The sequence below is a fragment of the Saccopteryx bilineata genome, chromosome X (genome assembly GCF_036850765.1).
Source record: "Saccopteryx bilineata isolate mSacBil1 chromosome X, mSacBil1_pri_phased_curated, whole genome shotgun sequence".
NCBI lineage: Eukaryota > Metazoa > Chordata > Mammalia > Chiroptera > Emballonuridae > Saccopteryx > Saccopteryx bilineata.
This window is the reverse complement of record NC_089502.1, coordinates 80,828,227-80,900,315: the sequence shown is the minus strand read 5'-3', so window position 1 is coordinate 80,900,315 and position 72,089 is coordinate 80,828,227.

Sequence of the window (72,089 nt, the reverse complement as noted above, 5' to 3'; positions counted from 1 at the left end):
GTTTGTCATCGATGGCCTTTATCATGTTGAGGTATGTTCCCTGTATTCCCACTTTGCTCAGAGTTTTGATCATGAATGAGTCCTAGATTTTTTCAATTGCTTTTTCTGCATCTATTGAAATTATCATGTGCTTTTTTCTCCTTTCTTTTTTTATGTGATGAAATACATTAATTGATTTGTGAATATTTTACCAGCCTTGGCCGCACCAGAATTAATTCCACTTGATTATGATGTATGATTTTTTTCATGTGTTGCTTGATTCGGTTTGCTAATATTTTGTTGAGGATTTTAGCATCTAAATTCATTAGGGATATTGGCCTATAATTTTTTTCTTTCTGTTGTCTTTGCCTGGTTTTGGAATCAGAATTATGCTCGCCTCATAAAAGGAGCTTGGAAATCTTTCTTCCTCTTCAATTTTTTGAAATAGCTTGAGAATGATTGGAGTTAGTTCTTCTTTGAATATTTGGTAGAATTCACTTGTGAAGCCATCAGGCCCAGGACTTTTCTTTTCAGGAGTTTTTTGTTAACTGTTTTGGTTTCATTTGTTGTAATCATCTGTTTAGGTTCTCTGATTCTTCCAGATTGATTTTTGGAAGATTGTATGTTTCAAGGAATTTTCCCATTTTATCTAGGTTGTCTAGCTTTTTGTCATACAGTTCTTCATAATATTTTTTAACAATATTTTGTATTTCTGTTGTGTCAGTTGTTATTTCTCCACTCTCAATTCTAATTTTATTTATTTGAGTTCTCTCTGTATTTTCCTTGGTAAATCTAGTTAAAGGTTCATCAATCTTGTTTACCTTTTCTGGTTTCAGCTCCTGGTTTCATTGATCCTCTGTATTGTCTCTTCATCCTCTATGTCATTTATTTCCACTCTGATCATTATTATTTCCTTCCTTCTATTACCTTTGAGCTTTACTTGTTGTTCTTTTTCTAGTTCTTTTAGATGCAGGGTCAAATTTTCATTTGAACTTTTTCTAGCTTCTTAAGGTATGCCTGTAGTGAATGAAATTTCCTCTCAGGACTGCTTTTGCTGTGTCCCATAAATTTTGAGTTGATGTATGGTCATTATCATTCATTTCTAGGATGTTTTAAATTTCTTCTTTGATCTCATTATTAACCCGTTTGTTATTTAATAACATGCTATTTAGTTTTCAAGTGTTGTGTATTTTTCAGTTTTTCTTTTCTGGTAGATTTCTAGTTTCATGCCACTGTGACAGAGGAAATGCTTGAAATGATTTGTATCTTCTGAAATTTGTTGAGAGTGCCTTTGTGTCTTAAGACATAGTCTATCCTAGAAAATGTACCATGAGCACTTGAGAAGAATGTGTATTCTGGTGCTTCAGGGTAGAAGACTCTGAATGTATTTATTAAATCTAACTGATCTAGTATGCCCCTTAAGTCTGCTGTTTCTTTTTTAATTTTCTTTCTGAGGATCTATCTAGTGATGTTATTGAGGTATTGAAATCCCCTACTATTATAGTATTGCTGTTGATCTCACCCTTTATATCCATCAAAGTCTGCTTTATAAATTTAGATGCTCCTATATTAGGTACGTAGATGTTTATAATTGTTATCTCTTTCTGTTGGATTGCTCCTTATATCATTATGTAGCAACCTTTTTTATCCCTTATTATAGTCTTTGTTGTTGTTTTTTTTACAGGGACAGAGAGAGAGTCAGAGAGAGGGATAGATAAGGACAGACAGACAGGAACGGAGAGAGATGAGAAGCATCAATCATCAGTTTCTTGTTACAACACCTTAGTTGTTCATTGATTGGTTTCTCATATGTGCCTTGACCGTGGGCCTTCAGCAGATTGAGTGACCCCTTGCTCAGTGACCTTAGATCCTAGCTGGTTAGCTTCTTTTTTTTGCTCAACCCAGATGAACTCGTTCTCAAGCTGGCGACCTCAGCGTCTCGAATCTTGGTATTCCACATCCCAGTCCGACATTTTATCCACTGCACCACCTGGTCAAGCTAGTCTTTGTTTTAAAGTCTATTTTTTCAGATATAAGTATTGCTACCCCTGCTTTTTTTTTTCATTTTCATTTGCATGAGATATTCTTTTCCATCCTTTTACCTTCGATCTATGTTCATCTTTTGTTACAAGGTGTGTCTTTGTAGACAGCATATGTAAGGGTCCTGTTTTCTTTTCCACACAACTTCCCTATGTCTTTTGATTGGATCATTTAATCCATTTACATTTAAGGTTATTATTGATATGTAATTGTTTATTGCCATTTTATTCCTTAAAGCTGTTTTTCTCTTTTGCTATATTCTTTTTCTCCTTTAATCTGTGTACAGCAGACCCCTTAGCATTTCTTCCAGCATTGGATTGGTTGTAGTGAATTCCTTCTGTTGTTTTTTTGTTTGTTAGTTTTTTGTCTTGGAAGCTTTTTATTTCTCCTCAATTTTAAACAATAACTTGCTGGATAAAGTAGTCTTGCTTGTAGGTTCTTGTTCTGCATTACTTTGAATATTTGTTGTCATTCCCTTCTGGCCTCAAGTGTTTCTGTTGAAAAGTCAGATGTCATTTTTCTCAGGGCTCCTTTGTAGGAGATAAAGTTTTTTTTCTCTAACAGCTTTTAATATTTTCTCTTTATCTCTTAGCTTTGTTATTTTTATTATGATGTGACTTAGTTTAGATTTATTTGGGTTTCTCTTTAATGGAGTTCTCTTTGTTTCTTGAATGTGTGAGACTTTTTCTGCCTCAATTTAGGTAAGTTTTCAGGTATGATTTGATTGAACAAAGTTACTATTTCTTGTTCTTTCTTTTTTTCTTCAGGAACCTGTATTATGCAGATGTTATTTCTCTTCACGTTGTCACAGAGCTCTCTTAGAGTTTTCTCAGATTTTTTGAGTTTCTTTTTTTTTTTACTGCTCTGCTTCCATGCCTTCTTTTGTCTTGTCCTCTAACTTGCTGATTTGGTCCTCAGCTTCATTCTTTCTGCTTTTAATTTAATTGTCAATTCTGACTGATTCTTTTTTATTATTTCAATTTTTTTATATTTGCTATCTCCTTATTTAGGTGTTTGTAATGACCATCTATTGTTGTTCTAAGCTCTTTGAACATCTTAACAATCATTATTTTAAACTCAGAATCTAGTAATTTGGTTATATCTGACTCATTCAGGTCCTTCTCTGGGGATTTTTCTTGATTCATTTGGGTTGCATTTCTCTGACTGCCCATTTTTTCTGTGTATAAGAAGGGTTTGGCCACTGGAGTCCAGTAGGTGTTGACTCTGTATTCCCTCGGTGTGGTCTGTCTGCAAGCCCACCACCCCTTTACCATTATCTAGGGCATTCAGTTATGGGTATTGCTGGTGCCAGTCTGTTGCAGCTGTCACTGCAGTTTCTGCTTCTCCTCCACCGGAGGGGCTGTGTTTACATGCCTGGCTCTATAAGCCTCAGCTGGTCTTGGCCTTCACCCCGCCCCTGCTGGTGGGGTTTCACACCAAGCACTGGCCACAAGCTTTGGCACCAAGGGCAGGTGTGAGCAACTTTGCTCAGATTTGTGCCTTCACCTGTTCCCCGGCTTCTGCTCTGCCTCTCTGGTCAGAGCAGGTTAGCCTCAACTCTGTGGGCCAGATGGGGCTGCAGGTGCATGCTCAGCTGCTGATCACCACCTTTTCTTGGGCTTTTGCCCCAACCCTGCAAACTGGCATGTAGGGTTGCAAACATTGGCTCCACAGCAGGTCATCCATGCACCCTTGCTCAGCAGCAGATCTCAGCCCATTCCCGGCCTCCTGCCCTTCCCCTGCAGGCAGAGTAGCAGACGGCCCACAACCAGGCCAGACCACTTTTGCATGTCCCTTCTGACCCCGCTGGTCTAGACTGAGCTCACTCCAGGACTCAGGTGTGGCCGGCCAGCATCTGCCTCCACCAACTGAACTGCGCTTCTGTGATCTGCTGCCTCCTGCCCTCCAGCAAGCTCTCAGCAATGTGGGTGGGGCACTACAGGTCAGACCCTAACTCCATACTGTAATCCTGAAAGCTCTCTTCTTCTAAGCTTCTTTGCTCTGAGTGCTGTGGGAGAGCTTGTTTGGCTGGTGTCCTGCTTTCCTTTGCTGGTTTTGCTGGTTCCAGGAGTGATATTCTCCTCAGATTTGGGGAGTGACTCACCCCAGGGGTTGGGGTGCCTGTGCCCCAAAGTGTTTCTCCTTGTGCCTCCTAGATTACACTCTCTTTCTGTTACTCTTGTCCTCTCTTCTCTTTCCATCCCCTGGAGCCCCAGGTGGGTGGTTGTGAAAAAGGTTTTCTACACAGTCTCCTTAAGAAAAATCCTGGGTCTGATAAAACTGTCTTTCTCAAAAACAGTATCCTGACCTATTTCACAGCTAAAAAACTACATATGCCTCTTCTAGGTTCTGAGGCTGCAAGCTGGGGCTTTTTCCTGGGTCCCAGGTCCCTCCTTTCTCCGCTAAACTCTCTTCTCACCACACAAGTCTCTCTGGGCTGCTGTTCACTCTGGGGAGCTGCGCAGCCCTCTCTGCATTTCCACTTTTCCTACCAGTCTCAATGTGGTTTCTTCAGTGTTCCTTGGTTGAAAAGTCCTCTTAGTTTAGTACAAAGTTTGTTTTTCCAGATGATGGTCCTTAAAATTAAGTTTTAATTCACTTTGTTTCTGGGAGTTGGAAGTTGAAGTTGGTATGTGTGCCTACTCCATCGCCATCTTGCTGCCCCAATTTTTAGTTTTTTATTATTTTTTGTTGGACATTCTTTTGGGATTTTTTATTTTTTTGGTTTTTGACTTTTATTTCTTTTGGCTTTTCTTCATTGTCATTTTTAATTTTTGTATTTTTATAATGTTTTTTAATTTTTATTTTTTATTTTCATAGTTGTTTTTTGTTAGAGTTCTTAATACCATTCTCAAATACCATCAAGGAAGAAGAAATTGAATTTCATGGTTACTCAAGACAGAAATATAGTTCAGAAAAAAGTAGAAATATCTCCAGAAAAAAAGTTAATACATGGAAGCCTTAGATTTAAATGACAGAGAATTCAAAATTAAAGTACTGAAAATACTCAACAAGTTGTAAGAAAACACCAATAGGCAACTTAATTATCTTAGAAAATAAAACAAATAGCTCACCAAAGAAACTAAAACCTTCAAAAATATAAATAAAGAATAAAAAATATGAATTGAAAATAAAGTAGCAACTTTAATTAATAGAACAAGACAGATAATGGAAAGAATCAGTGACATCGAAGACAGGCATTCAGAGATGTTACAGAGAGAAAAAAAGAGACTCATGAATTTAAAAAAAAATGAGAGCACTCTACAAGAATTGTTTGATTATTAGAGAAATATAAAAAATGGGTAATCAGAAGAAGAGAGAGAGAAAGAGAGCCAATTCAAAAAAATAATAGAAGAGAAATTCCCAAGCCTATGGAAAATGTTAGAGCCTCATATCCAGAAGCAAACAAAACACCAAGTTACCTCAACACAAGAAGACCTTCTTTAAGAAACATCATAATATAACTGTCAAAAATCAATGATAAAGAAAGAATTGTCAAAGAACTAAGGCAAATAAGCAAATAAGATATAAAGAAATGCCCATTCAATTATCATCAAACATCTCAGCAGTAACTCTAAAAGGAAGAAGAGAGTAGACTCAAATTTTTAAAGTACAGAAAGAGAGAAATTGCCAGCTAAGAACACAATATCCATCAAAGTTATACTTTAAATACAAAGGAGAATAAAAATTTTTCTAGATATAGAAAAGTTAAAGAAAAATATCAACAGAAAAAGCCCACTGTATAAAATACACAAGGGGGTTATTTGACAAGTTACAAAGAATAAAACATATCAAAACTGCAAGTGAATCTCCAACAAGATCACAATGAACATAGTATAATAAATGAAACCAATAACATAAAGGAGAGGATAAATTTCTGCAGGGCAAAGAAAATTGGATTACAGAAAATCACATAAGACAATCATAACAACTTAATAATCTAATCATAATGTAATTATAACAACTAATAATAATAATCTAATTATAACAACTCCTGGAAAGGACACTACTGAAACACATAGCTTAAAAAATAAATAAAAAAACAGGGGAAAGAAATATGGAATAGCACCAAAAAAGCAACTGACAGAAACACAAAAGAAAAGAATCAAACAAGAAACAAAGTTACCAGAAAACAAAACATAAAATAACTAGAAAATTCTCAAGTGTCAATAATTACCCTAAATGTAAATGGACTTAACTCACCAATAAGAAAGCAGAAAGTAGTATATTAAATTAAAAATAAAACACGTTGGTATGCAGCCTTCAAGAGACACTTCTAAGCTGAAAGGACAAAAACAGACTCAAAGTGAATGGTTGGAAAATGATTCTCCAAGAAAATATCCAAAGAAAAGCTATTGTAGCCATATTCATATCTGACAATACTGACTTCAAGATAGCAGAGGTAACCAGACACAAAGATGAATATTTCATAATGATAAAAGGAACATTGGATCAAGAAGGCATAAAACTTCTTAATGCATATGCACCAAACCAGGGAACATCAAAATATATAAGGCATCTACTAACTGATCTAAAACTACAAACATAAAAAAACAAAATCATAGAACATACCATAGAAGGCTTTAGATAAATCACCCTAACAGAAAATCAATAAAGAAATATTGGTCTTACAAGGTTCCTGGCTTGAGCAAGGGGTCACTTGCTCTGCTGAATCCCCCGGGTCAAGGCACATATGAGAAAGCAATCAATGAACAACTAAGGTGCTGCAAGAGAGAATTCATGCTTCTTATCTCTTTCCCTTCCTGTCTGTCTGTTCCTATCTGTCCCGCTCTCTTTCTCTCTCTGTCTTTGTCACACACACAAAATAAAATACAAAAGAAATACTGGCTTTAAATGAGACACTAGACCAAATGAATATAATAGACATTTATAGTACATTTCACCCCAGAACATCATATTACACATTCATTACCAGTGTGCATAAAACATTCTCAAGGACAGACCATATATTGGGACACAAAATTAACAATGACAAATTTAGGCAGACTGAAGTTTTACCGAATTTATTTTCTGATAATAAGGCTTTGAAATTAAAATTCAACTGCAAAATGAAGTAAAAAACCCCAAAGATATGTGAAAATTAAACAACTTCTAAAAAATGACTGGATCATAGAAGATATAAAATCAGAGATCAAAATATATGTACCCAAAAATGACAATGACAAGATAGCTTATCAAAACTTCTGAGATGCAGCAAAAGCAGTAATAAGAAGGAAGTTGATGTCAATACAGGCATATATCAAGAAACAAGGGAGATCTCAAACAAATAATCTAAAATCACAATCAAAAGATCTAGAAAAAAGAACAAAGGCAACACGAATTAAACAGATAAAAGGAAACAGTAAAAATTAGAGCAGAACTAAATAAAATAAAGAATAAAAAAACTACAGAAAAAGTAATACAACAAAAAACTTATTATTTGAAAAGATCAATAAAATTGACAAAGTCCTGGCTAGACTCACTAGGAAAAAAAAAAATTCACATGTACAAAATCTGAAATGAAATAGGAGAAAGTACCACAGACATCTTAGATATACAACAAATCATAATAGAATACTATTAAAGATTATATGTCATGAAATTCAACAACCTAGAGGAAATGAATAAATTTCTAGAATTATACAATCATTTGAGACAAAATCAAGAAGTGGGAAATTTAAATAGATCCGTAAGCAGGGAGAAAATCAAAACAACTATCAAAAACCTTCAAAATAAAAGTCCAGCCTGACTTGTGGTGGCACAGTGGATAATTTGTTAACCATTTCAAAACCCTGCACTTGTCTGGTCAAGGCAGATATGGGAGTTGATGCTTCCAGCTCCTCCCCATCTTTCTCTCTCACTCTCTCACTCTCTCTTTCTCCTTTCTAAAAAATTAATTAATTAATTAATTAATGTCCAGAACTATACAACAACAATAGTGAATTCTACAAAACATTCAAAGAAGAATTGTTACCTATCCTTCTCAAACTCTTCAAAAAATTAGGAGAAAACAGTACACTTTAATATGTTTTATGAGGCCAACATAACCCTGATACCAAAAGCTGACAAGGACAACACAAATAAAAAAAATTGCAGACCAATATTTCTAATGAATACAGACACAAAAATCTTAAAATACTAGAAAATCAAATACAAGAATACATTAAAATATAATACATCAAGATTCAGTAGGATTCATTCCAAGAGCACAAAGATGATTAAACAAATGTAAATCTATCGACAATATAAACATCAACAAAACAAAGAACAAAAAACATATGATCCTATCAATAGATGCAGAAAAAGCATTTGATAAGAAACAACATTCCTTTGCATTTAAAACATCCAATAAAATGGGTATAGAAGAAAAGTACCTTAACAAAATAAATACCATATATGACAATCAATCAGTTAATATTATACTAAATGGTAAAAAAATAGAAAGCTTTTTCTTTAAAATCAGGAAAAAGACTAAACTGCTCACTCTCTCTACTCTTATTCAACATAGTTCTGGAAGTTTTAGCCCTAGCAATCAGAAAGGGAAAAAGATAAAAGGCATTTATATCAGGAAAAAAGAAGTAAAGGTGTCACTTTTTGCAAATGACATTATCCTGTATATAAAAAATACCAAAGACACAACAAAAAAAAACCATCAGAAACAATAAACCAATACAAGAAAGTTGCAGGGTGCAAAATCAATATAAAAAAATTGTATTGCTTTCTTGAATGCAAATGATGAAACTTCAGAAAATAAATTAAAAAATCAATTTCTTTTACAAATGCAACAACAATAAAGAAATAAAATAAAATACCTAGGAACAAACTTAACAAAGGATGTACAATACCTATATACTGAAAAGTACAAAACATTATTTAATTAAATTGAAAAAGACACAATAAAGTAGAATAATATTTTATGTTCTTGGATTAAAAGAATCAACATAGTTAAAATTATCATATTATTTAAACCAATAAAATATTTTCATGTAATCCCTTCAAAATTCCAATGTCATCTTTTAAAGAAATAGTACAAAAATCGCTAGGTTTGTATGGAACCATATAAAATGCTGAATGAACAAAGCAGTCCTGGAAAAAATAAATGAAGCCAGAGGTATCTCACTACCTGACTTCAAATTATACCACAGAGCCACATAATCAAAAGAACATGGTATTAGCAGAGAAACAGTCATAAAGACCACAGGAACAGAAGTGAGGGGCCAGCAACAAAAAACTATATATTTAGACAAATAATCTTTGATAAAAGAGCCAACAATCACAATGGAGAAAAAAAAATGCTTGTTCAATAAACAGTTCTGCGAAATTAAAAAATACCATGGAAAAAAAATGACACTTGACTAGTTTGGCTTGCTGCACAAACATTTATTCAAAATGGATCAAATACCTAAATATAAGGTCTAAAATAATAAATGGCATAGCAGAAATCATAGGTACTTTTTCATGAACCTTGGCCATACAAGACAATTTACAAATTTTACCCAAAAAACAAGGGAAGTAAAGGCAAAAATAAATGAATTGGACTATATCAAACTAAAAATCACAGCAAAATAAACTACCCAAAGCAAAAACATACAGAGCTAACTAAATGGGATATGATATTTGCAAACAACTGCTCCTGTAAGAGGTATACTAAAAACTCAAAAAGATTGAAAACAAAGAAGCAAACAATCCAATTATAAAATGGGGAGAAAACCTGAAGAGACACCTCTCTCAAGAAGATACATGAATGACCATCAGCTCTATGAAAAGATGCTCATATTCTACAGGTACTAGAAAAATGCAAATCAAACCTACAATGAGATATCACTTCACACTTGTTAGATTGGCTATTATCAATAAGTCAGATAATGACAAGTGTTGGAGAAGCTGTGGAGAAAAGAATCCTCATTCACTGCTGGTGGAAATGCAAATTAGTACAATCATTATGAAAGAAATTATGGTAATTGCTCAAAAATTAAGAATAGAACTACCTTATGACCTAGCAATTCCTCTACTGGGCATCTACCCTAAAAACTCAAAAAACTCACATATAATGACACATATACCCGCATGTTCACAGCATTATTCACGGTGACCAAGACATGGAAACAGCCAAAGTGTTTCTTGGTAGAGAATTGGATAGAGAAGATGTGGAACATATGTAAAATGAAATATTACTCACCATAAGAAATAATGACAGCCTGACCAGGTGGTGGAACAGTGGGTAGAGCATCAGACTGAAACAAAGAAGACCCAGACTAAAAACCCAAGGTCCCTGGCTTGAGCACTAGCTCATCCAACTTGAGTGCAGGGTTGCTGGCTTGAGCTTGGGATCATAGACATGACACCATGGTCATTGGCTTCAGCCCAAAGGTAGCTGGTTTGACACCCAAAGTCACTAACTTTAGCCCAGGGTCACTGGCTTGAGCAAGGGGTCACTCACTCTGCTGTAGCCTCCCAGTCAAGGCACATATGAAAAAGCAATCAGTGAACAACCAAGGAGCCAAAATAAAGAATAGATATGTCTCATCTCTCTTCCTGTCTGCCTGTCCCTATCAGTCCCTCTCTCTATCTCTCTCTCTGACTCCATTACAAAAAAATAAATGATGACATATTGCCATTTACAACATTGTGGATTGAGTTTGAGAATGTTATACTGAGTTTAATAAGTAAACCAGAAAGAGCTAAGGACTATATGATTTCACACAGAGGTGTGATATAAAACTGAGACTCATGGACATAGATGAAAGTGAAGTGGTTACTCAGGGAAGGACCATACAGAAGGCAATGGGAAGATGGGAGTAAAGAAGGACAAATATACAGTGAGAGGAAATGATTTGACTTTAGATGATGGGTACACAACATAATCAATAGTTCAAAAGCTATACAAATGTTTGCCTGAAATCTACATACTCTTCTTGATCAGTGTCACCCTATTAAATTTAATTTCTATATAAAATTTAAAAAAACCTTAATAAAATCAAACAATAGAATGCAACTTTTTTTTCAACTTCTTAAATATGATAAAATACATGTTTTAGGAAGTTCAACTCCTATAACAATATCATAAACCAGGTGACTTAAAATTATATATATTTTTTCTCACAGTTTTAGAGACTGGGAAGTTCAAGATCAAGATGATGGCAGATTTGGTGTCTAGTGCAAGCCATCTGCCTTCTTCATAGACTTCCATAGAAAATCTTGTTTTGTCTTTACATCATAGAAAAAAGGCTACCGAGCTCTCTAAGTCCTTTTTATAATGGCACTAATTCCATGAATGAGGTCTCCAACTTCACGAGTCACTTCCCAACATCATAATATTAGAGGTTTAGATTTCAATCTATGAAGTCTAGGGCCCACACACATTCAGTCCATAACAATGAAAAGACCACAGTTAATATCATACTCAATCGTGAAAGGCTGAAGGCTTTCCTTCTAAAATGAGAAACAAGGCAAAGGTGACTGCTGATTTCATTTCTATTTAGCACTTAACTGAAATTTCTAGCAAGAGCAATTATGAAAAAAAAGAATTTATAAACATCTAAATTGGAAAGTAAGAAATAGAAATATAACTAAGTGGGATATGATATTTGCAAACAACTGCTCATATAAGGTATATATATGAATTATATAAAAAAATCTTAAAGAATCTACAAATATTTATAACTAATAACAAATTCAACAAATTTAAAAATAAGTCAACATATAAAATTCAGTTGCTTAATCATACACTAATAATGAACATACCCCCAAAAAATTTTAAAGAAGAATTCCACTTGCAATAACTTCAAAAAATAAAATATTTAAGAATAAATTTAGCCAAAAAGATAAAGATTTGTTAGTTGAAAACCACAAACATTTTTTAAAGAAATAAAAGAAGAGGAAAAATAAATGGAAAGACACCCCATGTTCATAGATTAGAATACTATTCTTAGTATGGAAATACTCCCCAAAGTGATCTACATGATCATTGCAATCATCACCAAAGCTGTAACTAACAAAATTTGCAGAAATAAAAAAATTCATGTAGTGTGTCAAGGAACCTTAAGTAGCCAAATAGCTTGAAAAACAATGGTGGATACACAGTTTTCTATTTAAAAACTGACTGCAATACTAATCAAAACAATGTGACACTGATATAAATATAGGCATATAAATAAGTAGACTATAGTTAAAAGTCGAAAAAGAATCCATAGACCTATTGTCATTTAATGTTTATCAAGGAGGAAATAATAGTCTTTCAACAAATAGTGCTGGAAAAACTGTATAGCTACATGCAAAGAATAAAATTAGACACCACATAAAAATTAAGTGAAAATGAAGCAAAGACTTATATATGAGGTAAAATTAAAGAACCCTTAGAAAAATATAGAAGCATATCTTCATGACTAAATTTGGCAATGAATTTTTAGATATGATAACAAAAGCATGAGCAACAACAACAAAACAGATAAATTGGCCTTTAGCAAAATAAAAAACTGGTGCATCAAATGAAACAGAACCATGAAATGGTATAAACTATTTGCAAATTACACATTAGATAAGGTTCTAGTGTCCAGAATATATAATAAGCACTTGCAATTCAATAACAAAGACAAACACTCAATTTAAAAGTGGTCAGAGAATAGACATTTTGCCAAATAATGAATACAAATAGCCAACAAACTCATGAAAAGATGCTCAACATCATTATTTATTAGAGTAATGCAAATCAAAATAACAACTAAGTACCATTTCACAATAGACAATAACAAGATTTAGCTGTGATGTGGAGTAATTAGAAGTTTTATATAATACTGATGAGAATATAAAATGGTGTAACTGCATTAAAAAACAGTCTAGCTTGAGTTCAAAAGATGAAGCATAACGTTGCTATATAATTTAGCAATCTCACTTCTAGGTATATACCCAAAAGGAATAAAATAGATGTTCACACTAAAACGTGGGTAAAAGAATTTATATCATCATTATTTATAATAACCAAATGGTAGAAATAGCCCCCATGTCTGTGAACAGAAGAACATAAAAAGGTTATATATGCATACAACGGAATAATTCTTAGCCATAAAAAGGAATAAAACACTGATATATTCTATAGCATAGATCAATATTGAAACATTGCAACAAATGAGCAAATCCATGCAAAGACATAAATTGTGTGATTCAATTTATATAAAACATACAGAACAGGCAAAGCCATAGAGACTGAAAATAGACTGTTTATTGCCAAAGTGGGATGGAGGATGGAGCGATTGAAAATAATAATTGTCCGATAATGTTTCAGCATTTCTTTTTAGTGTATTAAAGATATTTAAAAATAAAATTATCACAATGGTCATACATTTCTATGAATATAGAAAATATTACTAAACTCTCCTGTTTAATTTGGTTCAGAAATGTAACAGCCTGTAAAATGTAACTTGATAAAGCTTTAAAAATTGAGTGGAAGGTTTATTCACTGAGAACTATAAAATACTGATGGAAAAAGACACAATTAAATGACAAAACAACTCGTTCACAGATTGGAAAACTTAATAGTGTTAAAATATCTATACTGCCCCAAACAATCTGCAGATTCAGTATAATCATAACCAAAATTCCCATATCATTTTTATAGAAATATAAAAAAAAATTGGCCCTGGCCAGTTGGTTCAGCAGTAGAGTTTCAGCCCAGTGTGTGGAAGTCCCAAGTTCAATTCCTGGTCAGGGCACACAGGAGAGGCGACCATCTGCTTCTCCACTCCTCTAGCCCCTCTCTTGCAGCTATGACTTGAATGGTTTGAGCAAGTTGGCCTCTGGCTCTGAGAATGGCTCTATGACAGTGCTTCAGATGCTTAAAATAACTCAGTTACCTAGAAATGGAGCAGCAGCCCAAGACAGGCAGAACATCTCCTGGTAGGGAGCTTGCCAGGTGGATCCCAGTGGCGGTACATACTGGAGTCTGTGTCACTGCCCTCTGCCTCTCATTTAATGAAAAAAAAGAGAAAGAAGAAGAAGAAAAAAGGAAATTCTAGAATTCATATGGAAATAGATGTTATCCTGAACAGCCAAAGCAATTAGATAAAAAAATGAAGTTAGAAGCATCATAATTCCTGAATTATTATAACATAATATAAAATATATTACAAAACTGGAGTGATGAAAATTAATATTGTACTTGCATAAAAACAGGTATCTAGAAGAATGGAACAGATTAGAGAGCTTTAAATAAAGTATCTATGCATATACAGTGAAATTATATTGAACAAGGATGCAAAGAATAAAGAATAAGATTAATTCTGTCAATATAGGATTAGTCTGTCCAATAAATGATGTTAGGTAAACTTGAGCTCCATATGCAGAAAAATGAAATTGCACACTGATCTCACACCATATACAAAAATTGGCACAAAATGGATTAAAGACTTTGATGTAAGACCTTTAACCATAAAACTTCTAGAAGAAAACATAGGAAAAAGTCTTTTTGACATTGGCCTTGGAAATGACTTTTTGGATATGAGATCAAAATCACTGGCAACAAAAGAAAATGTAGACCTGTAAGAGTACATGAAAATAAAAACTTCTGTACAGCAAGGAAAAAATGAAAAAACCTAGGGAAATGAAGAAAAAATTTGCAAACCATAGGGGTGTGTGTTTGTGTGTGTGTGTGTGTGTGTATCTAAAGCATATAAGACATTCTTACAAGTCAGTAACCAAAAAAAAAAATCTAACAAAAAAATAAAACACAAATCTAACAAATTTATCTGCAAAAAAGACATACAGATAGCCAACAAGTATATGAAAAGGTTTTCAACATGACTAATCCTAAGGGAAATCAAAATCAAAATCACAATAAGGTATTGACTTGTATCTGTTAGGCTATAACTAATAAGGGAAAGACTGTGGGTGGAGGTGAAGGAGGGTGAAGGGAAACTTTTCTTGGGCATGGCAAACACACAATGCAATATACAAATGATGTATTGTAGAATTATTCACCTAAAACCTGTATAATTTTATTAAACAATATTACACAAACTCAATAAAAATTTTAGAAATATATACATATATATTGTATAATAAGAATAGAACTGTAGAGGTCCTGACTAGAAACATGGAACAGGGACACAGTTCAGTGCCTTCAGGAAAAAGCCCCAGTGGTGTCACTGCTAAAAAATACTGAATGCAATACCTCCCTGAACACAGCACAATAGGGATAAAATTAGCAAGTCTGATTAATCAATAGGTGGGGTGGATATTTGAATAGTGAGCTACTTTCCTTGTGCTTTTGCTCTAAAAAAGTTTTTCTTCCTGGCTTCCTCATTCTCTTCTCTGCTTCTGTTTGTGTGTTTAAACAAAAACCCATAGGGCTGGGGGTTGGGGCCATTCTCATAAAACCTATATAGGGAATTGTGAGGTGGTCTTTCCTAGGTCCTTCTGTGTACTTCATCTGGTCTCTACTAGTTATAGTCTCCATGACATAGAACCACCATATGAACTAGTAATTCCATTTCTGTGTACATATCCAAATAAATTAAAATCAAGATATCAAAGAAACACATATACTCCCATGTTTATTGCAGCACGACCCACAAAAGTCAAGGTATTGAAGCATGACTGTGGATGGATGAATGGATTAAAATAAGTGAAAAACATGCCATTTTAACAACTGGTGTGTGTGTGTGTGTGTGTGTGTGTGTGTGTGTGTGTGTAAATGACTGGAATAAAATTTAACCTTAAAAATAAGAAAATACTGTCATTTACAAAAGCATGATGACCTGGAGGACATTATGCTCAGTGAAATAAACCAAACACAGAAGACAACTGCTACATGATACCACTTGTGTGAGAAATCTAAAAAAGTCAAATCTAAAAAAGTCAAACTCATGGAAGCAAACAGTAAATTGGTGGTTGTCAAGGATGGGGGAAAATATGGGAGGATTTAGCAAAGGACACAAAGTTTCAGTTATGCAAGATGCGTAAGTCCCAAAGACCTATTAGAAAACATAGTGCCTATAGTTAATAACACTCTACTGTATGCTTTAAATTTTTCTAAGAAAGTAAACTTACGTTAAGTGGTCTCATCACAAAAAAGTGATTATATTACAATAACAATAATAATAAAGATTACAGTCGAAAACTTTTGGCATAAATTGTGGTGGTCTTTCAACAGATGTATACTGTTCTCAAAATTAATCAAGTTGTACAAATTATATATGTGTGTGTATATATAGAAAAAATATATATACACACACAGTGATGGGATTTAAATAATTTAACAACCGGTTCTCTGCTCTAATGATCATTTTAAGCATAAAAAAAGATACACCAAAAGGTAGTTTATTATTTTATGTATTTAATACTTAAGAACAATAAAAGAAGTACACAAAATTAGATTATGAGTTTTAAAATATTAACAAAAAATATTAAATAATACCTGACAACAAATAATAAAACTATTTAAGATATTTCCATATTGCTTCCTGATTGACATCCTCACTTGCAGTTTACTTCACCTATGGACAGAATGAACATTACTATGGGAGCTTAGAATATGCTGTTGTACAGATAAAAGTTTAAAAAAGAGTAAGGAATGTAAATTTGTGATTTCCACATTGGGTGGCTTCCCAGGTGCCCACCTTAGAGTGCCATTTTAACAACTGGTTTGCCAAACTCAACAAAAAAATTAGGAATCAGTTCTGCTGAATCAGTGCAAACCAGCTGAATCTCAGCACTGTGTGTGTGTGTGTGTGTTTTTCTATGTAAATCATTACCTCAATAAATTGGTTTTAGCAAAAGGATATTGGTGAGGCATCAGCTTTGTCACAACATCCCTTGTGGATGAATCACTATTTTTTAGTGTATGTGTTATTTTTTTTAATGACAAGTGAGATAGCATTATGTGTCCTCAATAGTATAGATGGGTGCAGGAACCAAAGGATGAAAATTAGGAGTTCAACATTAAACTCATCATTATTTACAATGATAAACTTTGGAACTGTGCATCCCATTGCCTCAACTTTAGATTTATGTGGTTGGAAATGTGTTAACAAGAGTTGAAATACTTTCACAATGAGAATCAGTATGATTTCTTTGTACTTAATGTTTACAACCACTGCTTGGTTATTTTATATTTGTTCTACTAGTAGAGAAGCAAGTACAGAAAAGATTCCTATGTTAACACTAATAATTGATCCTGATCATCATGTGGTAGAATTGCTGCTACATAATGAGGGTTTGGCATTAGGTTATTTACTTAGGGCATATCTTGGTACTCCCATGCTGTCTTAACTATAAATGGGAAAATATAGTAACCACAGACTTGATAATGGCTTGGAAACTGTCTCTTAGATCCTTTCAAGATGAAGATATAGGTTACCGGACAAGGAAAGCCACAAAGACCATCAGCAGTAATAATGTATGTGTGTATAATATAAATTTATAGATATTAAATAATCTTTCATAAATATATATATATATATGAATCAAAACTGAGAACACATTCACTAAAGGCTTAAATCCGTAAACAACAAATATTGCTTACTTGTTGTTTATCTATCTTGCTAATCTAAGTGAAAAAACAACAACCTAGAAATGAGTTCTAAATCTGGCAATATCTAAAGCAGTGAACTTATTGAGAGAATTTACGCATTAGTGAAAAAGGAGTTTTGCTAGTCTCACGAGTTTCTCAAATATTTTTTTTATCCTTTCCAATTCATCAGGCACCAAGGGAAGTACTGAACAACAAAACCTCTCTCAACATCAATGCTGCTTTAAGTGTGACAGAATGTCTACTCTTTTATTCATATGATGCAATTCCCATCCTGAGCCTGTAAAGTGATTTTCATTACCCTTCTTTTATGGATGTGGGTGAAAGGTGTTAACAGATTTTCCCCAAGAAAGCATCCAGTATTCAATGCAAGTCTGGAATAGCCTTATTGTTCTTTGCATCTAACTTAAGGCATGCTTTTCCATCTTAAATATTATGAAGGTTTATCATGGCTTTGCTTTTACATCATATTTTATTTTAACTGCGAAGACATTATATTCAGTGTCCTTGGTAAAGCATTTCTCTTTCCCACTGTCTCTATGAATGTACAGTGTTAAAATGGATGCATATATTTTACCATTCTATCTTATTAAAAATTTAAAAACTAAACAAAAATTATACAACTCAAAATTACTATAAAACTTTACAATACCTTGGTGATAAGAAACAAATACACTCTCATACTATGATTTGTTATGTTCTATATTTTCCCCTAATTATGTCCTTCAGCCATGTGCTGAGTATTGTGAACACAGTTCTGTGATTCTTTAAGAGTTAGAATTGTAGGTTAAAAAATACACAGTTTTAATAAAAAAATACCTTTGGAAAATTTCGAGAGGATTATACTCCTTAATATTCCCAGTAATGCTATATTAAGCACTAGTCTATTAGTTATATAAAAAGAAAGATTAAACAACATGTTTTATAATTTCCACAAGTATTCAAGATGTCATAAAAATAATTAAATGCAGGTGAGTATATTGTTTGGAAACATACATTATTACTCCATGAAAATAAAAATTAAACTACAATTAAAAAATATTTTTAAAACATGATGTGTAATGTATAAGTGTTCTGTCTCCCTAAAATTTCACTTTTCTATTTTAATCACATATGACGTACTTTGATTTTTTTTCACTTAATAATTTTATTTTTTTTTAATGGGGTGACATCAGTAAATCAGGATACATATATTCAAAGATAACATGTCCAGGTTATCTTGTCATTCAATTATGTTGCATACACATCACCCAAAGTCAAATTGTCCTCTGTCAACTTCTATAGAGTTTTCTTTGTGCCCCTCCCCCTCCCCCTTTCCCTGTTCCTCTCCCCCCACCCCCCGTAACCACCACACTCTTATCAATGTCTCTTAGTCTCACTTTTATGTCCCACCTACGTTTGGAATAATGCAGTTCCTGGTTTTTTTCTGATTTACTTATTTCACTTCATATAATGTTATCAAGATCCCACCATTTTGCTGTAAATGATCCAATGTCATCATTTCTTATGGTTGAGTAGTATTCCACAGTGTATATGTGCCACATCTTCTTTATCCAGTCATCTATCAATGGGCATTTTGGTTGTTTCCATGTCCTGGCCACTGTGAACAATGCTGCAATGAACATGGGGTTCCATGAGTCTTTACATATCAATGTTTCTAAGTTTTGGGGGTATATACCCAGTAGAGGGATTGCTGGGTCATAAGGTAGTTCTATTTGCAGTTTTTTGAGGAACCACCATACTTTCTTCCATAATGGTTGTACTACTTTACATTCCCACCAACAGTGGATGAGAGTTCCTTTTTCTCCACAGCCTCTCCAATATTTGCTATTACCTGTCTTGTTAATAATAGCTAATCTAATAGGTGTAAGGTGGTATCTCATTGCAGTTTTCATTTGCATTTCTCTAATAACTAATGAAGATGAACATCTTTTCATATATCTGTTGGCCATTTGTATTTCTTCCTGGGAGTAGTGTCTGTTCATATCCTCTTCCCATTTTTTTATTGGATTGTTTGTTTGTTTGTTGTTGAGTTTTATGAGTTCTTTGTATATTTTGGATATTAGGCCCTTATCTGAGCAGTTGTTTGAAAATATCATTTCCCATTTAGTTGGCTTTCTGTTTATTTTGTTATCAGTTTCTCTTGCTGAGCAAAAACATTTGAGTCTGATGTAGTCCCATTTATTAATTTTTGCCTTCACTTCTCTTGCCTTTGGAGTCAAATTCATAAAATGCTCTTTAAAACCCAGGTCCATGAGTTGAGTACCTAAGTCTTCTTCTATGTACTTTATTGTTTCAGGTCTTATGTTTAGATCTTTGATCCATTTTGAGTTAATTTTAGTACAGGGGGACAAACTGTAGTCCCGTTTCATTCTTTTGCATGTGACTTTCCAGTTTTTCCAGCACCATTTATTGAAGAGGCTTTCTTTTCTCCATTCTGTGTTCTTGGCCCCTTTATCAAAAATTATTTGACTATATATATGTGGTTTTATTTCTGGGATTTCTATTCTGTTCCATTGGTCTGAGTGTCTATTTTTCTACCAATACCATGCTGTTTTGATTGTCGTGGCCCTATAATAGAGTTTGAAGTCAGGTATTGTTATGCCCCGAGCTTCATTCTTTTTCTTTAGGATTGCTTTGGCTATTCTGGGTTTTTTAATAGTTCCATATACATCTGATGATTTTTTGATCCATTTCTTTAAAAAATGTCATTGGAATTTTGATGGGAATTGCATTAAATTTGTATATTGCTTTGGTTAAGATAGCCATCTTGATTATATTTATTCTTCCTAACCAAGAACAAGGTATATTCTTCCATCTCATTATATCTTTTTCGATTTCCCTTAACAATGGTTTATAGTTTTCACTATGTAAGTCCTTTATATTCTTTGTTACGTTTATTCCTAGGTATTTTATTTTTTTTGTTGCAATCATGAAGGGGATTATTATTTTGAGTTCATTCTCAAATGTTTCATTGTTGGCATATAGAAAGGCTATTGACTTCTGTATATTGATTTTGTATCCTGCGACCTTACTGTGTTGGCTTATTGTTTCTAGTAGTCTTTTTGTGGATTCTTTCGGGTTTTCAATGTATAGGATCATATCATCTGCAAAAAGTGATACCTTTACTTCTTCTTTTCCGATATGGATGCCTTTTATTTCTTTGTCTTGTCTGATTGCTCTGGCTAGAACCTCTAGCACCACATTAAATAAGAGAGTGGACAACCCTGTCTTGTTCCTGATTTAAGGGGGAAAGCCTTCAGTTTTGTGCCATTTAATATGATGTTAGCTCATGGTTTATCATATATGGCCTTTATCATGTTGAGATATTTTCCTTCAATACCCATTTTGTTGAGAGTCTTAAACATAAAATTGTGTTGTATTTTATCAAAAGTCTTTTCTGCGTCTACTGATAAGATCATGTGGTTTTTATTCTTCATTTTGTTTATATGGTGTATTACGTTAACCGTTTTACATATGTTGAACCATCCTTGAGATTCTGGAATGAATCCCACTTGATCCTGATGTATTATTTTTTTAATATGTTGTTGTATTCGATTTGCTAGTATTTTGTTTAATATTTTAGCATCTGTATTCATTAGACATATTGGTCTATAGGTTGTTGTTTTTTGTGTGTGTGCCATCCTTGCCTGGTTTTGGTATGAGGGTTCTGTTGGCCTCATAAAATGTGTTTGGAAGTATTGCTTCTTCTTCAAATTTTTGGAAGACTTTGAGTAGAAGAGGAACCGAGTCTTCTTTGAATGTTTGATAAAATTTACTGGTATAGCCATCTGGGCCTGGACTTTTATTTTTGAAGAGGTTTTTAATGGTTTTTTCTATTTCTTCTCTACTAATAGGTCTGTTTAGGCTTTCTGCTTCTTCTTGACTCAGTCTAGGAAGGTTGTATTGTTCTAGGAATTTATCCATTTCTTCTAGGTTGTTGAATTTAGTGGCATAAAGTTTTTCATAGTATTCTACAATAATTCTTTGTATATCTATGATGTCCGTGGTGATTTCTCCTCTTTCATTTTGGATTTTTTTTATATGAGTTCTTTCCCTTTTTTCCTTGGTAAGTCTTGCCAAGGGTTTGTGAATTTTGTTGATCTTTTCAAAGAACCAGATCCTTGTTCTATTAATTTTTTCTATAGTTTTTCTGTTCTCTATTTCATTTATTTCTGCTCTGATTTTTATTATCTCCTTTCTTCGGCTGGTTTTGGGTTGTCTTTGTTCTTCTTTTTCTAGTTCCTTAAGGTGTGAAGTTAAGTGGTTCACTTGGGCTCTCTCTTGTTTGTTCATATAGGCCTGAAGTGATATGAACTTCCCTCTTATCACTGCTTTTGCTGCATCCCATAGATTCTGATATGTCGTATTGTCATTTTCATTAGTCTGTATATATCTTTTGATGTCTGCACTTATTTCTTCTTTGACCCATTAATTTTTTAAAAGTATGTTGTTTAGTTTCCACATTTTTGTGGGTTTTTCCCCCTCTTTTTTGCAGTTGAATTCTAGTTTCAAGGCTTTATGATCAGAAAATATGCTTGGTACAACTTCAATTTTTCTGAATTTGCTGATGTTGTTTTTGTGGCCCAACATATGGTCAATTCTTGAGAATGATCCATGTGCATTGGAGAAAAATGTATACTCAGACACTTTGGGATAAAATGTCCTGTAGATGTCTATCAAATCCAGGTGCTCTAGTGTTTTGTTTAAGGCCACTATATCTTTGTTGATTCTCAGTTTGGATGACCGATCTAGAGCTGTAAGTAGTGTATTGAGGTCTCCAAGTATGATTGTAATTTTGTCCGTTTCTGTTTTAAGGTCAATAAGTAGCTGTCTTATATATTTTGGGGCTCCTTGGTTTGGTGCATATATATTAAGAATTGTTATGTCTTCTTGAATCAGTGTCCCCTTAGCCATTATGAAATGGCCATTTTTGTCTCTGAGTACTTTTGCTGTCTTGTAGTCAGCATTAGCAGATATGAGTATTGCCACGCCTGCTTTTTTTGTGATGTTATTTGCTTGGAGTATTATTTTCCAGCCTTTCACTTTGAATTTGTTTTATCCTTGTTACTTAGATGAATTTCTTGCAGGCAGCATACAGTTGAATTTTCTTTTCTGATCCATTCTGCTACTGTGCTTTTTATTGGTGAGTTTAATCTATTTACATTTAGTGTAATTATTGACACTTGTGAGTACCCCATTGCCATTTTATAGATTGCTTTCTGTTAGTTTTGTGTCTTGTTTGATCCTTCTCTTTCGTTTTTCTATCTTTTGTTTTTATTTGGTTGTGTTCCATACATCTTTCCTCTGATGCTATCTTTTTTAAATCATGTGCTTTTGCGGTGGTTTTTTCAATGGTGGTTATCATTAAGTAATGAAAAGGGTTTCTACCCTGTTCATTGTAGTGCACTATTTTGTGAGTACTTTTGCACTCCATCATCCTTTGCTACTGTTAATCTCCATCCTCTCCCCCCTTTCTTTTTGTTTTTGTCACAGTTTAAATTTGGTTTTATTTTGTTCTTCTTGGAGCTTTCACTTGGGCTTTGTTTTATTTTTTGTTTTTTGTTGTTGTTCTTTTTATCTGATTGGAGAATCCCCTTTAGTAATTCCTGGAGTGGGGGTTTTCTGATGATAAATTCCCTCGTCTTTTCTGTATCTGTGAATGTTTTTATTTCTCCTTCATATTTGAAGGATAGCTTTGATGGGTATAGTATTCATGGCTGAAAGTTCCTCTCTTTCAAGACTTTAAATATTGGGGTCCACTCTCTTTTAGCTTGTAGAGTTTCTGTTGAGAAATCTGATGATAATCTAATGGGCCTTCCTTTAAATTTTGTATTCTTCTTTTCCCTGGCTGCCTTGAGAATTTTTTTCTTTGCCATTGGTTTGTGCCAATTTCATTATGATGTGCCTTGGAGTAGGTTTGTTGGGGTTAAGAAAACTCGGAGTTCTGTTTGCTTCTAGAATTTGAGGCTTAGTTCTTTCCACAGGCTTGGGAAGTTCTCATCTATTATTTGTTTGAGTATGTTCTCCATTCCATTTTCTCTCTCTTCTCCCTCTGATATTCCTATTATTCTTATGCTATTCTTTTTGATGGAGTCAGATAATTCCTGTAGGGCTATCTCATTTTTTATAACTTTTGAGTCTCTTTCTTCTTCTCTCTGTTGTGCCTCAAGTTGCTTATCTTCTATTTCACTAATCCTAACTTCCATCTGGCCTGTTCTATTAGCTAAGCTTGTTACCTCATTTTTTAGCTCGTGAATTGAGTTTTTCATCTCTGTTTGATTGTTTTTATACTTTCAGTTTCTTTGGAAATATACTCTTTGTATTCATTGAGTTGTTTTCTGAGCTCCCTAAATTGCTTTTCTGTGTTTTCTTGTATATCTCTGAGTATTTTTAGGATTTCTATTTTAAATTCTCTGTCGTTTAACTCCAAGGTTTCCAATATATTAAATTTTTTCTCCATAGATTTTTCCTCATCTATCTGTGTTACCTCTCTTATTTTTGTATCCATGATATTTGATTTTCTCTTCCTTAATGGCATCTGAGGGTGGTTTTGTTGATAGTATTAATGATATTTAATAAGGAATAAAATGTTGAAAATAAAAAATCGAAGAGTGTTTTTAAAAAAATTAATAATTAACTGAAGAAAAATAAAATAAGATAAAAATTTGAAAAAAAATTTATTTTTCCCCCTCCTTTTTTCCTCTCCTCTCCTCTCCCCTCTTTCTTGACAAAATCTTGTGGTGAACTGTGAATTATATTGTACTAAATATAACAAACAATGCCTGTAATTGAGGGCCTGAATTGGGGAGAAGTAATAAAGTAGCAAAGAAAAAAAGGCGGGTATGGACCCACAAAAAGCAAATAAGGAAAAATTTTGCATCAAGAATAAAATAATTTGCTTTTAGTGTTGGTTGACTAAGAGTTATGATTAGAAGAATAAAAGGGAAACAGGAAAAAAGGGTGGAGGAATTAGAAAATTACTATTTTATTTAGTGGAACAAGAACTAGATAGAATGAAGAGCCAGGCATGGGAGCACTGCTAATGAGTTAAAAAGTTGAAGTAAAATCCCCACTAAATGCCACAAACATAAGTTTGAGTCCCAGATAAGATAATTTGTTCATTATTGAGGTTTGAATGAGAGGAGACGTAAAAAAGAAAGGAAGAAACTAATATAGAAGGAGAAAAGAAAGAGAGAGAGAGAAAAAAAAGAGGAAAACACTAAAAGAAGAAAAAAGAAAAAAAAGGAGAGAGAAAGAGAGAGTTAAGGGTTTTGGGGTGCAACCCTCATAGAGAGAAAGGAAGAGGAGAGAAAAGATAATGGAAGATGTAACACTTATGGGTAATGTAGTTCAAAGAGAGGAGAGAGTAAGACCGGTAGAGAATTAAACAACCAAATTGGAGGAGGAAAAAAAAATCAAGAATGAAGATAAGAGACAAAAACGAACAAATATAATAAAATGGTATAGGTTATAAAGTCTGTGGATTATTCTTGATTTTGAGAGGTTATCTTCTTGCTTTTTCTTTTCTCTCCCTCTTCCTGGTCGGTGACTCTGTACCCCAGGTTCTGCCCCTTTGACACACTCAGGTAGAGGTTTGCAGTTGATAAGTCTCTATGGCTATGTCATGTATTGGGCATCAGTCTCGTTGGCAGTCGAGGCTCATTAGCATTTATAGGCTCCGACAGTGAAAGAGTCCATGTTCCTGGAGCCTCTCTCCTAGTCTTTCCTACCACAATTAGAAGCCTGGTACTCCAGCTATAGGATTGCTGCTACCTCTGCCTGGAGAGTAAGAGGTTCAAAGAGCTGACAACTCCCCACTCTATTCCCACTCAGCACAGAGCTCTGGGTAAGGCTCAGTCAGTCAGAGCTGCTAGCATAATCAGGTGGGGCTTCTGCCCACTCAAAGACTTCTGACTCTGCCCCTCTGTGGGAAAACTTGGGCGCCCACTCCTGAGGTGCTTGGAGGAATCTCTTGCCCACTCTCTGTGTGCGCCAACCAGGATATCAGGCCGGCCACCTCACACTTTGATTGAAACCCCCACCTGCACAGAAAAGTTCCAGTGTTGGAATTGGCTCTCGCTCCCTCCCTGTGCACAGCTTTTTCAGGGTGCTGGTGCGGTCTGGAGATTCCACTTTTGGCCCACACAAAGGCCCCTGACTCTGCCTCTCTGTAGGGTAACACAGGTGGAGCCCACTGCTGAGGTGCTCGGAGGAATCTCTTGCCCACTCTCTGTGTGCACAGACCAGGATATCAGGCCGGCCGCCTCACACTTTGAGTGAGACCCCCATCCACACGGAAAAGTTCCAGTGTTGGAATTAGCTCTTGCTCTGCCCCATGTGCAGCTTTTGCAGGGCACTAGGGTGGCCTGGGGATTCCACTTTTGGCCCACACCAAGGCCCCTGATTCTGCCCCTCTGTGGGATAACACGGGCACCCACTGCAGAGGTGCTAGGAGGAATCTCTTGCCCACTATCTGCGTGCACTGACCAGGAGATTGGGGCGAATGGCTGCCCCGCTTGTCTTTCTTTGTCTGGGTTTGGCACGAATGTTAGCTTGTATTGACTGGGTTGCCACAGGCACAGTTTTTCCTTGGCTTGGATCTCTGTGCTAAAGCCTGATTCGGCCATTTGTGCCATGGCCTGGATCTATTCACCCCCTTTGCCCACCTTAGTTTCTATACTGTCAGTTCCCATTGAAAGCAGCCCTATTTAGGTTAGTGAGGAAGGCGGGGCATTTCTTACTCCGTATTTCCCTCGGGGTTTGATTATATATTTAGCCAATTTTTCACTTGACCATACCTTCGGGTGTATTGCAAAACATCTGGAGGCTCCAAGGATAGGTTTTTCTGTTTCTGGTTGAAGATCTTGTTGAGTTTTGGGGGAGATTTATTGGTATCACTTCCAACCTGCCATTACTTTCTACTTTGATTTTTTAAATAATTGTACTTAAGTAAATGTTATACATTGACCTTGATTTTTTATATTCACACTTTCATATAGAAAATTTCATACCTAATTAAGAATCTAATAACCACAAATGTATAAAATAATAACAAATACATTTAAAAACCATTACACAAGTGATATATTGAAAGAGTAAAAGCTTTTTTATATATTTCTAACAGTCAATGAAATAAGAGAAAAATAAGTCAGAGACATGAAATAACTTACTATAATAGTGCATATGTTAATTACATAGTTTTTATCTGATGATTTCCCAATTTCTTCCTTTTATAAACAACACCATTAAAAGCGCAGAGATATGCCTGATCAGGTGGTAGCACAATGGATAGAGCATCAGACTGGGATGCAGTTGACCCAAGTTCAAAACCCCGAGGTCACAAGCTTGAGCTTGGACTCACCAGTTTGATCATGGGGTCACTGGTTTGTGTATGGGATGATAGACATAACCCCATGGTCACTGGCTTGAGCCCAAAGTTGCTGGCTTGAACAAGGGGTCAGTTACTCTGCTGTAGCCCTCTGGTCAAGGCACATATGAGAAAGTTATCAACTAAGGTTCCACAATAAAGAATTGATGAATCTCATCTCTCTACCTTCCTGTCTGTCTATCCCTATCTGTCACTCTCTCTGACTCTGTCTCTGTCCAAAAAAAAAGGTGATGATGAAATGTTTTTGCTGAAATAAAGAGATCCAGAAGGCTTTATTTGGAATACATTTTGATGACATTTTTTAGGCAGTTCTAGAAAAAAATATGCACAAGGAATGATTTTTGAAAACCAGTTCAGAATTACTTGCCTCAGGGTTTCCTTTGTATTACTAAAATTTTTATGTAGAAGCAGGTACAATCATTATGTTCAGATGGTGATCTTTTTTTCACTTTTAAATGATACTTTTTTCCCAGGACTTCTTTTTTTGAAAATAGTTGTGCAAAAATTAGCTTGGTATAAGTAATGATATAAACTTGGTGATGAGGTAGATGTTTACAAATAACATCTGAGTAGTAGGTGAGCTCCAGATTATAAATTTTTCCATGATAGAATATATTTTGTAAGCAATTTGGTACTACAAAGGCATTTAAACTATGGTTTAACCTGGAAAATCAATAACTGATATAAAGATTCACAATGCACAATTCATGAGATATTTAAGATGTAAAATCAAAATGCTTTGATGAAAGAAAATGAATAAGAGTTACAGAGAATCTCAAAAATTTTAACCCAAGCATTTTTTGAGATAATGGTGGCAATCACTAAGATAAAACACAGGAAGAAGAGAAAGATTTTTGTAGTGTGATGCCTTTACTTTGGATGTTTTTGCCTGATCTGCTTAAGGGGATATGCATAGCATTGACAGTAAGCAATCACATTTCTGGGATTGAGATTTGCTGCTTCTCAAACTCAGAAAGAATACATGGAATAAAGAAATAAAAATAAAGAGACAAAGCAAAATACTTCTAAGTTTCAGAGAAGTAGTAGGTCAGAACTCTTTTAGCATAGTTCTTTCCCTTTGGCTGGTTTATTTATAAATAACTGACTTGTTTGAAAGAGTCTCAAAACCCAAACCTGTACTTACATTTAATGTTTCTATATAGTATATTATTCACTAAAATTCTAACTTAGCACCAAGCACAACAATGTTGAATTTTTAAAAGCCATATTTCTGTTTATAAAAAATATATACATCTCCAGAAGCCAGATATGAAACAGAACATGCATCCTGTTGAGCTAAAGGTATAGAAATATGAAAACCTACATTTCTCCCCCTGTTATAACCACCATTCAATCACCAATGGGAAAAAAGTGTGATAACATTTATAAGTGTGCATCTTAGTGACTAAAAGAAACAGAAGCTGTTGCAGTACCAGGAACTAAGCAAACCCTTGTCACACAAGCTAAGAGATTGAACTCGTGCCACCTTCAATATTGCTGCAGATAAGAACTCCTGAGCTGCCAATACCAGGTACATTTCTAGACATAGGGTTTTCAAGGGCCAGTGAGGAGACAAGCACAAAGCAATTAGATGCAGAGAAAAACTGAGAGAAGGAGTAAGATATGAGAATAGTGATATATAAATAAAATGATTAAATATGTAGTTAACAATTACCACTATTGAAAAAAAATATATATAGCCCTTTTTTTGATAAAACAATAGGTTAAAATGAAACCTAGACAAAAATGAAGATTAATGAAAAGGGGGTGTAGAAATGGAATTCGGGGGGGTGACGTCACGGAAATGGCGCCGTGAGCAGCGCGTCCGACAGATCTCCCCAAAATCACAACAAATTTATCAACTAGAAACAGAAAAATTTATCCTTGGAGCATTCCGGAGTTCCACACAAACTGAAAGTGAAAGGACTGTTATCACTTGAATCTGAGAGACGAGGGTGTGGAGGAAGCTAACTACTGCAGGGACGTTCATTCAAGCCGCAAAGAAAGTGCACCTGTGGTGAGTCGGCCCACACTTGGGAGCAGCGAGCAGCCGCTGGCGCACCCCAGGTCCTGTTGCAGAGCGAGCACCGCTAACGTTCCCAGCGGCCCGCGCACTGTGAGTGAGAGTCCCGAGCCACCGGTGCCCGGAGCACCCCATTCGCGCGTGTGCCCTGGGCATCCCATGTGCCCAGAGCGCCCTACTGGTCCGCACACCCAGGGTGCCCCATTATCTTGCGCCCGGTGCACCCCAGCCGCCAGCGGCAGGGAGAGCGGGAGAGGCGCCAGGGCGGTCTTCCCTACTTGGGAGATTCTCTCCGTGGGTGAGGCACCTCACCCAGCCATTCAAGCTAACAATCAAGCGTTGGGGAAGGGGCGCGCAGGCAGCCTGAAATACCTTCGGGAGCACAGCTGCGGACCCAATCACTGAAATTAGCTTAACCCATGAAATCTGCGCACCCACGGGGCTCTAATTGATAAGATCTCTCTCAGTTCAGCGATCCAAGACAAGAGGCATGATATTTTTTAGTGCCTCTCGCTAAAGGGGCGGGGGCAACTTCTGATTGATGGAGCCTCCATATTCAGGGATAAACGCTAACAAGAGGGACTTGGCAGATAATAAGATCTATACTACACTAGTCGCAAGCAGAGACTAGTGCCTCTTCTTCCCAGCCAAAACAGGCTACAAAGTGTGGAAAGCCTGGGTTGAGTGGTCCAACTAAATGATAGGCGCTGAACAGTCACCTTGACAACAATTGACTCCCACCCCCACCTGATTACACTGGAGGCTCTGACTGCCAGAGCCTTTCCCAAAGCCTTGCGCTGAGTAGGGATAGAGTGGGGATTTCCTAGCTCTTTGAGCCTCTTACTCCCCAGGCAGAAGCAGTAGCAGCCTTATAGCTGGATCACCAGGCTGCTAATTCAGGAAGGGGGGACTAGGAGAGAGACTCCAGGAAAGCAAACTCTCTCATCGTTGGACCCTGCAAACGCCAACAAGCCTTGACTACCAGCAAGACTAAAGCCAATTATATGACATTGCCATAGAATCCCATCAACTGCAAATCCCTAGCTAAGTGTGACGCAGGGGCAGAGCCTGGGGTACATAGTCACCGACCAGGAAGAGGGAGAGAAAAGAAAAAGGAAGAAGTTAACCTCTCAAAATCAAGAAAAATACACAGACTTTACAACTTGTTCCACTAATTTTTCATTGTTGTTGTTTGTTTCTTCTATATTATTGCCTTTATTATTATTATTTCTATTTTCTCCACCTCGGTCCTTTTATTCTCTGCCCATCTTATACTTCCCTTGTCTTGAACTACACTACCCATGAGGGGTACATTTTATTTCTTTTCTTCATCCTCACCCTCCTTTAAGGTTATACTCCAAAACACTTAACTCTCACTCTCTCCTCTTTTGTTTTTTTTTGTTTTGCTTTATTTTGTTTTTTTCTCTTCCTTTTTTTTCTTCCTTCATTTTTCTCTTTTTCTTATTTTTTCCTTTCTATTTTTTCTTTTCTCGTTTTACTTTTCCTCCCATTTAATCCTCAATCACGAACAAATTAGTTAATTTGGGACTCAGGGTTTTTTTTTGGTTTTATTTTTCTTTATCGTTTTTGTTTTTGTTTTTTTTTTGTTTGTTTATTTTTGTGGAATTGTGGGTACTTTTTACGTTGCTTTTTAACTCACTAGCATTCCTCCCAACCCAAGGTCTCCATTGTATTTAGTTTTCGCTCCACTTAATACAACAGATTTTTACATATTATTTTTATTTTTTTTTCTTTATTATTCTTTTTTTTCTCCTTTTTTCTGGTTCCCTCTTATCCCTCTCATTATATCTCTTAGTCAGCAATCACTTACAAGCAAATCATCTTATTCTTGTCTAAGATTTTCTTCCTTTTTTTTCCATTTAGTAGGTCCCTACTCCCTTTTTTTGCCCCTTGAACTCTTCACCCCAAATCAGGCCCTCCATTATAGGCAGTTTTTGTTCCATTTAGCATAATATAATTCACAGGTCATCACAATATTTCCCTGAGGAGGGGAGAGGAGGGAAAGAGAAGAAAGAAAAAAGAAGGAAATAATAAATTATTACTTTTTTTTTTGTGGGGTGTTTTACCTTTTTTACTTTTTTTTTCTTTTTTTTACTTTTTACTCCTTATTAATTCTAATTAGTGCTATCAATAAGACCACCCTCAGATGCCGATAAGAAAGAGGAAATCGAATATTATGGATACAAAAGAAAGAGAGATAACACAAATATATGTGGAAAAATCTATGGAGAAAAGACTTAACATATTGGAAGCCTTGGAGCTAAATGAAAGAGAATTTAAAATAGAAATCTTAAAAATACTCAGAGATATACAAGAAAACACAGAAAGGCAATTTAGGGAGATCAGAAAACAACTCAATGAACACAAAGAATATATTACCAAGGAAATTGAAACTATAAAAACAAATCAAACAGAAATGAAAAACTCAATTCACGAGCTGAAAAACGAGGTAACAAGCTTAGCTAACAGAACAGCCCAGATTGAAGATAGGATTAGTGAAATAGAAGACAAACAACTTGAGGCACAACAGAGAGAAGAAGAAAGAGACTCAAAAATAATAAAAAACGAGAAAGCCCTACAGGAATTGTCTGACTCCATCAGAAAGAATAACATAAGAATAATAGGTATATCAGAAGGAGAAGAGAAAGAAAATGGAATGGAGAATATACTCAAACAAATAATAGACGAGAACTTCCCAAGCCTGTGGAAAGAACTAAAGCCTCAAATTCAAGAAGCAAACAGAACACCGTGTTTTCTTAACCCCAACAAACCCACTCCAAGGCACATCATAATAAAGATGACACAAACCAATGACAAAGAAAAAATTCTCAAGGCAGCCAGGGAAAAGAAGAGTACAACATATAAAGGAAGGCCTATTAGATTATCATCAGATTTCTCAGCAGAAACTCTACAAGCTAGAAGAGAGTGGACCCCAATATTTAAAGCCCTGAAAGAGAGGAACTTTCAGCCAAGAATACTATACCTATCAAAGCTATCCTTCAAGTACGAAGGAGATATAAAAACATTCACAAATACAGAAAAGATGAGAGAATTTATCAGCAGAAAGCCCCCACTCCAGGAAATACTAAAGGGGGTTTTCCAACCTGATTCAAAGAACAAAAGAAAACAACACCACAAGTAACAGCTCCACCAAGAACACAATAAAACCAAACTTAAACTGTGACAACAAAGGAAAAAAAGGGGGGAGAGGATGGAGATTAACAGTAGCAAAGGACGATGCAGTGCAGAAATACTCATAAGATAGGGTACTACAATGAATATGGTAGGTACCCTTTTCATTACTTAATGGTAACCACCCTTGAAAAAACCACCACAATAACACTTGACTTAAAAAAGGTAGCAAGAGAGGAAAGAAGTATGGAACAATAACAAACAAAAACAAATGATAGAAAAACAAAAGAGAAGAATCAAACAAGATACAAAACTAACAGAAAGCAATTTATAAAATGGCAGTAGGGAACCCACAAGTGTCAATAATTACACTAAATGTAAATGGATTAAACTTACCAATAAAAAGACACAGAGTAGCAGAATGGATTAAAAAAGAAAATCCAACTATATGCTGCCTACAAGAAACACATCTAAGCAATAAGGATAAAAACAAATTCAAAGTGAAAGGCTGGAAAACAATACTCCAAGCAAACAACACCCAAAAAAAAGCAGGTGTAGCAATACTGATATCTAATAATGCTGAATACAAGACAGCAAAAGTACTCAGAGACAAAAATGGTCATTTCATAATGATTAAGGGGAAGTTGAATCAAGAAGACATAACAATCCTTAATATATATGCACCAAACCAAAGAGCACCAAAATATATAAGACAGCTACTTATAGACCTTAAAACAAAAACTAACAAAAATACAATCATACTTGGAGACCTCAATACACCGCTGACGGCTCTAGATCGGTCATCCAAACAGAGAATCAATAAAGATATAGTGGCCTTAAACGAAATACTAGAACACCTGGATATGATAGACATCTAAAGGACACTTCATCCCAAAGTGACAGAGTATACATTCTTCTCTAGTGTACATGGAACATTCTCAAGAATTGACCATATGTTGGGCCACAAAGACAATATCAGCAAATTTAGAAAAATTGAAATTGTACCAAGCACATTTTCTGATCATAAAGCCTTGAAACTAGAATTCAACTGCAAAAAAGAGGGGGAAAAACCCACAAAAATGTGGAAACTAAACAACATACTTCTAAAAAATGAATGGGTCAAAGAAGAAATAAGCGCAGAGATCAAAAGATATATACAGACAAATGAAAATGAAAATACGACATATCAGAATCTCTAGAAAGCAGCAAAAGCAGTAATAAGAGGAAAGTTCATATCACTTCAGGCCTATATGAACAAACAAGAGAGAGCCGAAGTAAACCACTTAACTTCACACCTTAAGGAACTAGAAAAAGAAGAACAAAGACAACTCAAAACCAGCCGAAGAAAGGAGATAATAAAAATCAGAGCAGAAATAAATGAAATAGAGAACAGAAAAACTATAGAAAAAATCAATAAAACAAGGAGCTGGTTCTTTGAAAAGATCAACAAAATTGACAAACCCTTGGCAAGACTCACCAAGGAAAAAAGGCACAGGACTCAAATAAATAAAATCCAAAATGAAAGAGGAGAGATCACCACAGACATCGTAGACATACAAAGAATTATTGTAGAATACTATGAAAAATTATATGCCACCAAATACAACAATCTAGAAGAAATGGATAAATTCCTAGAACAATACAACCTTCCTAGACTGAGTCATGAAGAAGCAGAAAGCCTAAACAGACCAATCAGCAGGGAGGAAATAGAAAAAACTATTAAAAACCTCCCCAAAAATAAAAGTCCAGGCCCAGACGGTTATACTAGTGAATTCTGTCAAACATTCAAAGAGGACTTGGTTCCTATTCTACTCAAAGTCTTCCAAAAATTTGAAGAAGAAGCAATACTTCCAAACACATTTTATGAGGCCAACATAACCCTCATACCAAAACCTGGCAAGGATGGCACAAAGAAAGAAAACTACAGATCAATATCTCTAATGAATACAGATGCTAAAATACTAAACAAAATACTGGCAAACCGAATACAACAACATATTAAAAAAATAATACATCATGATCAAGTAGGATTCATTCCAGAATCTCAAGGATGGTTCAACATATGTAAAATGGTTAACGTAATACACCATATCAACAAAACAAAGAACAAAAACCACATGATCTTATGAATAGATGCAGAAAAGGCTTTTGATAAAATACAACACAATTTTATGTTTAAGACTCTCAACAAAATGGGTATAGAAGGAAAATATCTCAACATGATAAAGGCCATATATGATAAACCATCAGCCAACATCATATTAAACGGCATAAAACTGAGGACTTTCTACCTTAAATCAGGAACAAGACAGGGTTGTCCACTCTCTCCACTCTTATTTAATGTGGTGCTAGAAGTTCTGGCCAGAGCAATCAGACAAGACAAAGAAATAAAAGGCATCCATATCAGAAAAGAAGAAGTAAAGGTATCACTTTTTGCTGATGATATGATCCTATACATCGAAAACCTGAAGGACTCCACAAAAAGATTACTAGAAACAATAAACCAATACAGTAAGGTCGCAGGATACAAAATTAACATACAAAAGTCCATAGCCTTTCTATATGCCAACAATGAAATATTAGAAAACGAACTCAAAAAAATAATCCCCTTCATGATTGCAACAAAAAAAATAAAATACCTAGAAATAAACATAACAAAGAATATAAAAGACCTATATCACGAAAACTACAAGGCATTATTAAGAGAAATAGAAAAAGATACAATGAGATGAAAAAATATTTCTTGTTCTTGGATAGGAAGAATAAATATAATTAAAATGGCCATATTACCCAAAGCAATATATAAATTTAATGCAATTCCCTTCAAAATTTATATGAGATTTTTTAAAGAAATGGAACAAAAAATCATTAGATTTATATGGAACTATAAAAAACCCCAAATAGCCAAAACAATCCTAAGGAAAAAGAATGAAGCTAGGGGCATTACAATACCTGACTTTAAACTATATTATAGGGCCACAATAATCAAAACATCATGGTATTGGCAAAAAAAAAATAGACACTCAGACCAATGGAACAGAATAGAAAGCCCAGAAATTAAACCACATATATATGGTCAAATAATCTTTGATAAAGAGGCCAACAACACACAATGGAGAAAAGAAAGCCTCTTCAACAAATGGTGTTGGGAAAACTGGAAAGCCACATGCAAAAGAATGAAACTCGACTACAGCTTGTCCCCGTGTACTAAAATTAATTCAAAATGGATCAAAGACCTAAATATAAGACCTGAAACAATAAAGTACATAGAAGAAGACATAGGTACTAAAATCATGGACCTGGGTTTTAGAGAACATTTTATGAACTTGACTCCAATGGCAAGATAAGTGAAGGCAAAGATAAATGAATGGGACTACATCAGAATAAAAAGTTTTTGCTCAGCAAGAGAAACTGATATCAAAATAAACAGATAGCCAACTAAATGGAAAATGATATTTTCAAACAACAGCTCAGATAAGGGCCTAATATCCAAAATATACAAAGAACTCATAAAACTCAACAACAAACAAACCAACAATCCAATAAAAAAATGGGAAGAGGATATGAACAGACACTTCTCCCAAGAAGAGATACAAATGGCCAACAGATATATGAAAAGATGCTCAGCTTCATTAGTTATTAGAGAAATGCAAATCAAAACTACAATGAGATACCACCTCACCCCTGTTAGATTAGTTATTATCAACAAGACGGGTAATAGCAAATGTTGGAGAGGCTGCGGAGAAAAGGGAACTCTCATCTACTGTTGGTGGGACTGTAAAGTAGTACAACCATTATGGAGGAAAATATGGTGGTTCCTCAAAAAACTGCAAATAGAACTACCTTATGACCCAGCAATCCCTCTACTGGGTATATACCCCAAAACCTCAGAAACATTGATACTTAAAGACACATGTAGCCCCATGTTCATTGCAGCACTGTTCACAGTGGCCAAGACATGGAAACAACCAAAAAGCCCTTCAATAGCTGACTGGATAAAGAAGATGTGGCACATATACACTATGGAATATTACTCAGCCATAAGAAATGATGACATCAGATCATTTACAGCAAAATGGTGGGATCTGGATAACATTATACGGAGTGAAATATGTAAATCAGAAAAAAACAAGAACTATATGATTCCATACATTGGTGGAACATAAAAACGAGACTAAGAGACATGGACAAGAGTGTGGTGGTTACCAGGGGTGGGGGGAGGGTGGACATGGGAGGGAGGGAGGGAGGGAGGGAGGGAGAGTGTTAGGGGGAGGGGGAGGGGCACAGAGAACTAGATAGAGGGTGGCGGAGTACAGTCTGACTTTGGGCGAGGGGTATGCAACATAATTTAATGACAAAATAACCTAGACATGTTTTCTTTGAATATATGTACCCTGATTTATTAATGTCATCCAATTACCATTAATAAAAATTTATAATAAAAAAATAACCAGATTATGTAAATCTATACTTATGTCTAGTTCTGTTAAAAATAAACAACCTAAGATGATTTTTTTACAAAAAAAAAATGGAATTTAGTGAATGGTTAAAATAGGCTTTTTTATTCTTATTCTTTATAATGTATCTAATGAAGTCACAGTAGAAATTAGCAACAAATGATATAGTCAAATTATATATATATTGTGTTGATATATATATCATATATATCATTCTTACATAATAAAAGTGTTTACAAAATGATTCATAGCTGGGAAACAAAGATGGCAGCAGAGTAGGCAGATGCACAGATTCCCAGCTCACACCACCAAACTGGATTGCAAATTAATTTAGGAACAATCAGCATGAAACACAAACTTTGGATTAAAAGAACAGGTCTAAAACCTAAGGAGCAAAGAAGAAGCCACACCAAGCCTGGTACAGAGCTCTGAGACCTGGTAGGGGGCTCCAATGCTTCCAGGCATGAAGGTTTGGAGAGACTGAGAGTGCAGGGGGACTCTCACTAAAAGGAGAAGAGCAGAAAATGTCACTCAAAGTCACTTGCCTGGGGAACTGAAAATGAGGTGCTAAGAGGGCTGGCTTGTCTTCCAAAAGAAAAGTTGGAAGAGAGAGACAGATGGTGACAGGCAGAGGAATGCATGGGATAAGCTGAGAAGCTGACTCATCCAGTGTGGAGGTGGCCATAGTTGGGGGAGGGGTTAAACTCTCAACAAAGAACAAGCATGAAGTGGTTCTGGGTGACCCACTGCCAAAAAGCTCTCCATCTCCAATGAGAACAAGACACAGATGAAAACAGGAAGTGGGGAGGACTGGCAGTAACTCAGGTCTCCATGGAGATCTGAGATACACCTCCGCCTACTAATATGGAGAAAGCACCCTGACCCCAGAAAAAAGCTGGCAGATCAGGCTTTCAGAGTTTCAGGTTATACCAACCTAATTTCTGGATACAGCTTCAAATAAGCCCCCTGCTGAAATCATTAAACAAGACTACCACTGAGTTAAAAAAACTGAGAAGAAAACAAAAAATCAAGACTTTAAAGAGGTTCTACAAGGTAAGGGGATCACACCTGGAAGAAGCCTAAAAGTCAGAGAATTATGGGTAGGCAGAGAAGCATAAGTCATATTCTTCAACAAGATAAATCCTCTGATAAAGTCTTGGATAAAATGCAAGTAATCAAATTACTGGATGCAGAGTATAAAATGACTTTTAGGATGCTTAAAGATCTCAAAGCTGCAGAAATGGACTTAACGAATACTTCAATAAAAAAATTGTAAGTATCAAAAGAACACAGAAATCATAAAGAAGAACCAAACAGAAATGAAAAACACAATATCAGAAATGAAGATTACACTGGAAGGAATTAAAAACAGGCTGGATGAAGCAAAGGATCAAATCAGCAAATTAGAGAAAAAGATAAGTGAAAGCATGGAAGTGGAACAGCAAAATTAAAAAGACTGAAAAATATAACAAACTAAGAGAGCTCTGTGATAATGTAAAGAGAAACAACATCTGCATCATAGGGATTTCTGAAGAAGAGAAAAAACAAGGGTTAGAGAACTTGTTCAAAGAAATCATAGCTGCAAACTTCCCTCATTGATGCAGGAAGAAGTCACACAAGTTCAGGAAGCACAGAGAATTCCATTAAAGAGAAACCCAAAATAATCTACATCAAGACACATCATAATTAAAATCTGAAAGCTAAGAGATAAAAAGAAAATATTAAAAGCTGCTAGAGAAAAAAAGGTTATCACCTACAAAAGAGCCCCCATAAGGATGAAATCAGAATTCTCAACAGAAACACTTGAGGCCAGAAGGGAATGGCAAGACATATTCAAAGTAACGAAGAACAAGAGCCTACAATCAAGACTTCTTTATCCAGCAAGGCTATCATTTAAAATTGAAGGAGAAATAACAAGTTTCCCAGACAAAAAAAAAAAAAAACTCAAGAAATTCATTAACGAAACCAATGCTGCAAGAATTGTTAAGGGGCCTGTAATAAACAGAACAAAAGAGAAAAGAATATAGTAAAAGAAGAAAATAACTTCAAACAATAAAATGGCAATAAACAACTACATATCAATAATAACCTTAAATGTAAATAGATTAAATGATCCAATCAAAACACATAGGGTAGCTGTTTACAGGAGAAAACAAGACCTGTACATATGCTGGCTAAAGTAGACACACCTCAAAACAAAAGATACACATTGACTAAAAGTAAAGAAATAGAAAAAAACATTTCATGCAAATGGAAATAAAAAAACACCTGGGGTAGCAATACTTATATCTGACAAAGTAAACTTTAAAACAAAGACTATAGTAAGAGATAAAGAAGGTCACTACATAATGATAAAGGGAGCAATCCAACAGGAAGAAATAACCATTATAAATATATATACACCTAATATAGAAGCACCTAAATATATAAAGCATATTTTGATGGACATAAAGGGAGATATCAATAGCAATACTATAATAGTGGGGAATTTCAATACCCCACTAACATCAATGGATAGAAACTCAAGAAAGAAAATTAACAAAGAAACAACAGAACTAAGGGATACACTGAACTGGATTTAATAGCTATCTTCAGAACCTTCCACTCTAAAGCAGCAGAATATACATTCTTTTCAAGTGCTCATAGTACATTCTCTAGGATAGACCACATATTAGGGCATAAAATGAGTCTCAACAAATTTAAGAAAATTGAAACCATGTCAAGCATCTTCTCTGACCAAATGGCATGAAACTAGAAATCAACTACAATAGGAAAACTGAAAAACATACAAACCCTTAAAAACTAAACAGCATGTTATTAAACAATGACTGGGTCAACAATGAGATCAAGGAAGAAATAAAAAATTTTCTTAGAACAAATGAAAATGAGCATACAACAACTCAAAATCTGTGGGACACAGCAAAAGCAGAGGGAAGTTCATAGCATTACAAGCATACCTTAAGAAGCTAGAAAAAGCTCAAAAATACAACTTAATCCTGAAACTAATAGAACTATAATAGAAAAAGAAGAGCAAGTAAAGCTTAGAGGAAGTAGAAGAAAGAAGATAATAAAGATCAGAGCAGAAATATATGACATAAAGACTAAAAAAAATACGGAGGATCAATGAAACCAAGAGCTGGTTCTTTGAAAAAGTAAACAAGATCTATAAACCCTTAGCTAGATTCACCAGGAAAAAAAGAGAAAGGACTCAAATAAATAAAATTAGAAATGAAGGTGGAGATGTAACAAAAGACCCAGCAGAAATACAAAGGATTTTAAGAAAATACTATTAAAATCGGTATGACAAAAAATTAGACAACCTAGATGAAATAGAAAAATTTCCTAAAAATGTAATCTTTCAAAAATCCACCTGGAAGAATCAGAAAACCTAAATAGACTGATTACAACTAATGAAATCAAAACAATTATCAAACTCCCAACAACAACAACAAAAAAAAGCCCTGGGCCAGATGGCTTCAAAGGCAAATTCTACCACACATTCAAAGAACTAACTCCTATCCTTCTCAAGCTATTTCAAAAAACTCAAAAGGAGAGAAAATTTCCAAGCTCCTTTTATGAGATGACATTAATTCTGATTCCTAAACCAGGCAAAGACAACTCAAAGAATGAAACTGTAGGCCAATATCCCTGATGAATTTAGATGCTAAAATTCTCAGCAAAATATTATCAAACCAGATCCAGCAACACAGGAAAGAAATCATACACCACAATCAAGTGGGATGTATTTTGGGGAGATAAGGCTGGTACAATATTCAGAAATCAATCAATGTGATACATCACATAAACAAAAGGAAGGACAAAAACCACATGATAATATCAATAGATGCAAAAAAAACATTTGATAAAATCAAGCACCAATTTATAATCAAAACTCTCAACGAAGTGGGAATACACAGGACATACCTCAACATGATAAAGGCCATTTATGACAGGCCCACAGCCAACATCATACTTAATGGGCAAAAGTTAAAAGCAATCCCCTTAAGATCAGGAACAAGGCAGGGATGCTCCCTTTCACTGCTCTTATTCAATATAGTTCCGGAAGTCCTAGCTACAGCAATCAGACAAGAAGAAATAAAAGGCATTCAAATTGAAAAAGAAGAAGTATCATTATTTTCTGATGATATGGTATTGTATCTAGAAAACTGTAAAGTCACAGTCAAATAACTACTGGACCTGATAAATGAATTCATCAAGATGGCAGTATATATAATTAATACTCAGAAATCAGAGGCATTTTTATATACCAACAATAATCTGTCTGAAACAGAAATTAAGAAAACAATCCCTTTCACTATTGCAACAACAACAAAAAATATCTAGGAGTAAATTTAACCAAGGAAGTTAAAGACTTGTACTCGGAAAATTATAAAACATTGAGAAAAGAAAACAAGGAAGATATAAACAAGTGGAAGCATGTACTGTGCTCATGGCTAGGAAGAATAAACATCATTAAAATGTCCATATTACCAGGCCCTTGCCAGTTGGCTCAGTGGGAGAGTGTCAGCCTGGCATGCAGGAGTCCCAGGTTCGATTCCCGGCCAGGGCACACAGGAGAAGCGCCCATCTGCTTCTCCACCCCTTCCCCTCCCTTTCCTCTCTGTCTCTCTCTTCCCCTCCCACAGTCAAGGCTCCATTGGAGCAAAATTGGCCCGGTCGTTGAGGATGGCTCTGTGGCCTCTGCCTCAGGTGCTGGAATGGCTCTGGTTGCGACGGAGCGACGTCCCAGATGGGATAAGCATCGCCCCATGGTGGGTGTTCCGGGTGGATCCCGGTCGGGTGCATGCGGGAGTCTGTCTGACTGCCTCCCTGTTTCCAACTTCAGAAAAATACAAAAAACAAAACATATTACCCAAAGCAATTTATAAATTCAATGCAATTCCTATTAAAATACCAAGGACATACTTCAAAGATATAAACAAATATTCCAAAAATTTGTGTAGAACCAAAAAAAAACACCAAACAAACAAACAAACAAACACGAATAGCTTCACCAATCTTGAAAAAAAAAAAAGAATAAAGTGGATGGTATCACACTTCCGGACATCAGGTTATACAGTGTGTCCGTAAAGTCATGGTGCACTTTTGACCAGTCATAGGAAAGCAAGAAAAGATGATAGAAATGTGAAATCTGCTCAAATAAAAGGAAAACTCTCTCAGTTTCTGTGAGATGATGTGGTAGCATGTGCACATGCTCAGATGATGACATAACACCGTGTATAGAGCGGAGCAGCTCACGGCCATGTCATTCGAGATGTGGACAGTACAGAGGAAAGTTCAGTGTGTTCTGTGGCTCGCTAAATTCGAATCCATGACCAAAGAACAATGTGAATATAGGCACATTTATAACAAAGCACCACCACATAGGAATAACATTACTCGGTGGGATACACAGTTGAAGGAAACCAGCAGTTTGGTGGAGAAATTCCATTCTGGTAGGTCATCAGTCAGTGACAAGTCTGTAGAGGCTATACAAGATAGCTACCTAAGGAGCTCTAAAATAATCTGTGTGTGAGCCCACATCGAACTGCACTGAATAGGTATGAAACTGGGAGAGTTTTCCTTTTATTTGGTGCAGATTTCACATTTCTATCATCTCTTTTTTTTTTTATTTTATAATTTTATTTTTTTAATGGGGTGACATCAATAAATCAGGATACATATATTCAAAGATAACAAGTCCAGGTTATCTTGTCGTTCAATTATGTTGCATACCCACCACCCAAAGTCAGATTGTCCTCTGTCACCTTCTATCTTGTTTTCTTTGTGCCCCTCCCACCCCCTATCCCTCTCCCATTCCCCCCTGCCCCCCGTAACCACCACACTCTTATCAATGTCTCTTAGTTTCACTATTATGTCCCACCTACGTATGGAATAATACAGTTCCTGTTTTTTTCTGATTTACTTATTTCGCTTCGTATCATGTTATCAAGATCCCACCATTTTGCTGTAAATGTTCCGATGTCATCATTTCTTATGGCTGAGTAGTATTCCATAGTGTATATGTGCCACATCTTCTTTATCCAGTCATCTATTGATGGGCTTTTTGGTTGTTTCCATGTCCTGGCCACTGTGAACAATGCTGCAATAAACATGGGGCTGCATGTGTCTTTACGTATCAATGTTTCTGAGTTTTGGGGATATATACCCAGTAGAGGGATTGCTGGGTCATAAGGTAGTTCTATTTTCAGTTTTTTGAGGAACCACCATACTTTCTTCCATAATGGTTGTACTACTTTACATTCCCACCAATATACAAAGAATTATTGTAGAATACTATGAAAAACTTTATGCCACTAAATTCAACAACCTAGAAGAAATGGATAAATTCCTAGAAAAATACAACCTTCCTAGACTGAGTCAAGAAGAAGCAGAAAGCCTAAACAGACCTATCAGTAGAGAAGAAATAGAAAAAACCATTAAAAACCTCCCCAAAAATAAAAGTCCAGGCCCTGACGGCTATACCAGCGAATTTTATCAAACATTCAAAGAAGACTTGGTTCCTATTCTACTCAAAGTCTTCCAAAAAATTGAAGAAGAAGCAATACTTCCAAACACATTTTATGAGGCCAACATAACCCTCATACCAAAACCAGGCAAGGATGGCACAAAAAAAGAAAACTACAGACCAATATCTCTAATGAATACAGATGCTAAAATACTAAACAAAATACTAGCAAATCGAATACAACAACATATTAAAAAAATAATACATCATGATCAAGTAGGATTCATCCCAGAATCTCAAGGATGGTTCAACATACGTAAAACGGTTAACGTAATACACCATATCAACAAAACAAAGAACAAAAACCACATGATCTTATCAATAGACGCAGAAAAGGCTTTCGATAAAATACAACACAATTTTATGTTTAAGACTCTCAACAAAATGGGTATAGAAGGAAAATATCTCAACATGATAAAGGCCATATATGATAAACCATCAGCCAACATCATATTAAATGGCACTAAACTGAAGGCTTTCCCCCTTAAATCAGGAACAAGACAGGGTTGTCCACTCTCTCCACTCTTATTTAATGTGGTACTAGAGGTTCTAGCCAGAGCAATCAGACAAGACAAAGAAATAAAAGGCATCCATATCGGAAAAGAAGAAGTAAAGGTATCACTTTTTGCAGATGATATGATCCTATACATCGAAAACCCCAAAGAATCCACAAAAAGACTACTAGAAACAATAAGCCAATACAGTAAGGTCGCAGGATACAAAATTAACATACAGAAGTCAATAGCCTTTCTATATGCCAACAATGAAACAACTGAGAAGGAACTCAAAAGAATAATCCCCTTCACGATTGCAACAAAAAAAATAAAATACTTAGGAATAAACATAACAAAGAATGTAAAGGACTTATATAATGAAAACTATAAACCATTGTTAAGGGAAATCGAAAAAGATATAATGAGATGGAAGAATATACCTTGTTCTTGGCTAGGAAGAATAAATATAATCAAGATGGCTATATTACCCAAAGCAATATACAAATTTAATGCAATTCCCATCAAAATTCCAATGACATTTTTTAAAGAAATAGAGCAAAAAATCATCAGATTTATATGGACTGCTTATCTTCCGGGTATTGAGTTTTACAAGTTCTTTATATATTTTGATTATTAACCCCTTATCAGATGTAATGTCAAATATATATGTTCTCCCAGTGTGTGGGTTACCTTTTTATTTTGTTCATATTGTCTTTAGCTGTGCAGAAGCTTTATAGTTTAATATAGTCCCATTTTTTATCCTGTCCTTTATTTCCCTTGTGTGTGGAGATAAATCAGCAAATATATTGCTGTGAGTGATGTCAGAGAGCTTATTGCCTATGTTTTCCTCTAGGAGGCTTATGGTTTCATGAATTACATATGTTTTTTATCCATTTATTTCACATTTAGCTTTATTTAAGATGTTTTATTTTACTAAAAACAAAGAATGCTATAAAGTTGATTTAAAAATAAAAACAGAAGAAAACACAAAAAAAACAGGAATGTGAAAGTGAAAGAACCAGAAACAACAAAAGTTACCAACATCTAAATACCAACAAAATTCTTGAAAGCACTCAGAAATGCATATGAAACATATAATTCATAACTTTTCTTCATTGCAATAGTAAGCTAAAAATAATAATATTTGATCAGTGATGAATAAGAGTGGAGAGCTCTGACAAATACCCTCATGACCTAAACTAGGGAGAAAATAGATCACAAAAATTGTCTGGTAAAAGGCACCAAGAGCCTGACCAGACAGTGGTACAATGGATAGAGCATTATCCTGGGACACAGAGGACTCAGGTTCAAAACCCCGAGGTCACTGGCTTCAGTGCTAGCTCATCCAGCTTGAGTGCAGGCTCACCAGTTTGAGTGCACGGTCACTTGCTTGGGCATGGGATCATATACATGATCACTTGGTCGCTCCCTTGAGCCCAAAAGTTAACAGCTTGAGCCCAAGGTCACTGGCTTGTGCAAGGAGTCACTGGTTCGGCTATAGCCTCCCCCTTACAGTCAAGGCACATATGCAAAATAAATTAATGCACAACTAAGGTGACACAACAACAAAAAATAGATGTTTCTCATCTCTCTCTCTCTCTCTTCCTGTCTTTCTGTCCCTATCTGTAGTTCTCTGTTTCCCTTTTAAAGGCACCAAGGCACCAAGAGATTTCTGTGATTACTTAAAAGTGAGGAAAATTTGAGAGGGACTTTGAACATTAGACTAAGAAGTGCAGAATTCTATAAATTTATTTTAATCTCCCCATGACAAACACACTGTAGCAGACCAAGAGCATTTAATATTCAGAGTAGATCATTTTAACACCTCCTCCTTAATATGACAAGATTATTTTTTAATAATAATAATGCTCAAATCAACAATAGTATTATTTTCTTGATTTTTCTTTTAGTAATTTTTTTATTTAAGATTTTAATTTCTGTTTACTTAGATTTAAGTGTCCCACTGAATATATCTCCCCCCATCGCTTATTCCCACATGCCTCTCCATGTCACCTCCCCCCAATGCCTTTTCCCCCTTCACTCTAGGATTTGTTGTCTGGTTCTCTATAACACTGTTATGTATATATAATTTCATAAATCTCTTTCTCTTCTCTGATCCCATCTTCTCTTCTACTTTCCCTCTGACCGTTTTCCCTCTGGTCCCTTTGATACTGCCTCTGCCTCTGTTCCATTGCTGAGCCTATTTTTGTTCTTTTTTGGTTCTATATAAATTTTTGAAATATGTGTTCTATTTCTTTGAAGTATGTAATTGGTATTTTAATAGGAACTGCATTGAATTTATAGATTGCTTTGGGTAATATAGACATTTTAATGATGTTTATTCTTCCTATCCATGAACACGGTATATTCTTCCATTTGTTTGTATCTTTCTTGATTTCTTTTAACAATGTTTTATAATTTTTCGAATACAAGTCTTTAACTGCTTTGGTTAAGTTTACTCCTAGATATCTATCTTTTTGTTGTTGCAATAGTGAAAGGGATTGTTTTCTTAATTACTCTTTCAGACAGTTCATTGTTGGTATATAAAAATGCCACTTATTTCTGAATATTGATTTTATATCCTACTGCCTTGCTGAATTCATTTATTAAGTTTAGTAGTTATTTGACTGAGACGTTAGGATTTTCTCTTTAGAGTAACATATCATCAGCAAATAATGATAGTTTTACTTCTTCTTTTCCAATCTGAATGCCTTCTATCCCTTCTTCTTGCCTGATTGCTGTGGCTAGGACTTCTAGAACTATGTTAAACAACAGTGATGAAAGGGGGCACCCCTGCCTTGTTCCTGATTTTGAGGAAATTTATTTTAATTTTTGCCCATTGAGTATGATATGGCTTCGGGTTTGTCATAGAAGGCTTTTATCATGTTGAGGTACAATCCCTGTATACCCACTTTGCTGTGAGTTTTGATCATAAATGGATGCTGTATTTTATCAAATCCTTTTTTATCTATTGATATTATTATGCATTTTCTCCTTCCTTTTGTTTATGTGTTGAATCACATTGATTGATTTGCAGATATTGTACCAGTCTTGTCTCCCTAGAATGAATCCCACCTGATCAAGCTACATGATCTTTTTCATATATTGCTGGATCCTGTTTACTAATATTTTGTTGAGAATTTTAGCATCTAAGTTCTTCAAGGATATTGGTCTATAGTTTTTTTTTTCTTTGTAGTGTCTTTGCCTTGTTTTTGAATCAGAATTATGCTTGCCTCATAAAAGCAGTTTGGAAGTCTTTTCTCTTCTTGAATTTTTTGAAATAGCTTGAGAAGGATAGGAGTTATTTCTTCTTTGAATGTCTGATAAAATTCTCTGGTGAAGCCATCTGGCCCAGGACTTTTGTTTGTTGGGAGATTTTTTGATAACGGTTTTAATATCATTTGCTGAAATTGGACGGTTTAGGTTTTCTGATTCTGCTATATTGATTTTTGAAAGATTATATGTTTTGAGGAATTTGTCCATTTTGCCTAGGTTGTCTAATTTTATGGCATACAGTTTTTCATAGTATTTTCTTACAATCCTTTGTATTTCTTCTGTGTCAGTTGTTTCTTCTCCTCTCTCATTTTAAATTTTATTTATTTGAGTCCTCTCTATTTTTTTCTTGGTTAGTCTAGTTAAAATTTCATCAATTTTGTTTACTTTTCAAAGAATCAGCTCTTGGTTCAATTATCCTCTGTATTGTTTTTTTTTTTGCCTCTATATCATTATTTCCTCTCTGATCTTTATTATTTCCTTCCTTCTACTTCCTCTGGGCTTTACTTGGCTGTTTTTTTTTTTTTTTTTTTTTAGTTCTTTTAGATGAATGGTCAAGTTGTTTATTTGAGCTTTTTCCAGCTTCTTAAGGTATGCCTGTTGTGCTATGAACTTCCCTCAGGACTCCTTTTGCTGTGTCCCATAAATTTTGAGTTGTTCTATGTTTGTTTTCATTTGTTTCAAGAATACTTTTATTTCTTTCTTGATCTCATTGTTAACGTGTTCATTATTTAATAACATGTTATTTAGTTTCCAAGTGTTTGAGAGTTTTTCAGTTTTTATATTCTAGTGGATTTCTAGTTTCATGCCATTGTGATCTGAGAAGATGCTTGATATGATTTCAATCTTCTTAAATTTGTTTAGATTTGTTTTGTGCCCTACTATGTGGTTAATTATAGAAAATTTACCATGAACAGTTGAAAAAAATGTTTATTCCGCTGCTTTAAGGTGAAAGGTTGTTAAATCTAGTGGATTTAGTGTGACCTTTAAATCTGTTGTTTCTTTATTAATCTCTTATAGCATTTAGTATTTTTTCTTTATCTTTTAATTTTTGTATTTTAATTATGATGTTTCTTGGTGCTGGCAGTTTTGTGTTCATCTTTTATGGAACTTTCAGTACTTCTTGAACTTGTGTGACTTTTTTCATCAATTTAGAAAAGTTTTCAGCTATGATTTCTTTAATTATACTCTCTATCCCTTCTTTTTTCTCTTCTTCAGGATCCCCTATAATATTGATGTTATTTCTCTTCATGTTGTCACTGAGCTCTCTTAGAGTTTCTCAGACTTTTTGAGCCTCTTTTCTTTTTGCTGCTCTCCTTCTTTGCTTTCATTTATTGTCCTCTATCACACTGATTTAATCCTCAACTTCATCTATTCTGCTTTTAGTTCCTGCCAGTGTGATCTTCATTTCTGATATGGTATTTGTCATTTCTGACTGATTCTTTTTGATTATTTCAATTTCCCTTTATATACTTGCTATTATTTTAGTTAGATGCTCATTGTGTCCATCTATTGTTGCTCTAAGATCTTTGAGCATCCTAACAATCATTATTTTAAACTCTGCGTCCAGTAATTCGGTTATTTTCAACTTATTCAAGTCATTTTCTGGGGATTTATTTATTTATTTATTTGGGTTGCATTTCTCTGCCATTCCATTTTGTCTCAGTATGAGAGTATGGCCACAGGAGTTTGATGGGTGTGGCTTCTGTGTTTCATAAATGTGGTCTGTCTGAAGCCTGCCACACCCTCTGCCACCCCCTGAGACTTCTGGGCATGGTTGTTGCAAATGCCAGACTGCTGTGGTTGTTGCAACAGTTTCTGCCTCAAATCCTGGGCAAGACTCTTTTTGTGCCTGAGCTGCAAGCCCTGTCTGCTTCCCAGCATTTGCCCCACCCAATGGCTTGGACTGCATGCACATGTTTGGACTGCAATCCCTAGCCAGCCCCTTGCTTCCACCCCGCCTTTGCTGGTGGACTGCTCTCCTGCATTTGGTCTATAAATAAGCCTTGGTTGGCTTTGGCCTTTGCCCTGTCCCTGTAGGCAGGACTCCGCTGGTGCACCAGGGCTGCAAGCTTTGGCCTTGCTGGTGAGGCTGCACTCCTGTACTCAGCTGCAGGTCTCAGCCAGTTCCCTGGCTTTTACCTGGCCCTCAGCCATTGGTCAAACCACTTTTGTGTGCTTCTTTTGCCACCACAGTCATCCCCCAACTTCTGCCCCTGCAGACGGGACCAACATTTAGTGTCTCTTGCTGCCCCACCTCTTGCGGGCACTCTGCAATGTGGGCGGTGCGAGATGCAGCTCAGACCTTAGCACTCAAAACTGTATGCCTCATGGCTCCCTGCTTCTAAGCAACTCTGCTCTGAGTGCAGCAGGAGAGCTTCTGTTTGGCTGGTGACCTGCTTCCCTTTTCTGGTATTGCTGGTTCCAGGGAAAATATTCACTTTAGATTTGGGGAGTGACTCAACCCAGGGGTTAAGGTGGCTTTCCCTCAAAGTGTTTCTCCCTGTGCCTCCTAGATTATACTCTCTTCCTGCTACTCTGGTTCTCTCATTTCTCCCCATCTCCAGGAGACCTAGATGAGTGATTTGTGAAAGAGATTTTTCTACACAGTCCCTTTAAGAAGAATCCTGGGTCTGAGAAATCAGTCTCTTTCTTGAAAACAGTATGCTGGCTTGTTTCTCAATTAAATACTGTCCATATGCCTCTTTTAGGGTCTAGGGCTATAGACTGGGGCTTTGTTCCTGAGGATCATGACCATCCCCTTTTCACTAAACTCACTTTTCACCATGCAAGTCCCTCCAGGATGCCATTTGCTCCTGTGAGCTATGCAGCTCTCTCCATGTTTCCACTTTTTGTACCAGTTTCAGAGTGGCTTCTTCAGTAATCCTTGGTTAAGGAGTCCACTTAGTTTAGTCCAAAGTTCATATTTTCAGATGATTGTTCTTAAAATTAAGTTGTGATACACTTTGGATCTGGTAGGTGGAAGTTGGTACATCCATCTACTCCATCACCATCTTGCTGCTCTTGTCCTTTAGTATTAAAACAAACTTTTTAATACTTTTAAAGGCAGAAATTTTAATTTTGGACATCCTGTTCAAATCTGCTAAAATTATTTTGTGTTTAATCTAAAATTTAAACAATTAAACAGCAAAAAATAGGTTATATCTCCCAGTTAACAGTGTGGTTCACTGCATGAAAACATCAATACAAATAAAAACTGCTATTAGTTAAATAGAATAGCAATATTGAAGTAAGTCAATGTAATTATTTTTCTCCTAAATTATTGTGATTTCATTATTTGCAATCCATTCTTTAAATTTAAAACTACATAGTACCACAAGAGTTGAAACAAAACCTGTGTCTGAAAGAGTTTTGACCATCTTAAATTGTTAGTTACAACTCCTGGATATAAGAAGGACAGAAAATCCACTTAAAATACCTCTAACAAAAAAAATGATTTATTGATTGTTATAACCTAAATGTCTAGGAGTTCTTCTAGCTACATACACAGACATAGTTGAATCTACAGTATCAGTAATGTCATCAAAACTAATCCAGCCACACACTTTCATTTCTTTCTATCTCTTTTTCTCTCCCAAGGGTTAGCTTAACTTGACTCTGCATTGCCAAATCTGAGGCACACTCTTCTCATTTGGAAGTTGCTCATTAGACCCACTCTCTCAACCTTATAACTTCATGTGAATTTGAAAGAAGAAAAGCCTATATTAAATGCTTTGATATTAATGCTGATTAAATAATAAGACTACACTTGCATTAGTAATTATAGTGAGGTTTTATAATTATCTTATTGTCTAAGCTTAATAGACAACCCATCTCTGAAATTTCCCATCTAAACCATATGGTCTAATCATGGGAGATTACTTCTATAAAGAAAATTAGTGAACAAATAATGTGCACATAAACCATAACCCAATTTGCTAATATTATTGCAGATGAATAGTGACATATTTTACTTTTGAATAGTCATTTACATAACATAGGATAAGATATATTAAAGCCTATGATTGCCAATATTATATATATATATGAGAAGTAGTGATCAAATTAAGTACATTAAAATGACTATATAGTCAACGTTATGAACATAAATTATAATTGATCAGAATTCATTACACAAGCTTCCATGGGCTCCATGCAAAGTAGTTCGAAAATGTTTGTCTAAAAGAATTTGGCACAAGCAAGAAATTTAACATTACAATTTGATAAAAACCTTAATTTGATCACAATATGGATCCTTAGATTTTACCTCAGATTATTATAGATCTCAGTAAACAGTGGAATGGTTTTTCTTTTAAATTTCTGTGCATCTTCAAGCATTCTGTCAGGTTTTGATAATAGCTAAGATTATTTAAAGGCTTATTTTTAAAATTATAATATATATTTATTCAATTATTACTCTTTATTCAAGTTGTAATGCTGCAAAGCTAAAATATTTAAATATCTAACAACAGTGGATTAGTTGAAACTAATTAAATTTCCCTCACCAAAATGTGTACACACACACATATATATCTTTAAAAGTATATACTAGGGCTAATGAAATTGTGGACATTTTTATTATTTTTATTATGTACATTGGGCATTAAGTTTTGGTGATTAAAAAAGAAATGAAACATGAAAAATGCAATACTCAGGTAGAAATCTAAGGTTTTATATGAGAAAAATGACAAGCTCATGAGAGAAATCAAATACCAAAATAAATGAGGAACTATATAGCATGTGCATAGACATGCTATATCATATCTTGACTGTTCTTCCTACCTTGACCTATAGATTCAATATGATCCAGTCAAAATGCAAAAAAGTATATATTATTTAGTGAATATGATCAAACAATTTTTACATTGTATATGAAAAGCTAAAAGATTCAGAATATCCAGCACAATATTGAAATCAGAATAGTTAAAGAATTGACATTAAAGAACTAGTTACTATAAAACTACAGTGTTCAAGATAGTGTGATATTAATAAAACATTATGCAAGTAGATTAATGGGTCAGACTAGAGACCTCAAAAACATTGACCCACATAGCCTGACCAGGTGGTGATGCAGTGCATAGAGTGTCAGACTGAGATGTGGAGGACCTAGGTTCAAAGCTTTGATGTTGCTGGCTTGAACATATGCTTATCCAACTTAGTACAGGCTCATCAACTTGAGTGTGGGGTAGCTGATTTGAGCATGGAATCATAGACTTGACGCCATGGTCACTGGCTTGAGCCTACAGGTCAATGTCTTGAAGACAAAGGTCGCTGTCTTGAGCCCAAAATCACTGGCTTGAGAAAAGGGACACTCGCTCTGCTGTAGCCCACACTCAAGGCACATATAAGAAAACAGTCAATGAATAACTAAGGCACCTCAACAAAGAATTGTTGCTTCTCATCTTTCTCCCTTCTTATTTGTTCATATCTGTCCCTCTTTCTTCTCTCTCTCTTTGTCTCTGTCAGAAAAAAAATAAACCCACATAAATGTAGTATGTTAATCTTTGACAAAGAAGCAAGATCAATTAAATGAAGAAGAAAGAATATTCTTCCCCCAAAAATGGTGTTGGAAATACTGGACATTTACATGTTAAAATAATGAGTATAGATATAGACCTTACACCCATCACAAAACTAACTCAAAATGGATCATAAATCTAAATAAAAAACATACACACACAAATTGTAACACTCCTAGAAGATAACATAAAAAAAACTTGAGTGATCTTGAGTTTGGTGATGACTATTTAGATATAACACCCAAAGAAAAGAAAAAATAATTTGGACTTACTTAAAATTACAATTTTTGATTTGCAAAAAATTAATAGAATGAAAAATTTAGTGACAGAATAAGAGAAATTTTTATAATACAAATGTCTGGTAAAGAACTGATTTCCAAAATACATCAACAACTCAAAATTCAAGAGAAAAATTCACCTCAAAAATGGGCAAATGAGCCTGACCAGGTGGTGGCGCAGTGGATAGAGCGTCGGACTGGGATGCGGAAGGACCCAGGTTCGAGACCCCGAGGTCGCCAACTTGAGCGCGGGCTCATCTGGCTTGAGCAAAGAGCTCACCAGCTTGGACCCAAGGTCGCTGGCTCCAGCAGGGGGTTACTCGGTCTGCTGAAGGCCCACAGTCAAGGCACATGTGAGAAAACAATCAATGAACAACTAAGAAGTCGCAACGCGCAACGAGAAACTGATGATTGATGCTTCTCATCTCTCTCCGTTCCTGTCTGTCTGTCCCTGTCTATCTCTGCCTCTGTAAAAAAAAAAAAAAAAAAAAAAAAAAAAAAAAAAAAAAAGAAGATATATAGATGACAATATATATATAAATGTTCAATACATGCAAAAAGTGAAATGCAAATTTAAACAAAAATGAGACAACTAAACACCTGTAAGAATAGAAAAATCCAAAACACTGACATACTGAATGCTGGTAAAGATATGGAAAAACAAGAATTCTCATTCATTGCTGAAGAAAATGCAAAATATTGTACAATGACTCTGAAGGACATTTTGGCATATTTTGCAAAACCAAACATACTTCTACCATATGACGCAGTCATTGCACTCTTAGCTAATTGCTGAAATGGCATGAAAACATATGTCCTCACAAAAGTGTGTACATTAATGTTTACAGCAATCTTACTTACAATGTTCAACTTACAAGTAACCGAGTTGTCTTTCAATAGGTGAATTGATAAACTGTGGGATATCTATGCAATGGCATATAACTCAGCAGTAAAAGGAATAAATGATCAAGGCACAAAAAGACATGGATGAACATTAAAGCATATTGCTGAGGGAAAAAAAAGCCAATCTAAAAAAAGCTATACTAAAAAAAAGCTATATAGAGGAAAAGAGGACAGAGGGAAAGGGGATGATAGGATGGGATAAACCTGAAGGGAAGGGGGGAGGGCGCTGTAAAGAGGGGACAAGAAAGATATTGAGGGAAATAAGGGGAGGGGGAGGCATTCGGGGTAACCCTAGAATCTATGTAAACACAATTAATTAAATAAAAAATTAAAAAACTATATTGTAAAATCTCAACTATATTATATTTTTGAAAAGGTAAAACTTTGGAGACAGCAAAATGATCAGTACTCACCAGAGGTTCAGATGAGAGGGTTGAGGAAAGAAAAATGAGTAGATAGAGCACAGGGTATTTTTAAGAGAGTAGAACTAATCTGTATGATGTATGTATGATGTAATTGTGGATTTATGTAATTTTATATTTGTCACAATCCATACAAAGAGTGAGCACAAATGTAAAGTATAGACTTTTGTTAAAAATAATGTATCAATATTGGTTACTGAATTTTAACAAATGTAGAACATTAAATCATGATATTAATAATACAAGAAATCTGTGGGAAAAGGAGTGAGGGAGTATATAGAAAATCTGTACTTACCACTCCATTATTCTGTAAACTTAAAATTGATTAAAAAATTACCTTCTTAACTTTTTTCAAAAATGAAATAATTATGTCCCTAACTTACTCACAGATTCATTTGTTAAATAAATAATTTTAGCAAATAATCTGTGCTAAGCACTATATAAAACTCTGAATGTTATACAAGAAAACAAAACATGGTGTCTGCCTTACAGCAACATATATTGTATTGTCATATATTTTCAAGTAAGCATGCAGTCACACTGCAATCTCTTGAGTACCATATATGGTTGAGCATGCTGTGTTATGGGACCACATAGCAGAGGCAGCTAACTTATTGTTGGAGAATAATGGAAGGTTCAAACCTTCTGTATGCTTTTATTTGTTCCTGGATTTAGTATTATTCAATATAAGAGGTTCTTTTATCTGCAGTTGCAAGGATGGAATCCCAGAAGTTTCCTACATCATATCTAACAAACAGTACTATGATCTAAAAGCTTGTTCAAATAAAGCCTCAGAACAGGTATTTGGAGAGCTACTTGAAATCAGGTAAAAGACAGAGATTAGAAATCAAGGAAAAACAAACTAAAAAATAAATCATAACAAGACTGTAGACAGAGCAAATACTACTGACATAATGTCATTACTGCTTAGAGGTGATCTATCTAAAATTTCAAATAAGGGACTTGATTTATTTAAAGGGTCATATAGTGAACAGACAGTATTATAAAACATCAGAACTAGTCCTAAAGATCTTTTAGTTCATTCAATATCTGTGTCATTACTATGGCAGTAATACCTTAGTGTGCAACATCTAATGCAAAATAAAATTGTGAGGCCCCTTTATCAAAAAAATTATTATGAATTTCAAGATATTGACAAGTGCAAAGCTTTTCTAATTTTGGGGTCCAGTACAACTGCACTTATGACTGGTACACCATTGAAGCAATCCCTGCCCTACCCCTTGTTATAGAATCATTTTGCAAATGCTTGAAGTCTGCTAATGAATGCCTTAAAATTTGCAATATATCTGGGACTTTAACAAAACCAGAGACAATTCAAAATCTATTCAATACAGATTGCAAATATTCATAGCCACATTCTCCTCATTAAAGTGGGACATGTCCAGTTGGACCAATTGTTATTGGTGATGTTTGACATTTTTATCACCTGCCTTCTTAAGCCCCATCTAGGGCAGTGATACAGATTTAATCACAGGAAGCCAAATTTTTTTCTTCTGGCTTAAGAATCAATTATAACAGATAGCTACTGGCATTCAGTTGAAGCTTTTTTGAATTAATTAATAGATTATTATGTCTTAAAAAATTCATGTCCTATAATTTAGTATTTCAACTACTAGGCATATTTCTTTAAAAAAGGGTTAAAATACAGAAAACATATTTTGTATGAAGGTATATATTATAACACTATTGATAAATATACAAATATGGATACAACCTAAAATTTTGTTAGTCTTTAAGCAACATGGAAAATAATTCTTGTTTAATACTAATTAAAAAAGAAAACTAAATGTAAGTATGGGGTATTCATGTGAAATACAAAGAAATATGTAAAAAAGGACAGTGGTTTCTCCTGAATGATGGATTACATGTGTTTTATTCCCCTGGATGTTTATATGCTGATACATGTGGTAGGACTCTTTTACATATGAAAGTGGGTTTTTCTCCCTTATATATTTGTTTTCCTTTACCCCACAATCCAAGCAGAATATTAGATCCTTTTAAATTTCTTGCCCTAACCATTTTTTTATGGGACACAATACCAAAGTAGTAGATAGTTTGGGGTAGTTTTTATTGTTCATAAAAGACTAAATACATAGAAAAAAATGTGACAACATTTACATAAATAAAGTCAAAGGGGGAAAAATGTGTCTTTGAGAGTAGATAAAGAAGAGGATGGATATTTCTCCAATCTGGGAAAAACATAGATTTACAACCCTAAGGTAGCAGGGACTTACACATTTCTTAGAAAAAGAGCTCTGAGAATGTGGTAAAATCCCACATATAAAGGAGCAACCCCCATTACCATGATCATCCATAGGTCAAGAATTCATTTCATTTTTTTACATATTCTTAAATCCTGGTACTCTGCTGGGAGGGAGAATAAAACACATAAATGATGGAATTTTCTGCCACCATGCAGAGAAAAGTACTTGGACATAAAATTATATTAATTGAAGGGAAATAAAGAGACATTTTGATTCATTTTTAAAATTTTTTTTGATTGACTTTACTAGAAGATTAAAAAAAGAGAAAAAGAGAGACAGGAACATCGATCTGTTCCTGTACATGCCCTGACCAGAGATCTAACCAGCAACCTCTGTGCTTCAGGGCAATGCTCTAATCAGCTGAGTTATTTGGCCAGAGCTTGATTCATTCTCACTTACCTATATCCCAGAATTTGTGCAGTAATTATACATTGACTTATCATCAACAACAAGTAAATGACAATAGAAAACTAATTAAAGTGTACCACACTCATCTCAGACTTCAAACTAGGAATCCTCAATGACAAAACAAGGGACATTTTATGGAAATAAAAATTTAAGTCACATCTGTGATTATCTCTGATTGTCACAACAATCTTATAATGCAGACAGACATGCTATTATAATTCCTGTTTTTCAGAATAAGAAAAATTAAGACTCAAGAAGGTTAAATTCAGTAAATTAAGTGTCTTGTGTATAATTAGAATGTAAAATGTCACATAACATACTCAAAGTCAGGTTAAAGGTTTATATTGTTTGATGGTGAGAAGAGCATAAATTAAAGAATTGGAGAAACAGCAGCATATCTTGGTTAAACTAGTCCCAGATGTGTGATCTAATTTCTTCTCTGTAAAATGGAAATAACAGTTACCACATAAAATGAAAATGTAAAGATAATATGTGATCATGTTCATCATACAACTGGCACATAAATAGTTCATATTTTTTCTTCCATTTTCCAGGTGTTCTGATTCAATATTCTGACTTGGTTATGCTCAGTATTTTTTTAAAGAATGGTTGCAAGCAATAAACTACATAGACTTTGATGAAATCTTCCTGATCTTATTTCAGACTTACTAAATGAGAACTTCTGAGGGTGAGGCCCTGCAATCTGGATTTTATTGTGGTTCTTCAATTGTTCACATGTAGATTAAAACTTTAAAACCAGTACAAGTCTTCATAGTATTTAGTGACAAAGAATACAGCCTGAACATTAGGAGGTGCAGTGGATAGAGTGTCAGAATGAGATGCAGAGGACTCAGGTTGGAAATCCTAACATTGCAGGCTTGAGCGTGAGCTCATCTGGTTTGAGCATAGCTCACCAGCTTGAGTCCAACGTCACTGATTTGAGCAAGGGGTCACTTTGTGTGCTGTAGCCTACCCCTACCCCAGTCAAGGAACATATGAGAAAGCAATCAATGAAAAAATATGGTACTGCAAAAAGGAACTGATGCTTCTTATCTTTCTCCCTTCCTGTCTGTTTGTCCCTATCTGTCCTTCTTTCTGTCACTTTCTTTGTCTCAGTTACACACACACACACACACACACACACACACAAGAATACAACTGGGTTTTAAAAGGCTTATGTCACAGAAATAAACTGCTCACAAAAATTAGGAGACATTTTAAAATAAATATGAAGCTATAAAAACATAAGCATTTGGTGTTTTTTGGTTAAACAAGAACACCAGAAAAGCAAATGACAAGTCAAAGAAAGTCGTTCAGTTATGCAAGTGAGATGCAAACTCAATTATCATGATTGAATAGCAAGTGACATATTGGTGAGGGTGAACAGAAACATGTCAAACTGGACAAGAGTGCCACACATTGACTGTTCAGTAGGGTGTATGGTCACCCAAGACTGTCAAAACTCACTGACAGTGGTAGACAGGATCAGATTGTCCAGCAGTCGTTGTGGCATCTTCTGCCATTCTTGCTCCAGGGCAACTTCCAGCTTAAGAAGTGTTGTGGGAGGTATTAGACTGTTTGCCAGATGTCTTCCAGTGCATCCCAAACATGTTCAATGGGATTCAGGTCTAGAGAATGTGAAAGCCAGTCCATGCATTTGATTCCTGCCTCCTAAAGCATGTTACTGAAAATATGCACATGGTGGGGCTTTGCATTATTGTCCATGAAAAGAAAGTTTCCAACTGCTTCAGTATAGGGTACCACTATAGGGTGCAGGACCTCATCTTGATATCTGACAGAAGTCAGCAATCTGTTTTTGATGATGTGGAAGTTGGTACGACCATCAGTGCTGACGCCAGCCCACACAATGATTTCACTACCACCGAAGAAGTCCCTTGCTTGCATGAAACATCAATTCTCCCATGTTCCTCATTCAAGCCAAATCAGGACACAATAATTGTTAGGCTGCAGACTGAACCATAACTCATCAGAGAAGAGGACAGTTAACCACTCATCATAGATTTAATGAAAATGCTTATCAGCCTACCTTCTATGGGTTCTACGGTGTTCAGCAGATAATGAAATGCACATCATTGGTCACTGGGCATGCAGTTCAACATGATGGAGCTGATATCATATGGTTTGGGTGCATATCTGTCATCTAGTGACAGCAAGAAGCTGTCCTTGCACCTCGGTTGCATTGCTGCACCTGTTCCTTCTTGCCAATAAGATCAAGTAGCAGTCATCACCTGCTGTTGTGGCAGATGGGCAACCCTGTCTCATCTTCTCTTGAAAGTGATGCCACAGTCTAGTAAACATGCTTTTGGATGTTTCAAGTACTGTTATCACTGTTATCTGTATTTCACCAGTTTCAAGATAGCTTGTGGCTCTCCAAGCTTTACATTCGGATAAATTGTGTTGCAGGGGCATTGCAAGAGCTGAGAAATTGCAATATTTGTACTTTCAAGGCCAGGGAACATACAGATATACTAGTACTTTTAGCCTTTTGTATAGTGCATTTTCACCAATGAAATAAATGTTGGCTTTGTATCTCATTTACATAATTGAACAACTTTCTTTGAGTTGTTTGCCTTTCTGATGTTCTTGTTTAATAAAAGAAATCAAATAATTCTTTTTTTATCTCTTCATATTTATTTTGAAATATCCCCTAATTTTTGTGAGCAGTGTATTTTTTTGTTAAATTTATTTTCTATTCCTATCTTTCTTGCTATATGAGGATATTTATATGCTAGAGCTAATCTTTGGTAAAAATACTCATTTATGTGTATTAAAGATTCAGAAAAAAATTAAGAGATGAAAGTCTTAACCGAACTGAAATCTAAATCTATTATCTTAATTCAAGGCAGAACTCTCCTTCACTAGTTTCTTTTTTAGGTTGACAAGATACTCAAGCATGACATGTGTACTACATTTAGTGCTCAAAGTCCAAAGTTTACTTCCTGGTTTTACAAGGAGATTTGTCTGGTCCTTAACTTCTTCCAGCAAGTAAGAAAGTAAGATAATTTTTTATTTTAACATACATGCAATAAAAAATAAACAAGGTGAAATCAGTACCAAATAAATACTTAACAAGCTCATAAGGATTCAAGTGAGTTCTTGGAATAATAAGAAGGAATAAGCCTAAGTAGGTATCCAACTTTAATCATTTTGTAGAGAATCATAATAACATAAAGTGTGTCCTCTATAAAATTACTTCTCAAGCTTTAATGTGTAAGGATTGACTTATGAATATGGCAAAATATAAATTCTGATTTAAAAGGCCTGAGGTGGCTACCATAATTCTGTACAAACTTTTTGATGATAATAATGTTGATATATTGATCATACTTTGAGCAGCAAAAGATTGTAAGGCCATAGCAGCACTACTCCTTTTTCAGGAAATTAAATTTAAGGAGCTGAAAACACCTTTATAGCATTTGAACAGTTGATTGTATTATTATTGCTTTTGCTACATCCTAGAAATTTTGATATGTTGTGTTGTCATTTTCATTTGTCTGTATATATCTTTTGATCTCTACTTTAATTCTTCTTTGACCCAGTAATTTTTTAAAAAATATGTTATTTCATTATTTTGGAGTTCTTTACTTCCTTTTGCAGTTAAATTATTTTTATATTTTTAATAAAATTTTAATTTGTTGTGTTAACATAAACTCAAATTTCCTGATCTGATCAATATAACATTCTCTACCCTCAACAACATGTCCCACACTACACCACCTTTGCTTCCCTCATTCTACATGCATCCACCCCTTTCTTTTGGGACTTGCTGACCTGTTTTCTGTGTCTATGCATTATGTATACACAATTTGGCTAATCCCTTTACATTCTCTGATCCTAACCCTTTGTCCCTCTTCCATCTGACAGCTAGCTGTTCCCTTGCTGTCCTTCAACCCATCTCTGCCTCTTTCCATTCCTCAGTTCATGCTGTTCATTAGATTCCATATATAAGTGAGATCATATGATATTTGTATTTCTCTGCCTGGTTTATTTCACTTAGCATAATAATCTCAAGGTCCATTCATGCCATAACAAAAAGTAAGATTTTCTTCTTTTTCACAGCTGAATAGTATTCCACTCTCCATATGTACCATTGCTTTTTATTCACTTATCCACTGGTGGACACTTGGGCTATTTCCATAACTTTGCTATTAAAAATAATGCTAAAATAAACATTGGAGGCATATCTTATTTTGAATTCGTGCTTTAGGGTTCTCAGGATATATTTCTAAAAGTGGAATAGCTAGATCATAAAGCAGTTCAATTTTTATTTCTCTGAGGAAATGCCATATTATTTTCCAAAGTGGCTGCACAATTCTGCAGTCTCACTGGCAGTTTAGGATGGTTCCGTTTCCTCCACACCCCCACCAGCACTTGTTGTATGTTGATTAGTTTTTGTTTTTGTTTTTTGGTTTTTTTTTAATTTTTTAAAATTTATTCATTTTAGGGGGGGAGAGAGAGAGAGAGAGAGAGAAGGGGGAGGAACAGGAAGCATCAACTCCCATATGTGCCTTGACCAGACAAGCCAGGGTTTTGAACTGGCAACCTCAGTGTTTCCAGGGTGACACTTTATCCACTGCACCACCACAGGTCAGGCTGTTTGTTTGTTTTTTGACAGAAGCAGAAACAGAGAGAGAGAGGGACAGATTGACACAAACAGACAGGAAAGGAGAGAGATGAGAAGAATCAACCTTCCATTGCAGTACTCTAGTGCTTCATTGATTGCTTTCCTATGTGTACCTTGACCCGGGGGCAACAGCAGACCAAGTAACCTCTTACTCAAGCCTGTGACCTTGTGCTCAAGCTGGTGAGACTTGCTCAAACCTGATGAGCCCACGCTCAAGCTGATGACCTTAGGACTTTGAACCTGGGTCTTCCACATCCCAGTCTGATGCTCTATCTACTGTACCACCTCCTGGCCTGGCGTGTGTTGATTTGTTAATGAAGAGCATTCTAACAGGTGTGAGGTGATGAGGTGATATCTCATTGTGGTTTTAACTTGCATTTCTTTGAAAATTAGTGACTGAACATTTTTTCATATGACTGTTGGCCATCTGTATGTCCTCTTTAGAGAAGTGTCTATTCCAGGCATGGCCAACAGTTTTTGCCCCTGGGCCAGATTAGGAAAAAAAACTTTTTTTCAAGGGCCAGACAAAATATTAAAATTAAAAAATGTTAAATACAAAAATGATTTGTTTAAATAAACAAAAATTTATTATTTAACTTGTTTATGAATAAATATAAGAGTGAAAAAAATTTAATATACAATATTATTTTAAAAATATAATTATATACCGTATAAATATCCAAACTGTATCACAATCAACTAAAACAATATTTAATTAATAGAATGAGTTTGAAGGGGTTATATCACAAATAAAACAGTTATTTTGTTTTACAAACAGCTTGGACACGTTTTCAGTTATCAAATTCAGCTATTGTCTATGCTACAATGCCACTTGATTCAGCACACTTGACCACAAAAATAACAAATTATTTGACCTTGAGTGCACACTGGCAAACTCTGCCTAAAAGAATGTGGGTTTTAGGCCTGACCTGTGGTGGCGCAGTGGGATAAAGCGTCAACCTGGAACACTGAGGTTGCCGGTTCGAAACCTTGGGCTTGCCTGGTCAAGGCACATATGGGAGTTGATGCTTCCTGCTCCTCCCCCTTCTCTCTCTCTCTCTCTCTCTCCCCTCTCTCTCTCTAAAACAATAAAAAAAAAAGAATGTGGGTTTCACATCGCCACTAACTGTCAAACAGTTCATATCGAGTACAGACGAGTACAAAAGTTGTAAATCTTTATTATGAATTTTTTTAAAAAAATAAAGAAGTACCACTAATCCATTTAACCAATTATTGGAAGTTAACCCTAGATTAGTCACACGCAAAATTATTTTCCGCATATCACTATCTTCTTAAATATCTCGATTTCCAATAATCAAAGATGTTTCTGCTTCTGAGTAGCTGAGATTTTATAGTGGAGAATATTAAAAATTTAATTGAGGACCGACCGCATAAACTTACTACATGGGCCGGATCTGGCCCACGGGCCATATGTTGGCCATGCCTGCTCTACTCAGTTCCTTTGCCAATTTTAACTTGGATTCTTTACCTTCCTGTTGTTGAGTTTTAGAAGTTTTTTAATAAAGTTTGGTTATTATTAATCGCTTATCAGACGTATTGGCAAATATATTCTCCAATTGTGTAGGTTGTCTTTTTATTTTTTCAATGGTGTATTTTGCTGTGCAAAAGCTTTTTAGTTTGATATAGTCCCATTTGTTTCTTTTGTCCTTTATTTCCCTTATCCATGGAGATATGTTAGCAAAAATTTACCAGCAGAGTTACTGGAGAGTTTACTACCTATGTGTTCTTCCAAGCATTTTATGGTTTCACAACTTCTATATAGATCTTTTATTCATTTTGAGCTTTTTTTTGTGAATGGTGGAAGTTGGTGATCCAGTTTCATTTTCTTTGCATGTATCTGTCCAAATTTCCCAAAACTATTTATTAAAGAGACCGTCCTTACTCCATTGTATACTCTTGCTTCCTTGGTCAAATATAAATTGACCATAATGGCATGGGTTTATTTCTGAGTTCTCTTTTCTCTTCCATTGACCTGTATGCCCATTCTTAATGCCAATATCAAGCTGTATTGATTAAAATGAACTTTTAGTATAACTTGATATCAGAAAGTGGGATACCTCCCACTTTGTTCTCCATTTTCAAGATTACTGAGGCTATTGGTGTTTTTTTGTTGTTGTTCCAGATAACTTTTTGGAATATTTGTTTTAGATCTGTGAACTATGTCATTGGTATTTTAATAGGAATTGCATTAAATCTATAGATAGATTTGGGTAGTATGGCCATTTTAATTATGTTATTTTATTTTTTTAGTATATGGCTACAATTAGTCCATGACAAGGTATATGGCTACAATTGTTTGTATCTTCCTGATTTTTTTTTCAAAATCTTATAATTTTCTGAGAATAAACCTTTTACCTCCTTGGTTAAATTTACTCCTAGGTACTTTTTTGTTGTTGTTGCAATAGTGAAGAGGATTGTTTTAATTTTTCTTCCTGAAAGTTTATTGGTGTATAAAAATGCCACTGATTTCTGAATATTGATTTCATAGCCTGCCACATAGAAAAATTCATTTATTAGGTCTAGTAGTTTTATGACTGAGACTTTAGGGTTTTCAATGTACAGTATGATGTCATCAGCAAATAATTACAGTTTTACTTCTTATTTTTCAATTTGGATGCCTTTTATTTCTTCTTGTCTCATTGCTGTGGCTAAGACTTCCAGAACTATGTTGAGTAAAATTGGTGAAAGGGGAAATCCCATTCTTGTTCTTGATCTTATTTATTTATTTATTTATGTACTTATTTATTTCATTTATATAAATTCTAGTGCAACCCCCCTCCCCTGTATTCCCCTCAACATCTCCCTTAACCCCCTCCCAATAGCTCCCTCCCCCCTTCCATTCAGGTTTAATTTCATTCCTCAGTTCACCTTGTTCCTTGAATTCCTCAAATAATTGAGGTCATATGATATTTTTTCTTTCTCTTCCTGGCTTATTTCACTTAACATAATAATTTCTAGGTTTACCCATGTTGTTGCAAAAGCTGACATTTCCTTCTTTTTCATGTCTCCATGTTATTCCATTGTGTGTGTGTGTGTGTGTATGTGTGCATGTGTGTACTTTTTAATCCACTCGTCCACTGACAGATGCTTGGGCTGTTTCCAGATCTTTGCTATTGTGAACAATGCTGCCATAAACATGGAGGTGCATTTCTTTTTTTTTTTTTTTTTTTTTTTTGAGTCACTGATATGGTGTTCTTAAGATATATTCCTATAAGTGGAATAGCTGGATCGAAAGGCAGTTTACATTTTAATTTTTTGAGGAATCTCCATACTGTTTTCCACAGTGGCTGCACCAGTCTGCATTACCACCAGCAGTGCAGGAGGAGGGTTCCCTTTTCTCCACATCCTCTCTAGCACCTATAATATGTTGTTTTGTTAATGAGCGCCATTCTGACTGGTGTGAGGTGGTATTTCATTGTGGTTTTAATTTGCATTTCTTTAATGATTAGTGATGTTGAACATTTTTTCATCTATTGCCCATCTGTATGTCCTCTTTGGAGAAGTATCTACTCATTTCTTTTGCCCATTTTTTTATTGGATTGTTTATCTTTCTGGTGTTGAGTTTTACAAGATTTTTATAAATTTTGGTTATTAACACCTTATCGGATGTATTGTCAAATATGTTCTCCCATTGTGTAGTTGCTTTTTATTCTGTTTATATTATCTTTAGCTGTGCAAAAGCTTTTTAGTTTGACATAGTCCCATTTGTTTATCCTGTCTTTTATTTTGCTTGCCCATGGAGATAAATAAAAGCAGCAAATAACTGCTTTTAATTTTTGCTCATTGAGTATGATGTCAGGTGTTTTTTTGTCATATATGGCCTTTATTATGTTGAGGTATATTCCCTGTATTCCCACTTGTTTGAGAGTTTTAGTCATAAATGTGAGCTGGATTTTATCAAATAATTTTTCTGCATCTATTGATAAAAATCATGTAATTTTTATCCTTCATTTTGTTTATGTGGTGAATTATGTTTATTGATTTGTGAATATTGTATCACTATTATCTCTTTAGAATAAATCCCACTTGATCATGATGTATGATATTTTTAATGTTTTAATCTATCTGGTTTGCTAATATTTTTTTGAGAATTTTAGCATCTATATTCATTATGGATATTGGCCTATAATTTTCTTTCTTTGTACTATCTTTTTTTTATTTTTTTTTATTTATTTATTCATTTTAGAGAGGAGAGGGAGAGAGCGAGAGAGCAAGGAGAGACAGAGAGAGAGAAGGGGGGGAGGAGCTGGAAGCATCAACTCCCATATGTGCCTTGACCAGGCAAGCCCAGGGTTTCGAACCTGCGACCTCAGCATTTCCAGGTCGACACTTTATCCACTGCGCCACCACAGGTCAGGCCTCTTTGTACTATCTTTACCTGGTTTTGGAATGAGAATAATACTAGCTTTGTAACATGAGCATGGGAGCCTTCTCTGCTCTTGAATTTTTTGGAATAGCTTGAGAAGGATAGATGTGAGTTCTCCTTTGAATCTTTGGTAAAAATTCGCCTGTGAAGCCATCCAGTCCAGGACTTTTGTTTGTTGGGAGTTTTTGACAACTTTTTAAACTTTATTTGTTGTAATCAGTCTGTTTAGATTTTCTGATTCTTTCAGATTCAGATTTGGAAGATTGATGTTTCTAAATATTTATCCATTTCACCTAGGTTATCTAATATTTTTACATATAGGACTTCATATCATTTTCTTATAATCCTTTGTATTTTTGTAATGTCAGTTATTTCTCCACTTTTATTTCTAATTTTATTGATTTGGGTTCTCTCTCTCTCTCTCTTTTTTCTTTTTGAGTGTGGTTACAAGTTCATCAATCTTGTTACCTTTTCAAAGAACCAGCTCTTGAATTTGTTGATGTTTTGTATTTTTTAGCCTCAATGTCATTTATTTCCACTCTGATCTTTATTATTTACTTCCTTCTATTTACTCCAAGCTTCATTTGTTCTTTTTCTAGTTCTTTTGGTTAAGGTTTAGGCTGTTTATTTGAGCTTTTTGTTACTTCTTAATGTTTGCTTGTAATGTTATTAACTTTCCTCTCAGTACTGCTTTAGCTGTGTGCCATTGATTTGGGGTTGTTGTATGTTCATTTTTATTTGTTTTGAGAACATTTCTGATTTCTTCCTTGATCTCATTGTTATCTCATTTATTATTTAATAATATGCAGTTTAGTCTCCATGTGTTGAATGTTTTTCAATTTTACTATTTTAGTTAATTTCACATTTCATGTCATTTTGATCAGAGAAGATGCTTGATATAATTTTACTCTTCTTAAACTTATTGAGACTTATTTTGCTTATTAACATGTGGTCTATCCAAGAAAATATACCATAAGCAATTGAAAAGAATGTATATCTTACTGCTTTGGTGTATGTGTCATTTACAGCCATTGTCTCTTTGTTAGTTTTCTGTCTGGAAGATTAATTCATTGTGTTAGTTGGTTATTAAAATGCTCTACTATTATACCATTTCTGTAGATCTCACACTTTATGTCCATCAAAATCTGCTTTATATATTTAGTTGCTCTTATATTGGGTTCATAAATGTTTACAATGATTATATTCTCCTGTTTAATTGCTCCCTTTATTGTTATGTAAAGGACTTCTTTGTTCCTTACTATAGCCTTTGTATTAAAGACTATTTCACCAGATATAAGTATTGGTACCTCAATTTTGTTTAGTTCTCTTTGCATAAAATATATTTACCATCCTTTTGCTTTCAGTATATATGCATCTTTTGTTCTGAAGTGGATTTCTTGTAGCAACATGTATACAGGTCTTGTTTTTTTATTCATGCAACTACCCTATGTATTTTGATTAGAGTATTTAATCCATGTAAATTTATGGTTATTATTTATATGTACTTATTTCTTGCCATTGTATTCTTTAAATGTACAATTCTCTTTCTTTTTATTTTTTTCCTTTGACCTTATTATAGCAGGTCTGTTAACATTTCTTGCATTACTGATTTGGTTGTAATGAATTCTTTGAGTATATTTTTGTCTGGGAAGCTTTTCTTTTTTCTTTCAATTTTAAATAATAGCCTTGCTGGGTAAAGTAGTGTTGGTTTTTATTTTGTATCACTTTGAATATTTCTTGACATTCCCCTCTTACTTGAAATATTTCTGTTGAGAAGTCAAAAATCATCCTTTGGGTATTTCTCTTTTAGGTAATTAACAGCTTTTCTCTTGCTGCTTTTAGTATTCTTTCTTTGTCTCTTAACTTTGACATTTTAATTAAAATGTATCTCCATGTAATCCTCCTTGGGTTTCTCTTTAATGGGAATCTATATGCTTGAACTTCTGTGACATTTTCCTCCACTAATTTAGGGAGAATTTCAACTATAATTACTCAAGTTTTATATTCCTTTTTTATTCTCTTCTCCAGGAGCTCTAGGATGTGGATGTTGTTTCTCTTTGGGTTGTCACAGAGGTCTCTTAGTGTTTGTGAGCCTCTTTTTCTTTGTGTTGTTTTGCTCCTCTGCTTACATTTATTTTATCCTCTAAATTGCTGATTTGATCTTTTACTTCTTCCAGTCTTCTGTTGCTTCCTTCTAGTAAAGTCTTCATTTCTGACTGGTTCTTTTTCTGACTTCAATTTTTTTTTGATGCTTGCTATCTCTCTGGTTTTTCTGTTTGTATGTTTTCTATTTCTGTTATCTCTTAATTAAGTGAGAGGAAGGGAGACAAACAAACAGTCTCCTGCATGAACCCCAACCAGGATCCACCTGGAAAGCTCCCTACCAGAACCTGTTCTTCTCATCTTGGACCACTGCTCTGTTGCTCAGCAACTGATCTATTTTAGCACTGGAGTTGAGGCCATGGAACCATCCTCAGCTCCCAGGGTCAACTTGATTGAACCATTCAAGCAATGGATTCAGGAGGGGAAGAGAGATAGAAGGGAGAACAGTAGCAAAGCAAATGGACATTTTTCCTGTGTATCCTGAGCAGGAATCAAACCCAGGAGTTCCACATGCTGTCCAACACTCTACTCTTGAGTCAAATGGCCAAGGCCATTATTTCTTTGCTTAGGTTCTTATTGTGATTATTTGTTGTTACTCCAAGATTCTTGACCATTTTAATAATCATTATTTTAAACTTTGGTTACTTCTTTTCATTTAGTTCTTTTTCTAGGGATTTCTCTTGTTCATTCATTTGGGTCATATTTCTTTGCCCATTTTGCTTGTGAATTAGATAGCTCTATTGTAACTTTAAAATTTTTTATGGTGTCTTTATGAGGAAGATGGGCTAAGTGGTACTGACCTCCTAGGCACTTGAGTATCTTGCTCTAAAAATGTTTCTTGAGTTTAATATTTTCCTTTACATTGTATGTGAGTATTGAATATAGTTGATTCTTTTTTGAGTGTTGTTATCTCTTCAGGTTGAGTGTCTCTCAGGGTCGTCCTTGATCATCTGTTTTAGATATTCTGCAGTGTTTGTCCTATTGTGTGTATTTATTCTCAGTGGTGTGTGGTGTCTGATGTCTCCTCCTATGAATGTGCTGCTTATTTATTTAGTTGAGTCTAGCATTGGTAGAGCCTGCTACTCACTACTGGATCTGTTGGTTCTAAGTGTTCTCTGGTTGATGTCAGCCATTGTTTGTAACCAGCCATATATTAACTGCCTTAAGTTACTTCCTTGTTTACTATTTGTGTCTGTGTTTCCTGTGCCTGGGTATTATGCAAATAGCCAACCTGTGTATAAGGATCAGCTCTCTTCTTTTTACAGATGACAGCATCTCCATAAGAATCTAAAGTTTTGTAAGATTTACCCCTGTTTTTTAGATGTTTCACATCTTCTTGCAGCTGCCTAGTCCTCCCATAGAGTCTTCTGTATAAACACTGTAGTGTGAGTTCAGACTTGCCTCACCTCACCAACCCCTCTACAGGTTGCAAGACTGGTAGATTAGGGCAGATATGGTTGGAAATATAACATTAGTGGGACCACCTACTTCAGGAGTCTCTTGATCAGGAGCTCAGTATAGGAAAGGTGACCCCCTACTCCAGAGCCTAATCCTTCAGACACTGATGGACACTCCAATTCTACTTCTCCCCAGTGAGGTGAGCAGCAGGTTCAGATTGGGTAGGTCCCACAGTACCCTGTAGAAATTCTTTCAACTGGGGGGTCCTTGGTCTCAGTGAAGAAGACTGAGAGAGTCTTCCCTTGGGGATGACTGTATACTCCTCCAGAAAGTGGCTAAACCCCTTGACCAGAACAAACAATAGGCTCAAGGGGACCCACAGCTTGAATGTTTGTTTTCCAAGCATCTCTTCTTTCTTCCTGTAAAACCTAGACCAGCTGGGAAGGATACCTGGGCCCTGGGCTGGCCAAATGTGAAGCTCCAACTTGTGCAATGCCAATGGGAACTGACCATAGAAAGCAGAGCTCACCTTAGCCTGGCCCAGTGTCTGGCAAGCCCTCCCATTGGACATGTTTCCAGCTAGAATTGTTATGTCCTGAACTAGTGATTTCCACAATTAGCCACTGAATGTTCCAACCTTTGTCCTCTCTGAGGGAGCCTGGCACAAACCAGTGGGTGACACTGCCCAATACTGGCCCTCAGCAATCTTCTTAGAGCTACAAGTAATCCAGAGTTTGTGGCTACCTCTGATAAGCCCAGGTACACATAGAAATATCAAGCTGCAGAGCTAGGCTGGCTTTTATCTACAATTACCCTGGGGTAAATGAGCAAAAAGCCAAGGTTCTCTGAGATCCACTTCCTAAAGCCTCTGTCTACTGGCTGCTTGTTGGATTCAGTCACTGAAATAAAAATCCCTGGCAGAGTATAGAGCTTGGAGAAACTCACAGGTAAAAAAAAGGTGCTTGTTGTGACTCCCATGCTTCAACTTCAGGTGTCATTCTGTCCTGACTTTTGTTCAAAGGCCTCAGTAAGGTGTTGTGTCCAGGAGTCTGGTGGGTGTGGCTTTTGAGAACAAGAGATATGGTCTGCCTCCAATTTTGACAGTGTCTATTGAATCTCCCATGAGATGGAGGCACCTGTCATAGTCTTGGAAGACTGCAGGGGAAAGTTCATGCCTCAATGGCAGAAAACTGAGTAACTGATGCTCATCCTGCTTTCTCACTTAATTCTCTGAGTGGCTCAATCTTCATAGAGTGGCATAGAAGAGATTTCCAGGAGTGAATCAGTTGCTTTCCCCCAGGCTGATGCTGCATGGAGGGACATCCTCCACCCAAGAAAGATAGGCACTGCAATATTACAAAATGACTCAGCATAAGGGTTCTGGCAGCCATCCCCCACATTGCCTCTCCCTAGGCCATCAACCTTTCACTCTTCTCACACAAGATTTTCTGTGTGGGCTCTTTAAAACAGAACTTGCATCCTCAAGAGCTCTGTCACTTTCTCGAAAACAGATACCTTGCCTATTTTCACCACTAGATGTTAAGTGGGCTCCTCTTCTAGTCTCTGGGTCTCTTGGCTGGGGCACCCAGTTTGGGAATTAAGACACTCACCTCTCAGTGCAAACTTCTCCTTAGTTAGAGTCCCTGAGGACCCTCAGCCACTCCTTATTCCCAGGAGAAAGTGCATCCCTTTTTGTGTTTTCACTCTTCCTACCAATCTCCAAATGGCTTCTTCTGTGACTCCTTGGATATAAACTCCTCTTCATTTATTCCAAAGTTGGTTTTTCAAAATGATTATTCATAAATTAAATTGTAATCCAGTTTGGTCCTGAGAGGTGGCAGCTTGAATGTCTGCATACTTCATTGTCATCTTGGAATCTCTTTGCAATTGAATTTTAATTTCAAAGCCTTATGGTCAGAAAATATGCTTGGTATAAGTTTAGTCTTCCTGTATTTGTTGATGTTCATTCTCTGGCCCAAGATATGGTCTATCCTTGAGAATATTTCATGCATACTATAAAATAATGTACAATCTGATGTTCTGGGATGAAATATCTTGTAATTGTATATTATGTTAATTTGCTCTAGTGCAGGGGTCGGGAATCTATGGCTCACGAGCCAGATGTGGCTCTTTTGATGGCTGCATCTGACTCCCAGACAAATCTTTAATAAAAAAAATAATAACATTAAAATATAAAACATTCTCATGTATTACAATCCATTCATTTCCTACCGTTCATGTTCATGGTTGCAGGTGGCTGGAGCCAATCACAGGTGTCCTCCGGAATAACACCAAACTTTTATTGGATAATGCGTAACATACATGGGTCATTGTATGGCTCTCATGGAATTACATTTTAAAATATGTGGCATTCATGGCTTCTCAGCCAAAAAGGTTCCCAACCCCTGTTCTAGTGTATCATTTAAAAGCCAATATTTCTTTATTAATTTTCTGTTTAGATGATCTATCAAAAGACATCAATGTTATGTTGAGATCTTCAAGTATGACTGTGTTTTTTGCCTGCTTCTATTTTTATATTTGTTAGTAGATATCATATATAGTTTGATGCTCCCAGGTTCGGTGCAGGTACACTGCTCACAAAAATTAGGGGATAAAGGAATATGCAGATATTCCAGTATTTTCAGGCTTTTGTATAAATGCATTTTCACCAATTAAATAAAATTTGGTTTTGCAACTCATTTGCATAATCAAACAACTTTCTTTGACTTGTTTGCTTTTTTGATGCTCTTGTTTACTAAAAAAAATCAAATACTCTGTTTTTATAGCTTCATATTTATTTTGAAATATCCCCTAATTTTTGTGTGCAGTATATATTAACAAGCATTATGTCTTCTTGATAAAATTTACCCTTTATCATT